Source organism: Ostrea edulis, chromosome 8 (genome assembly GCF_947568905.1).
Source record: "Ostrea edulis chromosome 8, xbOstEdul1.1, whole genome shotgun sequence".
Taxonomy (NCBI): Eukaryota; Metazoa; Mollusca; class Bivalvia; order Ostreida; family Ostreidae; genus Ostrea; species Ostrea edulis.
In genome coordinates, this window is record NC_079171.1 from 53,332,604 (window position 1) to 53,399,757 (window position 67,154).

The 67,154-nt window shown below is 33.7% G+C and overlaps 3 protein-coding genes across 3 annotated transcripts; 1 reads left to right on the top strand and 2 right to left on the bottom strand.

Moving 5' to 3' along the window:
• Positions 1 to 6,036: 6,036 nt before the first annotated feature.
• On the bottom strand, positions 6,037 to 54,495 carry LOC125661886 (uncharacterized protein in xynA 3'region-like). Its single transcript, XM_056146456.1, has 9 exons — positions 54,337 to 54,495; positions 29,501 to 29,589; positions 28,746 to 28,942; positions 25,316 to 25,587; positions 17,933 to 18,079; positions 16,335 to 16,541; positions 15,934 to 16,037; positions 9,413 to 9,554; positions 6,037 to 8,203 (listed from the first exon to the last, which is right to left on the bottom strand). Exons 2-9 carry the CDS (start codon positions 29,572 to 29,574, stop codon positions 7,415 to 7,417), a joined length of 1,932 nt encoding a protein of 643 aa, XP_056002431.1. The 5' UTR covers positions 29,575 to 29,589; positions 54,337 to 54,495; the 3' UTR covers positions 6,037 to 7,414.
• LOC125682847 (uncharacterized) lies at positions 30,701 to 38,177 on the bottom strand. The gene is made up of 18 exons (XM_048923433.2): positions 37,715 to 38,177; positions 37,496 to 37,593; positions 37,259 to 37,384; positions 37,018 to 37,115; positions 36,377 to 36,548; positions 36,141 to 36,226; positions 35,794 to 35,932; positions 35,333 to 35,595; positions 35,067 to 35,214; positions 34,813 to 34,973; positions 34,622 to 34,682; positions 34,301 to 34,450; positions 33,462 to 33,539; positions 33,190 to 33,324; positions 32,648 to 32,844; positions 32,114 to 32,252; positions 31,843 to 32,010; positions 30,701 to 31,273 (listed from the first exon to the last, which is right to left on the bottom strand). Exons 1-18 carry the CDS (start codon positions 38,070 to 38,072, stop codon positions 30,917 to 30,919), a joined length of 2,934 nt encoding a protein of 977 aa, XP_048779390.2. The 5' UTR covers positions 38,073 to 38,177; the 3' UTR covers positions 30,701 to 30,916.
• Positions 38,993 to 45,405, top strand: LOC130049195 (uncharacterized). Its single transcript, XM_056146458.1, has 6 exons — positions 38,993 to 39,254; positions 39,574 to 39,659; positions 39,983 to 40,057; positions 40,819 to 40,941; positions 41,036 to 41,152; positions 41,479 to 45,405. Exons 1-6 carry the CDS (start codon positions 39,146 to 39,148, stop codon positions 41,698 to 41,700), a joined length of 732 nt encoding a protein of 243 aa, XP_056002433.1. The 5' UTR covers positions 38,993 to 39,145; the 3' UTR covers positions 41,701 to 45,405.
• Positions 54,496 to 67,154: the final 12,659 nt, after the last annotated feature.

A 67,154-nucleotide genomic window follows, 5' to 3' on the forward strand; every position in this document is an offset into this window, starting at 1 on the left:
GGTGTCAGGAAAAGCACAGTTATAGTAGAGCATTATGCTTTTTGTAACCCTGCATTCAATTTATATCCAAGATGTGCAAAAGTAGAGGTGAATAGTTGTGAAACTATGGATACTTATAGTAGTTTTGTCCAACCTCTGGGGTCCCGGGGAACACATCATGATAAAATTTAAATCTTCATTAAAAATACTTGCAATTAACTAATCACGATTTTCAAATTAGAATCCTTAATTATTATCTATTAAAAAGCAAATCCATTCATCCCCATATAATTCGTACAATTCCTATAATATGCTGTCACCAAGATTTTAATATATTTTTTAAGATACTGCGAGAACCATTCCTGGAAAATATCAGGAGAATACTCAAAAATATGTAAAATACATCTTCTTTTGAGTGAATGTTTTAACAAATGTCTCTATTAGTGACCAAATTGGACACCAAAAAATATGAAAACATGGATTTCGCTATTCACAAGCCGGATACTGAAGGTTTGCATATTTTCAGCTGTTGGTCTTGTGTGATGCGGAAGTAGTTGAAATTACGGAAAATAACCACCCTGCCCGCCTTTTCTTCAATATATTCGATTTGTGGATATCGCCAAAATTCACCTAATCGACCATAACGATTTTTTTTTAAAAACTCCAGATAATATTAGAATATGTTCATTATGAAGCTTTAAAAATAATATTTTGGTTCAGAATGTATCTTCACCCTTATAAAAAGGAAGAAAATTTAAGCTTACGAGTAATAAAATTTTCATAATTCCACAAACTAGTACATTTCATCATGTCGCAAATAAGAACCTTACCTATGTTATCACATTTGTGAAGAAACAGATGATAAATATATGACTCCTTTAAGCTAGCTGATTTATTTTCACGGGTACTTTTAACATGAAAGAAAACAGAACTAGCAGTGTTTATTAGGATAAAAAAAATGGAAATTGTGAATGGCCCCAACGTCCGTTACACCTAACCTGCATAACGTAGTAATTTAAAAATCTATATTAAAATATTGACGGGATCTTGATTGACCCAGATATGGAATTTGAATTTTCAAAATAATTTTAAGTAAAAACAGACACAAACAATCGTTACATTAACATATCAATAACTGAAATGTGATGGCTTATTTTATTTCATTGAAAAATAATATAGGGTAACCATAATGACTCTCTATGACAAAGGTTATACATTTTGTAAGGGAATTTATTGATCGAAAAAGCAATTGAAACCACGAACATTTCAGAAATATGATAAACTTTGAAAGTATATAAACACAAAATATAAGAGAATAAACATGAAAATAACCATTTTTTTGTGTGAGGGGATGGCGCAAGACCAAAGTTTATGCTATTAGTAAACTCCGTTTGGAATTAACAACACTTAGAATACCAAAGTTAAAAAATATTGCATAACGTTACACCTACAGTTATTTTCACATTTCATTTATGAATTTTCCTTATAAATTTAGTGTGAAAGTTTTAGAAATTGAATAACTTTATTGCCAAATCTTCATTTGCAGGAAAGAGGATTATTTCAGGTAACGGAAATATACAAATTTCTTTTCATTAATATTGCATCAATATTATTTCTGTTCGGAGTTTAGAGCCCTTGATTGAAGATTACAAATTTGCATACAATACGTGTACAAGTAGAATTTGTCATTAAAATCAATTGTGCATTAAGTAATTGAAAAAAATATACCATTGTTGAGTAAATGGTGACAATCTAACATTAAATCAAAATGAAATCGGAACTAGCCTGAAATAATGCAATTCTATTTTATTGTTTTTAAAATGTGAAATTCTTTTCTATTGATTACATATTGCATAAATATAATTACCCCCATGTGAAAAATAAAACAAGTGCAATCGCATGTATTTACTTCCACCCTTCCTTCCATTTTAAAATATTCAAAATATCATTCAATTTAAACTTTTATTTTGGCAAGTAATATCTTTCTTTCCTGCAATGTCTATGTATTTATAAAAATACCGAAAGTGTCCGAAATGCAAACTTTTGAAATCAACGCCAAACTGTTCGTCCCCATCTTGGACCAAAATGTTCCTTTCTCGGTGAGAAGCGTTCGTTCCCAAAGTCAAAGTGTACCGTTCCCGATAAAAACCGTTCCATTTTCGCCGAGAACCGTTCCTTCCAAACAAAACCCTTCGTTCCTAAACCGTTCAGCGTTCTTTCACCATCCAACTGATCTAGCAGTATGCTTCAGGTCTGCATAATCACAGTATCCAAACTTGGCAGTTAAAGACATGAAAAATAAAATTAAACAAATCATGAAATCATTAAAATGATACAACTGAGAGCGGACATACATTGAAAGAAAATACGCAAGTTAAGCAGCTTTGCATATCACCTGTGCCACGTCATATTTGTCAGACTCGCTACATTCCCTGTACATAAATGCTGTATTGGATTCTTAAGTGATGTAATAGTTGTCAAAATAATACCCCCTTGCACGGAGGTGGTGTTTTATGAAAGTATCGGAGAATCATGTGATTCGTTTTTATTCAATCGTATATCTTTAAATTTGTCTGAAGCAGGATAACATATGTGCATCTTTAAAGGACTGATTTACGATTTTACCCTAAATTTGTTTTTCACTTTTAATGATCAAAATCTACTGTCTAGTGTGTTTGAAAAATTTCACATGAAAATTAAGGTTATACATCATCACAGAAGTTTATCATTTGTTTTGTAAACAAAGATTACGGTATGCCATTTTTTTCCGAAATTTTCAAAAGAAATGGATATCGATCTAAGTATTATTATATCTTTCACATTTCAAGCATTTTTGGGGTGAAATGTGTCATCTAAAAGTTAAATTTTATGACTATGCAAAATTGAGATGCGTTATATTACAAAATCAACATTTCACTTGTTTGTTTGTTTACATAACAAGATACGAGTCTTTGTTTACATAACACATTTTTAAGGCTAAAATATTGCTTCCAGTCTTGCATTCAGAAGGTGAAAATTTTGACTGTCAACATTAAATGAGTTATATTTCTAATGTTTAACATCAAAAATGAAAAAAATATTTTTATCTTAAATCGTGAAGCAGTCCCTTTAAACGTAGACAGTATAACATTAAGAAGTGTATGAAAGGCGGAGATAACGAACAACTCCCACAAGCAATGTAAAATAGATAGTTGGGCAAACACGGACCCCTGTACACACAAGAAGTGGGATTAGGTGCCTAGGAGGAGTTAGCATCCCCTGTCGACCGGTCACACCCGCCGTGAGCCCTATATCTTGTTCAGGTAAACTGAGTTATCCGCAGTCAAAATCAATGTACTAAGAACAGCCTAACAATCGGTATGAAACACCGCAGGCAGAAGTTGACCTAATGATAGGTTGTATTGACGAACTAGATCGTTATAACGACCATATAATTTGCTAAATGCTGACTTCAATCGAGACTGTTGAAACCCCTATATCATCAACTTGTTTATCAGTAGCTTGCCTCGATTTAAAAACTGACTATGCACAGAACAACCTCTTGTGTATCGAATCGGTTGAGAGATATAAACACCAAATGCAGGTGATAATAGACTATTGCTACATAAATATGGGATGTTGACGACAGAGAAGTTGAAATCATTCCGTTTGTCATACAGTAGAGTTGTCAGTTTGCCGTTAAAGTCTTCTTTCAATAAAATATCTTAAGTATGAAGCAAAAGTGGACGACTCTGTGTTATGTATTTTATTTCGAGCTCACAGGGATATATCAAATCGACATATGGATGAAAGTTATTATTGTTAATAGGCAAAACATCGTCAATATTTTTAAATGTCGAATCGAAGGCCCCTGCAAAGGATTTTTTCTTTTCGTGCAGACGTTGTTGAATAAATTCTGCTTCATATGAATATAGAAACAGGTCAGCTAACAAAGGAGCACCATTCGTACCCATGGGAATTTCAACAAACTGTTGGAAAACTTGATCACCAAAGACCACAAAGCTATTGTCAATGAGAAACTCTGGTATATATTTTATTGCCACTTCAGAGTACTTGTGCGTGGAATTAGAGTGGTGTTTAACAAAGTAAGTCTGTGGATGACTAATAACTAGATATGAATATTTCCCTTTTCCATTTTTGTTGAAGAAGCAACTGTCTAGGATGTCAAAAAATCTAGTATTTAATTTATCGTGAGGAATGGTCGTGTATAGTGTTGAAAAGTCATGGGTTTTAATGTTATTGATTTTGGGAAAAGGTTTGCGATTTCAAGTTTTCTAAATGTACTTTAGATTTTTGTTAGAATCCACATTTGATTAACATCACTTCTGGCAAATATAGTCACACAATCAGCTTGAAGTTTCTCCTTCACAGCTGTTAATATTTTCGTCAGGAGCAAAGATAGGGGCTTGGTAGAGCACTTACTAGATCCAGCAATGCATTTTTGTTTTTAAGGGTTTTTATGTAGTTTAAGAATCGAGTATAGGTATGTTAAATCATATTCATTCTACCCATTGACTGGGATATTAACTGTGTCTAAAACTGAAGCATAATGTTGAGGAATTTCATCTTGTGTAAGGATAGTTCGTAGGGCTGGGACGATTCAGGGTTAGCTCAATTCGGTTCGGTTTCTATTCAGAACAGCACGGTTCGGTTATTTTCGATTCGGTTCATGTTAGGTCCAATTTATCTAATGACACCACAAAAATTAACAATTTTAATGAGTAGCATATTTGATTTTATTTTATTCAACTTATATAACTATAAGTCGTCATATGTAAACAGCATACCTATTCATAATGGCATTTTATAACTTTGATAGAAAGAAGAAAACATCGACAGTCTATTAAAATTTGTTATATTAATGTGCTGCATCAGATATGGATTATTAAACAAATCTATAGTGAATCTAAAATGTATATGATATTGTTTTCATTGCTATGCAAAAATTCAACAATTCTATCAATTGAGAGTCTTTGAAAATCTCTCCTTTATTGGTTTACTTCTCTCTCATATTCACTGTCAAATCTGTGTCATTACATGTACCTACGATGTTGATTTCACTCCACCACTGACAGAAATGCTATAGGTCATGTAAAGATAAATTGCAATGACCTTACGGACCATATTCTGTTGGCATCTGAGTTGTGAAAATGCTAACTCTCAACACAGTAGTGATTTAAATCTCTGTTGCATAAAAAACCACATGTTTTCAACATCATTCGGACGCCATAATTGTTGTTTTGGTGTAAGTAAAATCTAAACCGAACCGAACCGAAATCCGGAATTTGTAATCGGTGCATCGAATCGAATGGTATGAATCGCGGTGCACCGAAATGTTCGGTGTACCGCACAGTCCTAATAGTTCGTGTATAAGTACGATTACCAAAAGTGAAATTAATGACAAGTTCGTTTGAAATATAGGGCCCACGGCGGGTGTGACCGGTCAACAGGGGATGCTTACTCCTCCTAGGCACCTGATCCCATCTCTAGTGTGTCCAGGGGTCCATGTTTGCCCAACTATCTATTGTGTATTGCTTGTGGGAAGTGTGAGATTGATCACTGTTCGTTATCTTCATCTTGCATACAGTTGTAACAATGAGCCTTACAAACAAAGACGATGTATATCATTCCTTTTTCGTTTAAATTTATTGCAACGCGTAGAAGTATGACGTTATTGTCTAAAAATAGGTTCTCCATGTGGTCTGCCTCCATTCGTGTTTTATTTCCGTCTGTTTACATATTTCTTTAAATATCAGATCGGGTCCTGAAATCTTAAAGTTGTATTGATAAAAATAATCATATATCAAGAATTGTAGAGCTTTGATGTTACAATATCGCGAAGTTCCTTCTATTAAAATGTTAATATCCCGTCACTTTGGGTTCAGAATTGGATAGTTGTTCCTCTTAGTTTGAAACAGTATGATTTATCTGTGGTACCATGGTATCGAATGAAATGGTGAATACAACGAACATTGATCAGTCTAATAAATCCTAGAAAAATGCAAAGTTAAACGCAAGAAGAATAGTTCACAAGGACAACGCAAAACAGAGAAAAAAAATATTTCAATGTCTTTATTCTTACTAAGGTTAATGGTAAGCATATATATTGTGCCCTGGTTAAGGAAAAAACTCACAAATGTTGCAAAATTTACGCAACACCAGTGATATGTTCCACTCTAAACTGTCAAAGAAAATTGTTTGCTCATCGTTCTCCAGGAACATCAGATGACGCTTTACAAATATACCACTAACAACGTTTTATAAATATCCATATATCTATGATGAATATCTATCACTGGCTGGTCTTAAAATTGATCACCCACCCAATCATCACTCGTTTTACGTCTGATATAACATTTCTTGAATACCATATCAAGACTGAATTTCTCGAAAGAAAGTTAAGTCGAAACTTCGACTTATGTCTGAGATTTTACATACATTTTCACTGCTCAAATGAAAGAAAACTCAAACTTAAGTTTGAGATTTTTTCGACAAATCCAAGCCTGATGAAATATGACAGAAGAGAGGTAACGTGACATCCACACAGAGAAAAAAAAACATCAACAGCTCTGAGCAAAAGCGATGGCACAACACCTGCAATAATCCGAAAAAATGTCACGTCATAAAAGAAATATTTTCATAAAGCAAAGTATACGCATAAGCCAATTAAAATTCACAAAAACTGTACAAGATTGGGAGCATTCGCCATCCCAAGGTAGTCACAAAAATTGTATGAGCATTGCATCTTATAACATGAAGGTTCAAATGTATCAAAGATCAATAATGTGGGTGGAGTTGGTGTCGGTTACTTATTAGCTTTTGGTATGCTGCTGGATTACAATACAATTTCGCGAATGGCGCTAAGAAGTTACACACACGCAAACTATGAGATGGTCAGAAGAAAGGGCACTATATATCAAAATAGCATGACTCAGTCGTCATAAATGTTTCATTACCATAGAAATGTTTGACAAAGATTACCATTGCAATGCAAGCAGATAGCAATGAGCATTTTAGTCTGTCAATTTCAACAAAGGAATAAAAATTTATTTGTTCGAGGCATCCACTATGTACCCTATCCTAAATTGTCAAGTATCAGACCTTGCTGTCATTATTAGATATTGATTTTTAGACTTCTTATGCTAAAAAATGAAGATCAATGTTAATTATGGAATAGCAATAGGATAATGGATTCGTCTATATATAAATTTCTTCACAATTAAGAAATTTACGGGGATTTATAGGATATATATGATATATATTATGGATAAAATGCATTATAATAAGATATGTAATGGATTTCCTCTTTACAAGAGTTATCACACTCCGTACACATATGGAAAGAGTAATGATGGTATTTCCTTTCATTTTCACAAGATTTTCGGAAAGATCCCACGATTGCAATTGTTTACAAGACTCAGTTATCTTCCACAATTCAGTCCATTTTTACTTCGGTGTTTTCTAGCTCTTTGAGTCGGTTTCTAATTTTTGAAATTTCAGAACTCAGACAAATCAAATTGGATTCCTCTTTTTGGAAATAATCTACTTTCTTTCTCATTGATGCAACAGTCTTTACCAGGTTATCAATCTTCTCTTTCAAATCTCCCTCTAGAAAACTTTGTATTATATTTTTGAGTCCTGTGGCGTACGTGTTGGTTAAAGCCTGTTTGATTTTTTCAGTTGTCAATCTCCCTACTCTGGCATTGTAAGCATTCTCAATAGTGGTGTCAAGGTCATCCAGAACCTCAAGCGCAACTAGTCCTGAAAACAATACACCACTCACAAGTCCTGTTGCAGCCACCGCTATTGCAGCATTACGATTTACTGACATCTGTGTCATTAGGAAACCTCCTGCAACGGCTGGTGCACTGGGAGCAAAGAAGGAAACAAGAGTAGAGACGATTTTTTTTTCGACATCAAAGGGGGAAGTAAATCCTTTCATCTTCTCTGTAATCTTATGAAGCGATTCATGAATGATGGTAAATTGTTCCGTAATCTTTTCCATGACATCTCTTTTAAACATTTCTTCAATGTTTGCCCGTTGCCAAATATATGTTTTTTTCTCAATTCGAGAATCTATTTCGCTTCCAATTTTAATCCTGATATACTTTCCAATGCCTTGTAAAATTTCTGTTTTGAACTCTGGGCTATGAATGTATCCATGGAGAGCCTTTGTCGTTTCTTCAAGAAAGTCATCCACATTTTGCTGAAGATTTTCTAAAGCCTAAAATGAAGGGAAAACCGATTACCTAATATTTTTGAATATCTGAAGATAACGAAACATTAATTACTTGATATATAGATTTCAAGAGATTTCAATATAATTCAAATCAAACACTACGAGGGTTATCCCGAAATTCCGTGAACTGGACTTATATATATTTAAAGTATCCATTAGATTTAATAAAAACTGCTATGGATTACCAACCATATCATTGTTCATCAACACCAAAAATTTCAACCTTGTCCTTTAATTAGCTTTTTCGAGAAAATGCAAGGTAGGGCTCGGTAGCGCAATTTGCGACGTCAAAATGTTCGCCCGGTGTTCGCGCTTCTGTGAAAATCCTTTAACCATAAAAATCTTTTTTTCATTTTGAAAAGCCAAGGCACATGTACCCAACGTGCAGATGCTCTATGCATTCTTGAATTATCCGATAAAACGAGACGAACAGACGATTTACTGATTCCTAAAATTCCTTCAATATCTCGTACTGTTCGATAACTGTTTTCCTAAATAGTGTCAGCCAGTAATTTTACCGTGGTTTTTTATTACCGTCGGACGGCCTCTTTCCTGGCGTACTGCCCTTTCGAAACCATTTGAATGTGAGGGAAAGAGAAACCTTTCTGAACAATTCTATCAATTTTAATTTCGTGTTAGTCTGCGTTGAAGTAAAGCCAAGTTCCGTGCAACATTTTTGGCTTTTCAGTGCGTCATGTTTGACGTTGACATTGCCATTCTGCTACACATTATCCTATTTAGCTCATCGTCTGTCATAATTGTTGATGGAATTTATAATAGAGACGTTATGTCGTCAATTTTTAAAATAAGTGGTTTCAAGTCCTCATTTTCAATGATACCGATATCACAACTAATATCATGCCCCGCTGAAAGAAGAAGAGGAACACGTAGGCGGATTATGTGTTAGAAGTGTCTATATCTAGGCACTGTAAAGTGGATTTTTAGTTAAGAAATTTAAATCGAATAGTAGAATTACATCTTTAGGAATTACAGAAAGCAAACTTAATCTTGAAATATGATGTCCAGAGATATGTGAAAGACAACTACCTGAACATGGAAGATAACAAATGCTGATTATAACTGTTTGTGTAATTTGTAAATTAGTTTTCAAAATTAAACAAACACAAAACAAACGAAAAACGATAAATGAAAAAGAAAATAAGTGATAAAACTGATTCTGAATTGGTTTATTACCTCCTGTCTTTTTCGTCCCATGTCCTGCAGTTCCTTCGTGAGTTTATCAAAGGCTTTGATATTTTCTCCTGTGCTTTTTCTTGCACAATTTATTTTGCTGGCCAAAACTACATCACATTCTTCTATAAAGGATCTGATAAATCTAAAATATACATTGTTTTGTTAAAGAAAAAGTTAATGATGACCGATATCGACCACACAGTGGGGGTGAAAGTGTCCCTAGGAAAATGATTCTTAGTGCACTTCACACTATATTATGTGACAATATAAAAGTACATCATCACATATAGGTCTGTAGTGGTATCATGGGAAAAATGTCGCAAGCGTTTCTCCTCCTACGCAGCTGATCCCACCTCTGGTGTGGCTAGGGGTCGTTGTTTGCCAAACTATCGATTTTGTATTGTTTATAGCAGTTATGAGATTGATAACTGTTCGTTATCTTCACATTTCATTGTGACATTGACCTCCCTCCCTGATTTTCCAAGTCGTTTTTGGAGGTTTTTGATATTTGTTTATGTTCTGGGTATAGTCAGTTTTTAAATCGAGGTAAGCTACTGACAAATAAGTTGATGGTACAGGGATTTCAACAGTCTCGATTGAAGTCAGCATTTCGCAAATTCTATGGTCGTTATAACGATTTAGTTCGTCAATACAACCTCGCATTGGGTTAAATGCTGTCTGACGTGTTTCATACCGATTGTTAAGCCGTGCTTGGCACACTGATTTGACTGCGGATAACTCCGTTTACCTGATCAGGATATGGGGCCCACGGCGGGTGTGACCGGTCAACAGGGGATGCTTACTCCTCCTAGGCACCTGATCCCACCTCTGGTGTGTCCAGGGGTCCGTGTTTGCCCAACTATCTATTTTGTATTGCTTGTAGGAGTTTTGAGATTGATCACTGTTCGTTATCTTCACCTTGCATATGTCTCTTCATAAAGACGCGGGTTGCGTCGAAAATTTGAATTTTAAATAACTAACAGTGTCATGGCCCTTTCAGTACATGCTGAAGATAACGAACAGTGATCAATCCCACAACTCCTACAAGCAACACAAAATAGATAGTTGGGCAAACACGGATCCCCTTTTATATATATATATATATATATATATATATATATATATATATATATATATGAATTGTTTGTGGATAATTTCAGATAGACAATTTGTACAAAATAAAAACACGATAAGAAGATAATGAACAGTAATTAATGGCATTACTCCTATACAGAAAGTAAAATTAATGGTAAGGAAAACATGGACCTCTGGGCGTACCAGATAAGGGATCTAGTGCCTGTTCAACCGATTGGGCGCACATGAACATTCCAAGTATAATCCGTTGGGGCTAGAGGCGAGAATTAGCGCCTGCACGTTCTGCTGAACAGGCTTCAGGTGCCTATGGATATTAACTGTCCCCTATCAGTGTGTACAGAACTGACTAACAATTTGCATGAAAAGCATCCAACAGCATTAAACCGACTTACAGGTCGTACTAATGAATACGTGATAACGACAACACATTTGCAAAATGTTGACTCGAAACAAAACTGTTAAAACTATAATATTAATAATATCAACTTGTCAGATGTCTTCTATGATTTTTAAAACTAATATGTGTCTATCGAATCAGTGGAGATACATTAACACCATATGCAGTTTTTAAAATAGTCTCAATTTCTCTAAAGATCAGTCTTTAAAAAGCCTTCAATATCCAAGCATATTTAGGAATCCAGGTTAAAATAAATATTCCCCCCCTTGGTTGTCCTGATAAGCGACTAAATGGGATGTTCCCTCGGATGAGATCACAAACACCGAACCCCTGTCACAACAGGAGTGATCCCTCACTACTCAAGGCCGAAGTACTAAGTATATACCTAAATTATGTACCCTTTCACCGGCAATAGTGACGATTCCATGTGAGTGGAAAACGCTTGCGAGGGATGTCAAATAATATACAACTAGCAAACTAGTTTCACTTTTGATATATACTGAATGTAGTGTTATTATGACGTAATTACATGTAGAGAGATCCAGCTTGGAATTTGGAGTTACTTTATCTCTGTAAACAGCTCATTGCTTAATCCACTTAAACATATCTTATTCTCTTTCTCCAGTAACGGATTCATCAGGGGTACGGGGCACTATCAAATAAACAGATAAAAATTCAAGACCCCCGCAGGTAACAAGATCCCTTCTAAAGTTTGTAAAAATTTATACATGAAGGAAAACGAATCGCCCGGAACAAGAAGTGACCAATTCATAAGTTCGATCCCATGCAAGTGTGGTCATTGTTTTCCGGTTAGTGAAAAATAAAATTAAAGTCTACATATTTCCCTCATCCTAAGATTTTCAAAGTCATTACATTTAGATAGTAAAGTAAGCAAAGACAGCATTTGGCCTCGAGAGATCAGGGACACACGTTTCCACTACTATATGAAAAGGCGAAAATAACGAGCAGTGATGTGTCTAATAAATCTAATAAGAAATATATAATTAAAAGTTGTGGTAACGAGTATCCCTGGATATACCAATTGATCAGGTGCGTAGGATAAGTAAACATCTACTGTTTATTTTCATTTTAGTGGGTATAAATCCCATGAAAAATTTCGAGTCTCTCTCTTTCCATGTGTTTGAGATCAAATGCAGCTTTGGAGACAATGATTGCTCATTTATAAAGAACATAGTTTAGATCAAACGTAGGTGCAGGGACCAAACCTTTACCCTGATGTATCGTTCCTTACAACCAGATATACCTTTGTCAAAATCAAAAATGTTATTCCACATGTGAATCCGCATTAACGGTCGATTAAACTAAAAACCTTTAAGGCAACTTCGGGATGTACGGTAAGCAACTTATAGTGTTTATTAAATTTTCCATTACAATGCATATCTAGAAGGGCCTATAGTGAAATCGAAGAATATAGAAATTTCAATAAAATTCAACAATGCTCCTTGTGTCACAGAAAAACTTCACATCTGAAAATCAAACAGTATATTATTTGATCATATTTACCGATTTACAAGAACCTTTAAAATCTCACCAGACGTTGACAGAGAAACGATATAGATTGGCAAGCGCTGTGATTATTTATTAAGATCAAATGTAGCTACAGGGATTGCCCGGTTACGTTAAGGTATATTATGAAAACCCTTGCAAGGATTAAAGCCATGAAAATATCTCGTATAATGGAAATAAGTATATCACTGACTATATTTTTATCTTTATATTTATTTCATATAAGTTTTATTTAAGCAAAAAACAAAACGTTTTTGTGAAACACTGATGTCCTTGTCCCCGGATTCCAATAAATTGAATTGCAAGACTGTATAGTTGAAATCCTTGTAGTGATATTGAGAATGTGAAGTAATTTGCATTTTGTTCATCTTTTAAAAGCGATGTCGTACGATTTAAAAGGTATGGCTTATATTAGACTTTTCTAAATTTAAAGGTCACCGTGCTAAGGATGTTGCTGTCAATGCAACAAGGATTACACATATCAAATATAAGAGGTACACATCTTATGGTGTAAAAGATATGACTAAGTTTAAATTGTGTTTTTTTTAATTAAGAAATGGGTCAAATGTCAAGTGTACAAGGATAATAAAATCCTATATCGTTAGATAGGCCTTCTCTCAAGAAATACACATGCTTGATATATAAGAAATGTCTGATAAGTTTAGTAAAATGTTTTATATTAGAATTTTCTATTTATACTATTACCTTCCTTTTTATGCAGTCTTCAAACTTAGACGGTACAAAATAAAAGCAATGTTATGAACTGTGATATGAAACATTGGACATCATGTACATGCGATATCAACGAAAGACATTATATTGTTTATGAAAATATTTCTAAACTTTTGTGTGGTCTAAAAATGTACCCAAGTATTTCGTCCTCTTTTACCGCAAACTAGAGGTCGTACATTTTGTAAGGGATGAAAGCGTTCTCTCTTTAACAATGCTATGCATTAACACTTTCTCTACCGGCATATTTTAAATGTTTTTAAAGACTAAATGACAATATTTTAAAATCGATTTAAATCTGCGTGTATTAGGATTTGGGGTAGGTATATTATATGTACGTTTGTTAAGAATTGGACAGAGAACAAGTTTCTATAAAGTTGTTCATGGTATCCCATGATCTAAAAGAGGTCTATGGATCAAAGATCATATAAGTGCACATTTATTTCTCTAAAATGTATGTATTACGACCCGTCTCACTAGATTAAAGTAAAACGTAAGAAATATTAAATGTATGAGGTGATGTGTCTTTTAAAATACTACAAAAACATCATGATAAAATTAATCAATTTTATTGGGAATAAAAGAGTTTTGTTGCTAAGTAACAACACTCATTGCTGTGAGATCAGCATCCATGGCAGTACATATACGGTAAAACGTTCGGTAAGTATATGAGTCGGGTCCTGAAAGTAGGTAATGCGTTTCAGGTAACGTTAGGTTTTTATGTCAGGTTTTTGAACTATTACGCGAATTTTGTCTGAAGTTGAATAATAGTATGTTGTTGAAAATGTTTCTGAACATTTTACAGGCAAGCAGAACGTATTATCCTACCCCATTTATGTTTTGTCACCTACGCACATTAATCAGATTAGTAATTACTTCAGTTTGAGATAGCAATCGCTGAATTATTGTCACATGTAATAATACTTCAATTCATGTTCACAACAATGCAAATTATTAATTCACCAATTCAATTATTATTTTAATTTAATTGAAGAAATCGTTATTTCATTAAAACATCACATTAATCTAGTTGTTGCATTAATTATACAGAAAAAGTATATCCTTGATATCATTAATGTGTACATTTACATAACATTAAATATGTCAATACTTACTTAAAGATATTTTTAATTATGAGGGCAATAATGGAATTAAAAATATTAAGATGATGCTTACTCCTCCTAGGCACCTGATCCCACCTCTGGTGTGTCCAGGGGTCCGTGTTTGCCCAACTATCTATTTTGTATTGCTTGTAGGAGTTATGAGATTGATCACTGTTCGTTATCTTCACCTTGCATGATGAATGATATCGTCAGTTCTTGGAGTCAATTACTTGTTAAACGCTCCAAGCAACAACGTGATGGACAATTTGTCAGCGATAATTAATTTAGATATTGGTATGTTTTCGTGAAAAAAATGAAAATGTGCTTATTCCTTTTTACGATTTCTTTCGAGGAATACATGTTAGCATTAATTCCGTTATTGAAGAGACCACAAATTCAGTTAAACAAAAAAGTAAAGGCAACGAAAACTGATCAATCTAAAACAATATTATTCAAATTACGGATGTGTTGAATTTAAAACATTACTGATTAGAAAATTGTTCGTATTGAAATTTGCTTCACGTATCAATTGACTTAATAATATTTATTTCAAGTGAGCAATATTTCACTTATTGTGCGTATTTATTGAATTGTTGCTCTCATCTTTTGCATGATTGCGTTCATCAATTCAATTGTTAATAACACTGATTCATTTGAATACAACAACAATTTCATTATTGCGTGCATCAATTCAACAAATCAAGAAATGCTATCAACAATTGAATAAATGCGTGCAACCATTCAGAATTGAATACATGGATATCATTAAATGTGTGAAGAGATAATTTATGGAAATTTAGTCTCCTTCTAATGAATTGAAGATGTGTTTGAATAATTAAACATCAGACATGTAGCATCTCTTCCCCCTTTTCCTAAAATATGCAATCTGTTATTTTTTATGAAATTCAGTTTAGTTTCACGCATTGAAAGCTCTTAGGTTATCTGAGTCGCTCAAATGATCCATTGCTTTTGATCAACGTCTGTCGTGCGTTAATGATTGCAAATTTTTAAATTGCAGAAAAGTAGTGATCCTTTTTTCTATTATTGGTGTGCGGCGTCTCTTGGACAAACGGAACTAATTGTAAATTTAGGGATTCTCGAACCACAGGGGCCTTAGGGGCTAATTCTATAAAAAAAAAAATGATCAATTTTCCAAGATCGTTTTCTCTACAACCACACATGTGTAAGGAAAAGTAAATGTAACTTTACAACTTTACTTTTGTAAGAAAAATTAATCTATGGTAATGTAGGGTGGGCAACCCTCTACCAAACATTCGAAGTTGACGAATCTCTGAATAGGAGTTCTGACTGCAAAGGGAGCCGATTTGGTTATATATTGGTTATGATATTTAAAACTCTTCTTTGAATATTTAAAACTACAACACCTAAGTGCAGTTATGTGGATCAGAAAGGCATCTGCCACAACTGTAAATATCATGACTTTCGAGGTACTGCTTCTGGATCAGAGGCATGGCTAATATGATAATATATTGTTAATGTTTATAATTATTAAAAATATTCCGTTTTAGTTATACTTACAATTAATGCATATCTATGAAGTCCAGGAAGACTTACATCTACTTACTTTACGAAATCCATCGAACTTGTGAAATGGCATATTTGTCTGACAATATATTTATCACATTGGATGAATATTTCTAACAGCTTACTCAATGTGTACTTTTATCCGTTTGTTTTCATTTTTTGTGATAATGCTTTTCAAGATCTGTTGGAATTGGACTAATTCTTCCTGATACACTTCTTTGCCTTCAACCTGGAAATTAGAGTATCCACAAATTAAGTTTCAACAAAAAATATTTGAGTTGTTCGTTCTTATCAGGTTTTGTAAGCGATACACAAATATGCACCAATAGTGTTATTCTATTGAGATCAAATCACATTTCGCTATTAATATTAATTGACGCAGACATTTTGACATTCTTGTGATAAAAGTAAGATATTTTTGCTGTCCAAACTTATCAGACCTGATTATTGATATAATTGGCATCCAATCATTGGTTTGTTGATATTTCAAGGGACTAGAGGGGTGTTTGCGATTAAAATTACTCACATCGGTCGCTACAAATTTAAGAATACAATCGTCTTCTACATCTTTCCATATCTCGTGCAATTTTGTTTTCATCTTCTCAAACAGGTCTACTTTCTTTTGTTTTTTGCTCAATGTATCCCACTTGTTCAGTAAAAAGATTGTATCTTTAGGATCGAAGCTATGCATTTGATTCAGGGATCCTCTCACACGCTCCAATATTCGCACAAGCTACAAAATAATATCCCCTAGTGAATATAAGCTAACTGATATGAATTTTGATTTTGTGCTACTTCAAATTCAATATCCATCTATTAAGTTGAATAGACTGAACTTAGAAAAACCAATAGGTCCTGGACCACATCGCTCTCCTGAGTCACGTTGGCCATGCTGTTGTTCAGCTCTTGTGATTTGTAGAATATGTGTTATCAATGTATTCCATGAGAAAGATTGATCCAATATCACAACATAATTGAAAATTATTTCATATAACACAGAGACGCCATAACACCAATATCACTAACATGATTTTGCTGTTCTTGATAAAACAAAAGTCGCAAGGTCATCGATCTGAAATAAACCACCTTATACAAAATATAAACACCCTATCTTAAATAGTGCAGGAGATATTGAATATGTAAGATTTTTGTTAAAAGGTCAAATTTCCAAATCAAGATTTTAAGATCAAATACCAAAGTATGAAAAGGTATTGTCATGAAGAAATCGTACAGAAAATATGAAAGCTCTACATTACATACTTCATAAAATATATTATATTAGGTCAGGATTTTTTTTAAAAGCAAGTCAAGGTCACAGTATAAAGCAGACTTCTATTACAAGGTCTTTTCATAACAAATCTATATACAAAATATAAAAGCCTCACCTTGAACAGCCTTAAAGACATATCACAGATTACATTTGTCAAATTCCAAGGTTACAAGCTCAAATGTCAAAATATGTAAATGAAATGTAAATGTAAATTTGTATATACAAATAATGAAAACTCCACATTGAATAATTTGGTATATATTGAATAGATCAGGGTTTTCCTTAAAAGTAGGTCAAATTCCAAGGTCAAAAGATCAAACAACATTGTGTCACAAGGTTTTCCATAAAGAATATATATACAAATTATTTAAAATCATACCTTGAATATTTCCGGATATATTTAATAGATTGTGTAGGCAAAACTCCTAGTTCAAGGTGACAGTGTGAAATGCCAGGGTATGTATTAGAAAGTCTTGTCAAAGGAAATGTCTATACAAGATATGACACATCTAAATTGAATATTTCAGCACATATTGAATATGTGATTTATTTTTTTAAAGTAGGTCAACTTCATGTGAGGAAAATTTAATGTAAATTTGAAAGGAGTATGATCCTTCGTTGAACAAACTTGAAACCTCTCGATACATGGATGATGTGTGCCAAATTTGAAATTAGCCCAGCGGGTCAAGAGAATATCAAAAAGTGAAAGCCTTACATACGGACCAACGCACAGACGACAAATAAAAGGTGATCTGAAAAGCTAACTTGAGCTTTCAACCCAGGTGTGTGAAAGTAGAATTGAAAGTCTATTTTCGTGATTTCCAAATCTATATACTGAAATGTCAATAACATACTCGATCACTCTGTAGGCCTCCAGCACTTGCCACATTAACAACAAAGACGAAGGCCAGGGCATTAGGTATGTAGTCCATCATCATTTTGGCCACATTTTCTTGATCTTTATCTCCTATTCCCGGTGTATCCACTATAACTACGTTACCCTGAAATCGTATCATCTCCGTCTTATAGCATAGGTTTATAACACACATATGAAATATGTTAAACGTAAAAAAAAATTATAAAGTGATATGAATAGTTTGATGAAAATGAATTTTTAAATCTTTGTAAATCCATCAACTAATCATCCTTGCAATATCATTAGATACGCCCCTCAGCAGCTTTGCAATTGATATCCATTCATTAAGAACATGGATTTGCGAACTGCTTTCTTTAAACGAGGCTGTTAAAAAGTCTATGACATCAACTTATTTTTCAATGACCAGTGATTAAAAACTATACATTCAAAATATGCTCTCGTGCATCGAATCAGTTTAGAGATATACATATCATATGCAGGTGATAATAGAATATGGCAACATTAATTTCGAAGTTGACGACCGGGCAGTTAAAGACATCCCATTTTTACATAGCAGATCCATGCAAGGTGAAGACAACGAACAGTGATCAATCTCATAATCCATAATGCAAATGCCGAGTTGAAGACCTTGGTAGGAATTTTTTTTATTTTCATGAAAATGTTGTTTTTTTTAAAATAATTTCTGCTTTATAAGAATACAAAACAAAATGGTTGGCTAATGAAGAAGCACAAATTGTATCATTTGAAAGTACAAAAGTCCATTAGAGGCCTTGGCTCCGGGATCATGAAGCAGTTTCAAACTTTGAGATTGTCAATAAAGTTGCACTTGAATATTAAAGCTGACATGAATTAATAAATATAGTATAATTCTATATGTTCGCCATATTTCTCTGCTAATCCGCCATATTAGTTGGAATTTCTACGCTTCACTTCACATCAGCGTCTTCGATTTACCTGTGCGGGTAGCTTCGACAGGTAACACGTACATCTCCGATACTAATTTATAGGACATCAAGAAGAAATGAAATCACGTTTTGGAACACCACGCAGTGCTCAAAATTATAATAAACATATCGTACAGTAGTAAATCATTCTAAATATATATATTTGGATAAATATATATAGAATGCCTTTTCTTTACGTGAACGTGCGTACATTTGCAGTAAATATGTCAAAACTATACAAAAATGCGGAGAAATATTTCATCTTTTATCTATTGATAAAATGGAATAAGCAAAGAGTATACAAGCTATACCATTCACAATTACTTCAAGTAAAAGGCAACGACATAAATACTACTGTACTTATAAAAATGGCATGTATGCTCGCCATGAAAACGCATCGAATGCGGATGATTATTTACCTGGGCCTACTCGTAATATCTGTAAAGGACCACAGATGTACGTGTACACTTGTCGAAAATACTCTAAGTAGTAGTAAAACTCCCTTTATTTGCATAATCCATGAAACAAAACGATAAACTCCATTTGCATTCCAACAGTAAATAACATTGTCCATTGTACAGACTGCGACACACTTAGCCCGTGCCGATCAGCTATCTTCAATCAGGGGAAGTATCAGAGTATAATATTTACCCTGCATTGTGCATGAATCCTTATACCATATGATTTACTGGTCTGAGTATTGCAGATTTATATATCAGGAAATAATTTAGGTACATAAATTTGCATATACAACACTGTACTAGTGTATGGGCTGAGAGAGAGAGAGAGAGAGAGAGAGAGAGAGAGAGAGAGAGAGAGAGAGGTAACGAGAGAGATAACGACAAGAGAGAGAGAGAGAGAGAGAAAGAGAGAGAGAGAGAGAGAGAGAGAGAGAGAGAGAGAGAGAGAGGTAACGAGAGAGATAACGACAAGAGAGAGAGAGAGAGAGAGAGAGAGAGAGAGAGAGAGAGAGGGAGAACCGATGATCTTGTAATAATCGTGCTCTTATTAAGACAAATGATATCCGCAATTTATTTGATTCATTTACAATGTAAAGCACGCATTAATTAAAAATTAAACATATTTTTAAATAATGTTATTTTCAATTACTTCATTTTATGCTAATTTGGCGTTCAATATATCTTATATATCTATGCCATCTTGCGTTATTACATTCTGCGTCGAACTCGACGCAAATTGTACTAATGCAAAATGTAATAATCGAGTTTATCATATTATGCGTCGTTATCAAACATCAAGGGGAGAGGACAAGAGTGTCTGTCACCCACCTTTAATAACAATATCCATTTTTTGTTAGTTTGTAATGCAAATAAAAGATACATTGAGTGACAACCCCACTTACCCCAGCTTGAAAGTTCTGATATAATAGTAGAAGACACACACCACCACCAATTAAGAAAATGAAGATATGAGGCACTCATAGTAGAGGACTCTAACCACCCCATCCGACCCCCAACGATTGAAGAAAATGAAGTGTAGGGGGAAATTATTGAGGTAGTCAAAGTAAAAGACCCTTTAACCCTTCACCCCACATTAGGACTTTGAACATCGGACAAAACATCTTGGATTGTTTGGGTGTTTTGTTTTATTTTATTGCTGTTTTCGTTCATCCTTTTTAATTATTATTTTGAATGGCAAGAAATTTTGAAGAATCCAATTTTCCATTTTTCCCCTGTTGTACCCCCCCCCCCCCCCCCATGAAAAATGACGATACATGTCTGGTTATTACTTATTACATGTACATTTTGTTTTGTAACACATGCATGTATACTAATTGTATGGTGGATGTAGAATTGCACCCTTTACCAAGTTTTCCTTCATTTACACAGTGTAAGGAATGGTAAACTAAAATCACAAAACAAAATGCATAAAGACCAAGATATTTTCAAGCGTAGGAACTTCATTCATGAATACATAAATACGTGTTTGCCCAACTATCTATTGTGTATTGCTTGTAGGAGTTATGAGATTGATCACTGTTCGTTATCTTCACCTTGCATTCAGAAAAATCGCATGCATGCATTGCAGGACTATAGCATTTGTGTGCTTTAACGTTTCTGTAACATGCCATAATGATTACTTTGAGGCTTGAGTGTAATTTATTCATAAATATTTTCATTTCGTAGATCTGGCGCAATGGTCATACCGCTGTACGTAGAAATTTCAAATTCAAATGTATTCAATAAGATGTTAGTATGCATAAATCAGTAAAATTCGTGTTGAGCTTTTATTTGATATGATACAATGTCAATATACTGTAATGCATTAGTAGGATATGCAGAAGGCAAGAGTATAAACATTTTCTTTTTTCATTATCAGTATCAATATCTATATGATCACGAAAAAACATTATATAATTTATATCAGGATTCATATACCGATTTAGATATCAATAGAAACAAAGCTGCATAGTTTGGGAGAGGGGTTTCTAATGAGTCTGATGAAATTAAAAGAAGGAACCCAACATTTGCATTCAAACTATATATACTTCAATATGAATTCATTTCTGCTCTGACTGAAAGCATGATTCTAAATTCGGGAACGAATCTTGCATACAAAATAATTAATAGGGGAACACATAAATTCGAGGTCCTTTGGAATTTAATGAAATGTAGATATGCACCTTTCTTTCAACACGAATTGATATGTTGTTTCAAGTACGAAAACAGGGGGTTGGGGTGGGCAGGAAGGCTGGTCTGCTTTCCCAACTTTTTTTGACAATTTTCTTTTCTCCCGTTATTCTAACATGCAAAGTCAGTATTTTCTACATGCACAGTTCAAACTAATATATTTTTTTTTAAATTTGTAATGAATTCAATTATAAGCATCAACACCTGTAAGTTTCCAATATATTGTCAATAACAAATTTTTAAATAGCTGGAAATTTTTAATGCTTGAAAGCTTACATTTATATAAGTGATCAATTTTCTTTCCTTCTGTGAAATGGTATATTATAAATCGAAGTAGGACGGTCGCTCTCTCTCTCTCTCTCTCTCTCTCTCTCTCTCTCTCTCTCTCTCTCTCTCTCTCAATGAATATGGACATACAGAGACCGTAAATAATTATGTGGTTCCAAAAGAGACAACAAAACTATATTTTCGTTTATAAATTTCCTTTCATATGTGTCTTTGTGTAATGAACTATTTATTGTGGATTGCAAATGTAATACACGCATTTGCACACAGATGTATATTTTAGATTCCCCATTTCTATAAACTGCAAAACCTCGACCAGACAAGCATTCAATACAGGAAAAATGTTCGACTCTGACATCTCCCCTGATTGAAAACACCCTGTTTGGCACGGGTGAAGTGTGTCGCAGTCTGTATAATGGAATGAGAACGTGTTGTAAAGTTCTAACGAGATACAAACGGATTTTATCATTTTGTTTCGTGGATTTATCAGAATAGAGATAATCTAATATTTTCGGTAAGTGCATATCTTCGATACCTGTTGAATAGACGCCCGTATTTGATACTTTTTTTGGCGATTATACCTTGTGCATTGCATATTATGCATATGGCATGCACCTTTATTTTGCAAGAATTGATATAGATAATATATTTTATGCTCTTTGCCTATTCCATTCTATCAGTATGTAATTGGCAAATGATTTATCCGCATTTATTTTATTAGAAAATGCAAATACTTGCATGCACTTACAAGTATGCAAGAATAGATTTTTTTTTTTTTTTGCATTTTTGTCTAACTTATCTAAACTTCCAGAATGTTGCATTAGTATACAATCAATATTTTGTAATTTTTAAGCAAAGCATAATGTTTTAAAATGTTATTTTATTTGTTTCTCATTCCCTATATATTACTATCGGAGATGTGCACTGGTCGAGTCCACCTAGAAAAATCACTCAGGTGTGACAATCACATTTGGGGTATATATGGATAGAGTAAATTAGCTACCTGAAAGAAATATGGCGGATAAGATGAGAAAGGTGTACGTATTTATTAATTCATGTCAGCTTTAAGAGTGGTCTTCAAGTGGATCACACACAAATCGCTTAGAGTTAAGATTAGTTTTTATCTTAAACCTTATACTGTCTTACGTTTTCAAAGATAGCTGCTAAGTTCGTACAAAATGACCGCATTGCTTGTATTTTGGAGGTGAGTAAGTGAAAATGAGCGTCATGTGTGGCAATGAAGTCGTCTGCCCCGACCAAGAAGCGGACACGTCATTTGTTAAAGAACAAATAACCTGTCTCTCTGTAATTAAACTATTCACTTCAAAAGTTTGTTTACAGGGAAAACGTCAAGTCCCGGTGATCGAAAAGTATCGCCACTAGCTCGAAAAAAGTGGTTTAAAAGCAGATCACAAAAGAAGTTTGATTAAATTAAGCTTACGGGGTCATTGCCAGATTGGCCGTTTGGTTGTCTGTTTCAATAACTGATCATAATTTGTAATGACGTGGTTAGTACGTACACGAACTACCGTTTCACTAAATGTTACGACTGCGGTAGTACATGTACTTACATGACTGAGTTTGTTGACAATGAGGAGAAAAAACAAACAATTACTTGTAGTCTGCATTTCCACACGAATCATGTGCAGTCCAAGCCCGAGTTTAAAATTGAATTAAATCCTATTAATTATAATTATCCTTTGCTACGCACAAAGTCAGCCAAAATAGATATAAAAGGATTGAATTTATCACTTGAACCACTTTTACATTTTCACTGTCATCCATTACTACTGACGTAATAAAAGTGAGGCTGTGTCAGTACATTGGACTTTGTATGTACATGTAATAATAACGAAACAAGTATGTTTGTGATAAAAAGGAGGGGGTGTTGCGTCTGTACATGTATGTGACTGCGTCACCATTAGTGATCATACCGTGGACATTTTTTACACTATGTTTTGAATTCCTTTATTTTTTTGTATCCTATTTTACATCTCGCAGAAGAATCCCCTGTTGTCATAACAATTTAAAGGTTTTAGACAAACTCTTTGTCGAAGACAATCTTAATCAAGGTTTCCTTCAGTTCGTTTCGTGATTCATTTACGTTAGCCATCTTTGTTAAGTCCCCATCTTAATTTAAAGGCAAACATTTTACCTCTTTTTAAAACAGTTTTATGATACTGTAGTCTGGTCTCCATCAATGATAAATTCCACTATCTTCTTGGTATTATTATGGGCCAAAAATACCCAAATAAAGCGAAAAAATCGATAATAAGATTCTAAAATTTAATATCTTATTTACGGCAAAAACATAAATGGAAACTATTTAAACCGTTTTGGTAGAGCTGATCAAAGTTCAAAATAAATATCTGCATCCCTTGTTTACCGGCGAGCGGAAATAAACATTGTTTCTTGTCCCAATTGTATTTTCTTCTAATCTAATTGATATTGCCATGCCGTCATTGTGAATGGCGCAGTTGGCGAGTTAGGAAAAGCTTTGTGGGAGAACATGTTGGTTTATCTTGGGCATTAGATTAAATAATCATATAGACTAATATAAATGTAATATATTTTTAATTCCTATTACCCAAATGAAGTGCCAGTCAAAATTCACTAAGAAAACTTTAAGATTTAACATATTTACAGTAAAAATTAATAACTTAAAGTTGACCTAACCAAAGTTCACAGAAAACATTCGTTGTATACTGGTGAGCGATATTCACACACGAGAATAAACCTGTCGAAATTGGAAAACCCCAGTCCCCAATCATGAAACATCAAATATAATTTTCCAGAGTGTTCTTGCTACTGTAAAACTTCTATATCTGGTACACATTTAGTGCACAGCAATATCAACTTCAGAGTATCCGTACGTTTGTGTAAAATCAGAATAAATTCTAACAAAGTATACGTTTTAGTGGGAGATCAAAACATATGAATAGTTTTTTAGTTCAGTCCCATTTGTTTAAGGAAAATAATGAAATTATAAGCAAAACCCTAAATGTGTTGCAAGGAATAATTACATAAAATGCTGAAAGTGTTGATGCTGTTCATTAGGAAGCTTTTGAATTTACTAAACGTCATTTTGAATTTTAAAGAATTCACATTTGATTTACATTTTATGTCGCAGTACGTCTGCAGTTTGTTTATCAAACCAGTTGCTTTTAATGAGGCGTGTTAGAACAATTGCATGTACTTAATCCTGCAATTTATCTTAATGTTTGTGCAACGTTGTGGAATCCGGTACATGAATATGGGAATTCATATTTTGGTGTTCCATTTTCTGTAATATGAAGTGTATTTAGAACTGAAACTTGATTTTCAAGAATTGTGTCGTTAATTTACAAACCACATTTCATTTTTAAAGGAATATAACTAATCAAAATATATATGATATCTACTTGATTATAGCAGTATTAATGTTCTTACATATATAAAAAGTTATATAAGTTCTTCGACAATATCTTTATTCAGACATACCCTCAATATTTCAACTGGAAGCCAAACGTCAATGTATTTTATTTTCTCATCCTTTGTTGTGGCTAGTTCTGACAATTTATTTGCCATATCGTCTTTGTCATCACACTCGGTTACTTCTATCTGTCTATCATCGCTGTCACACGTTGATATTTGTAATTTGTCCAAGTATTTCATTCTGCAAATTCTGGATGTAGTAGCCATGATATCCGTGGGCAAGGTGTCGTCCCCGATGATCAAGTTTATAACACTGGATTTTCCCGCACTTGTTTCCCCTTATGATGATTAAGATTTTGGTAAGTGACACGAGATGAAGTAACATTTACTTTAAATACAATATTCGGATAAAACAAGTGTTGCAGTACATTATCACCAACAACTAGTGTCCAATCTATGTTCAGTTTTACTTTTTTATGCAAGGTGAAGATAACGAATAGTGATCAATCTCATAACTCCTACAATCAATACAAAATAGATAGTTGGGCAAACACGGACCCCTGGACGCACCAGATGTGGGATCAGGTGCCTAGGAGGAGTAAGCATCCCCTGTTGACCGGTCACATCCGCCGTGAGCCCCATATCCTGATCAGGTAAACGGAGTTATCCGCAGTCAAAATCAGTGTGCCAAGAACGGCTTAACAATCGGTATGAAACACGTCAGACAGCATTTGACCCAGTGCGAGGTTGTATTGACGAACTAGATCGTTACAACGACCATATAATTTGCGAAATGCTGATTTCAATCGATTCATGTATTTTATCTCCTTACTCTTTTCTTATCAAAGCATAGAAAGTATATCTATTTCCATTTATAGGAGCTAAAACTAATGAAATATCACCTGAAATATACAGGGTATTGCACTTTTTAAGATGCGAAACACACATTTTAAGAATTATATATCAACATCCGAAAATTGTAAAGAGCTAGTTACGTTTGTTATCATAACTAGGCACTGTAGACTAATTCAAAAATGAAAAATAATAATCAATACAAATCATTGATATATATGAAGTTGATCCCTAGTATCTTTATATACAAACATATCGGCGGATCTAGGTCTTTGGTAATGTTGAGTACTCTTCAAACTTATCCGGAATCCGGAAAATGAACGATTTTCTTCACTTTTTCTACCTTTTACGATAACATTCCATGTGGCCACATCCATCGGTCACAAAAACAGTAAACTAGAGATAAATTCTATTCAAAAGAAGTAATTGTGCATATTTCATTCTGGCCGTTGGCTGTGGCCAATTTCTTTTCTTCTTTTTTTTTTTATCTGATCAGGCGTCTGATTTTGACGTTTGTGCACAGCCGGATCGCCATAACCATAGCAACGAATTGTACAGTGATATAAGAAAATTAATCTCAACTTAATGTACTTGTTATTATGTTTGCAACCACAATGATATGGTGATGTATTGATAATTACATTCCAAAAATATCACTTTATAAACAAATCAAGTTCGACACATTGAAATGCAGACAACAACCGGACCGAATACAGTAGGCCGGCTATGAAGCACAGCTGTACACCAAATCTTTTCTTAATTTCTATAAATGTGTACAAATGAAATGTTCCTGTCGCCGATACAATCATAAATATGCAATAATAACGCCAACATATAGGTATATTGGTTAATGCAACATTTTATCTTGACAACGTACAGTACAGAACTAAACTCTTTGTATGTATTTGATAGATTTCGGGAGTGGTATGCATAAAAATTCTAAGAATTTTCTTAAGTATATACTCAAATTCCTTATTCGTAAAACCTCCAAGCAACTTGCTTAGTTATTCTTAGCTAAGTACATCACAATATGCTTAAGTTTATCGTTGCTATGTCAAACGTCATTACCGCTTTCACTTTACCGGAAACATAGATTGGATGGAGTTGAACATTTTCTTGATAAGACCTTTTGTATCGCTAGTAAATGAAGAAATACTATCATTTTTGAGTGATGTAAGGTTAATAAAATAAATATAAAAAAATTAAATGCCGTTTTTATGACGACGTATCCTATTTTATCGTCTCCATTGATCGTTATCGAAAATATAGCAGAAAGAGAAGCTATCGTTAAAGACAACAAAGAAAAGAAAACCGAATTGGACAGCAGATGAATGTTTGTTTTTGAACAAGCACGTAGAAGAACATAAAAGTATTTTCTCAGAGCTAAATTCGGAGCGGGGGTTACTACATTAAAGAAACGGGATATTTGGAGGAAAATCAATGATGCCATCAATGCCCCGTCAAGCGAACGGTGGAGGAGGTTGAACAGAAGTGGCACAATATACAGATGAGGGGGAAAACAGAGCTGGTTGACGCACAATGTAGTGTGATTGATTGATGTTTTCCGCTACACTCAAAATTTTTTTCAGTTATCTGGCGGCGTCCAATTTTTTATTGGTGGAAGAGAGAACCCACATACAATGTACCTGGGAGGAGACCACCGAACTTTCGAAAGCAGAAATAAGGTGGGGTCATTTAATATTCTTCTCTAGAACCAGGTCAGAAAAGCTAAAATTTCCATGAAAGCCTCCTGAGATATTGTAAATTCTACATAGTTAAATCGATGAATCCCGAAGGTAAATTGTGGCCACTTTAGGAGATAAAAGGTTCACATGCAAATGTATAGGTAAAACATTGAATTTTTTCTCAATAACCACTGTGCAAGGAAAGCACAAATTTACATGAAGGCTTTCTGACATAGTGCAGATTTAAATTTGTTAAACCAATGGCCTGGGGGTAAGATGGGGTCAATATAGAGTATTCAATATTTACATACAAATATCTATGAAATATCTTTGAAAATCTTCTCAAGAATCACTGGGTCAGGAAAGTTTACATTTACATGAAATCTTTCTCACATAGCACATATTTCAGTTTGTAGAAAGCATGGCCCCGGGGTAAATTGGGACCACAATTAGGATCAAAGTTTTACATACGAATATACAGGGGAAATATTTAAATATGGGTCAAGGTTACTCAGATGAGCGATGTGGTCCCTAGACATCATGTTTTAGCATAAATATTTGAAAAGATTCCAACAAAATGCATGTTCATATCTGGGATAAATCTAAATTAATCGTTGATTTAGAAAGATCTGATGACAACACAGCAAGGCGGAATTACTTTAAAACATATAGATAAATAAAACCCAACAAAACTATATATATATAAATTAAGAAGTGAATATAACGATCAGCCCAATATATCATGTGAAGATTACATAGTTGAAAGCAGGGCGGATACCTAGAAACATTATGGATATTACTTAGTAGTATTGTAGAGTAGTTGAAGTTATGTTGATGCTTTATCTTAAATAGAACATATTCCGTTTGCTTTTTACGTTCTATTTCAGAAATTTTCATTCATGTTTATAATTAAAGTATAATTAATATGTAAAGCTACAATGGAATGAATTTTAAATTACCTGCGACAACAATAGCACAGTCCGTCTTCATCAAATCATTCTTCCTGGATTCTAATTGTTTATCGATGTCCTTCAATTTTTCCATATAGGCCTCTTCGCTAATGTGTTTAAGGAAATCTGGCAAATCAATCATTTCCTGTACAGAAGTAAATAAATCCGCAACATCACTCTGAAGAGAGCTGTAACTGCAGGTGTTTCTGTAAAAATGAAAAATTGTAGTGATTGTGTTTTAATAGTATGAATTCGCACATTAATTGATTTCTTCTGCAAACAAGACACAGGGTACTACAATAAACAATCAATAACAAAAGGAGGAACCTCGTTACCCATCACAACCCAACTTGTAATATTGTAATATATCTATTTGTGACTTATATACATTACTAGTTTTGGTAATAAACAATGCAATAGGGGTGTATGAAAAGATGAAGATAACGGACAGCGATCAATTTCATAAATCCTTAAAAGATTGTAAAATTAATAGTTGGATAAACACGGATCCCTGGATATACCAGAGGTGGTATCAGGTGCCTAGGAGGACTAACATTTGTCAATCATGTCGTAAGTGCATACGGTAAATAGAAAAAAGTAGCATGCAATGTTGCGTATGTTGTTTATTATTGCATAAATATTGATCATGTATTAGTTTCTCTGGGGATGGACCACTATGTTTCAATTTTCTGAAATTCTTATGTATTTAGGAACTTAGAGATATCTAATATTTTTATGTTCCTTAAATAGAAAAAAAGGATTACTTGAAGTCACTGCTGCAAATGACATCATCGAGTTTTCTTTCAGTTTCTGTATCACACTGTGCTGGTTCCTCCATCTTATCTGCTGGGGCCTGTCGATATATATGAGTTGCTTGTTTAACCCATGTGAAATCAAGAACACTATCATAATCCTAGGTTTTGCAGCTCATATTAGCTAGGTACACAGGCAAATGTGCCTCACGTGAATTTCACGTGAATTGCTCTTCACGTGAAATTCACGTGAACCGTTCACGTGAAATTCATGTAAATTTCACGTGAATTTCACGTGAAAAGTGATTCACGTGAAATTCACGTTAATATGCTCACATGGAATTCACGTGAATAACTTTTTACGTGAAATTCACATGAAAATTTTCACATGAATTTCACGTGAATCACTTTTCACGTGAAATTCACATGAAAATATTTACATGAATTTCACGTGAATCACTTTTCACGTGAAATTCACATGAAAATATTTACATGAATTTCACATGAATCAATTTTCTCGTGAAATTCATGTGAAATTATTCACATGAATTTCACGTCACCAGTGATTCATGTGAAATCCACGTGAAATTATTCACATGAATTTCACGTGATAAGTTATTTACAATTATTATTAACATGAAAATTATCACATGGAATTCATGTATATATATGTATACATGTATACAAGGAAGAATTATTGCTTTACAGAACAATAATTATTTAATCTCCAAAATTATATATTTATGTACCTGCTTTGAGGATAAAAAGTGTTTGAAATAATCAAATACTGGTGTTATTAATGAAATATATAAGATGGGAGCAGTTGTATTGAATTCAGTGTTTTGTGACAAAATGACAGCTAATGCTCCTTTATATAAATGTATGATTCGCATGATGAATTTAATGTTAAAAGATTAATCACATGATGAAATATCTAACTTATAACCAGATAATTTCTGAAGTTATAGGTAAGGGATGGCTCTTGGAATTGCAATTAAACAAAACTGTGGTATATCGACCAGCATACTGACTGACAGGCACAAATTAATGTGCTACTCTTCTTTGAAGGGTGCACATTACGAGGAAGTGTATATAAAATTCAATATAATTGTGCAGCTTTGTAGTTAATTGAACAGGTGTTGAAGCATTGCTTTTGTATAATGTATACACATATAAATGCTACTATATACATTTACCAAAGGAACACAAATGCAATATTGAAAATATTGTTTTACCATGATCACTTAAATCAAATATATGAAAATTACACAATTGAGATAAGATGTCACAAAGTCATAAAGAAAAGCTTTCCATCTTGTAAAGTAATGTTGACAAAAACAATATGTCTTTAAATGGAAGGAGAGACATAATCATGTTCAGTTCTTATGCACAGACATCACTTCAATGTGTAACTAGAATCCAAGCACTTTAAACTGGAAGTTTATCTGTAAGTTTAGACAATTTAAACTTATTATAGATGAAGATATTTTGAGTACTATGTTGCAAATACAGGTCACTCAATACGCCCATCTGTTGCTCGGTCCTACTTTTTCTTCGTCCTTTAACAATCCTACATTGACCTCCTTTGCAGTCATGAATGGCATGGACAACATTTTGTATTCTCTTTGACCTTAGAATTTCAATCTCTCTATCAATTTTAATGAGTTGATGATTTCTGTAGAGATCTGAGTCAACAACTTCACCTTTCTTGATAAAAGCTACCTCCATTTTGCTGTGTTTCTTTGTACATACCAGGAGAAACCGATCAACAATGCCAACCTGGATCTAAAAGAAACAGACAAGAGTGACACATGGCTTATAATAATTATGTCACAATGCTATAATATGTGATACTGTACAGTTACATTTAATTTTTAAGAGGAGGCATACATTGCTATTAACAGTATATTAATCATTTAGTTTGAATATTGCATCAAAGTGAAGGAGAATTGGTGTTGAAAAATCAAAAGGAATACAAACAAGATGTGTTTGTGACACACTGATGTCCCTGGATTTCAACATAGTGACACTAAGACATATTATGATTATTAACCTACCTATTCTTAAAATTTTTACCAATATGGATAGGCTACAAAAGTTAAATCTTGCATGAAAGATCCAGATAATTTAGGCCACAATATGGGGATAAAAATTATCATAGAAATAAAGAGTGTTTTAAATAGTATTGAATATACAAAGGAGGGTGAAGGTGACTCTGGTGAGTGATGTTGCTTATGGGCTCTTGTTAGAGGAAAGTTATATTAATCAATTAATTAATATTTGATCGTTTATGCTCAACAAAGGAAGGGGACTGACAACAACACACAAAGTGAACATAAGTGACACTTTCATACCTTATTTCCATCATCATATGATACAAAAGAACCAATTTTGGCTCGTTGTCCAGAGTTGGTGACTGCCTCCTTACACTCAAACACTTTAACATCAGCGTAAGTAAGGTCACAGCCTAATGCTACAGAGGTCATTATCATTTCCAGCTCATTCAGAAGATTTGGATTGTTCTAAAAAAAGAAATAAAATTGGGGAATACATGCATCATGGCCAATAATATTGAGAGCACTTATGGTTGAATATGATAATGATTATATACATGTCTATATGTACCATAGGTTTTCTGGAATTTGTGCGATAAAAGTGTCTTAATTGTCCAGATTCGTGTTCTTCATCATGGTCAGGGATCCCAAGGAAAGATTTAACTTTCTTGTCTTCACCATAGCGTCTAACAGAAGTGCTAGCCTGTTTCCTGAGATATATAAGAAAAAACGTTTATGAAACACAGCTGCTTAATGGTGTTAGCAAATCGTGATCTTGGTTAGATGAACTTTACTTGAATACATTTAGGACACAGGAATACTGAATTTTTGAAAAATAGCATGAAATCAATTTCAAGGTCGTTATGGAAAATGATTACTGTAGATCAATTATTATTTGCGAGAAATTTAATTTCACATTAATTATATTTTTAACAAGTAATAACTAATCATATAATTACCACTAGCAAACATGGGGTTAGATTAGACATGTCAATTAAATTAATATGCAACATCGATAAGGGTACATACAATGTGTGTCGTACACGTGTATGTGTGCTAAAATATTATGAAAAAGCATTATTTTCATGAAATATGGCTTCCTCACCATTCTTCGTTCAAGTGAAGGAATCCCCCAGTTATAACATGCTTAATCAATTCTGACTTTGCAAATTGCACGACTGTGTCACGTGACTTTGCATGTCCATTTTGATGTTGTAGACTCCTCCGGATGGCACCATGATTTTTTTCAAAAACGTCTTCAGCATAGTGAAGGGGGTGACCATGTCTGTCCATATCATCTGCCTACAAAATGTTTTGATGTAATTACACATTCAATGGACAGTACGTGTTACTATATTTCTTTAGATCTGCAACTGTTACACACCATATGTCATCATTTGATTTTCACTTGAAACATTATACAATATCAGCATTACATGTGTAATATTTGGGGGCATATGGACTGTGGATATCAACTTGGATAGATCAGTGGTTAGAGCACCAGACTAGTGATGCTGGGATCCTGGGTTCGATTCCTTGTCCAACCCAAGCTTTACTCCTTCCTATTTCATTTATATATACACATTTATTGATATGTGGAATTGTGTACACTGTATACAGGTCTGAAGAATATAACATTACACCTACCATGTGAACACAGAAATGGGTTTTACTTTTGTTCCCAAGTACTGGAATGTGGTTTCTTACAAAGACTAGATAATTTTCAAATTCTGTAGCAATAGTAGTTAGCGAGGATCTTCCGTCATACAAATGCTTTGAAATCTGAAAATAACATATAGTGTGCTATAAGTAAATTAATCATAAAACACTTATGATATCAAGTAAAAATTCAGGTACAGTTGTATTATGTTCCTAATACATTCAATTTACACTCATGAAATAGATCAATTATGTACTACCAATGCAAGCTTCTCAAGCGCTGCAACATATGATCTCTTCAAACCTGCATATTCCATGTTCAATGGAGCTATCTGTAACTGTAAATTTTAGCAATATAAAGTTCCTAGGGTTCTGAAGTAATCAAAATGTAAATGTATACATAAACCTTTCTCCCTACCAGTTGTACATATAATCAAGGAAATATTCTATTTTTAAGGTAGCTCACTACACTAAAGATTATACTCTTTATGACACTACATCACACATCACAAGATGGAGATTTAAATGTTTTGTGATTTCATTTGTATCGATCGATTTGTTTGCCTATCATCATAGCTCAGTGTTTAAAGCATTGGGATGGTGAACCGCAGATCTCGAGTTCAAATGCGCCAGAGTCTTTTGTTCAAATGTGTTGAAATAATTTTCTTGAGAATCATATTCTTATCCAAATTTGTGTATTTTTCTGCCTTTTTTACATGTATTCATAGTATATATCATTATATCTTTTATGATTTAATCAATTCATGCAGATTTGAGAAACTAGTGATCCACCTTATGGCAATTCCATGCACCCTTCTAGAATTATAGGTTAAATCTTTTATTTGATTGTTGATTCTTCAAATAATATATCTTAGTAAGAAATAAAACTGATAAAATAAGTATGTTGCCGTGTTAATAATTATCTTTTATCAATTAGCACAATATACCTGTTATCAACATAAGAAAAAAATCTCTGCCTATTGTTACATCACAAGTTTGATGCTAACTAGGTACAAACAGTTTGTGCAGCTGTCATAAATAATTCCCATATTTCCAATTATAGTTGTTTTTTTATTAATAAATACTCCATCTTACTTACATAATGTTTATAATCCTTACCTTGTCTACTCTCTAGGTACTTGAAAAAAGTTTCAGGATTGATTTTGTATGAAAAGTCTGACTGATCTATACTCTTCAAATGAATAATCAGGAGATTTCTTTGCCTTTCATTGAGACTTCCAACACAATGCTTTGAAAAATAAATTGGATTTAGATAAGTATAAAGATAAAATATTGGTTTTTTTTGTTCTATTACCTATTGTATACACTTAGGTAAAAAATTGTTATTTTATACTTTTACCATTCACTTAGATGTTGCTTTCAAAAATATTTCCATGATATGCACTCATGCTGATATTACCTGAATCAAATGCTTTGCCAGACCCAGGTATAGGAAGTGAAGAATTCCAATTGGACTATCCCTGCACATATATGAATATATGTGTTATATAATAGACAATATATGACATGCACTAAATTAACTGCATATATTTTACATGTATGTACAATGTGTAAATTTTGAAGGAAGCTTAAATAAATTTAATTAGATACCTATGTGGATCAATATGCTCCCATAAACAGTTTTGATAAAACTTAATCCCTGACTGTTTTTGTGTGGCACAACTTGGATTGATTTTCAGTCTTTCCAAAGTTCTTTTAGTCCCAGTTGCTGTTCTCAACTGCCACATTTTAAATGGGTCAGACTTGTCAGCCTGGAGATTACAAATCAAAATGTAGCAAAACTTTAAAGGGTATAATCTTCGAATCCACATGTAAATTACATCATTTAGTAAGGAAAATATTACCTGACATTTAGGACAGAATTTTAAGGCTGATGGTCCCATGTGGTTGGTAACCAAACTCATCATTTGGTAATCTGCTATTATGGCATCAATCTCTGATGTAAGGGTTACTTCCCTTTTCAGCAAAGCATCATAAGCATCCATCCCTATCCTGTAATATCAAAACATATATATACCCTTATCTAAAACAGTTTTCTTAATAATAGCATAAAAAAATCCAAATTTCCCCCATACTCTTTATGAATAATTAAATCACAATTATTTCATACTCTTTACAAAGTCTCAAGTCTTCACAAATGGGTTTCATCAGATCCATCATGCTGACTGTTTCTGAGGCAGCAAGAAAAAATGTGTTCTTGTTCCTCATTTTTTCTGTCAGAGGTAGTCCAGAAGCTTGAGCTTGTATCCCATGCATGGGTGCCCATCTTCTTGATTGATTGGCTGATAAATCATCAACAAATATGTTCAGGGGTAGTTTTACAATGGGTGTTCCTTTCCATAGAGGACTAGTTTCAAAGAATTCTGATTTCTCCTGTTGGATTTTGACATTAATCATTAGAACTCTGAATAGTCATGGAAATGGAGCAATTTTATATAAACATGATATAATTATTAGCACTATGTATAAACATGTTTTTTGATTAATTATAAAAGATGATCACTTCAAGTATAACGATTTGGTTTGAATTCATGTAATAATCATTAGAAGACAACAACAAAAAAATCTTACCCCTTCCATCAATAAATTGAAGTGTTCCATTCCTTCACCGGTTTCACGAATGTATGCATTGAAAGGCTGCTCAGGAAGGGCATCTCTTTTACAATCCTTAATGGGTACTTTAGTCTTTTTATTCATTATGATCAAGCATCTGAAAATACTTATGATTATAAGAGATATCGCTTTGTTTAAAGATATATCTTTTAAACTACGAATGAATAGTAAAATGATTTGCTATAGTATATCATTATTTACATGTATATGATACTGGTTGACATTTCTTTAATAATTTTTCTAAGTTAGTTTACTTAATTATTACTGAAAATGAAGGGGAAATAATTATAATATGATCAACTTACTCTAGTTCATCTTCATCAAATAAGTTGTCAAAGTATGAGTGATTTCCTCGTCTCAACATTTCAAGTTCTACATAAATTTTACCTTCCTGAAATGAAATTATCGTTTTTCCATGTTTGTTTGAGGCTAATATAACGTTGAAATGAAAGTGAGAAACTGCAATGATCAGACTGAAATTTGAACTCAGGCCTCTGAGTTTCCAGTCAGGTACTCTACCAATGAAAGTGTGTTTATTTACCTGTTCATTGAAGAAAAGGTTTTTAATCAACCCAAGCAGCTCCCTTTCATTCCGCTGACAGGATACAATATCCCCCAATACAAAACCATCAGACCAATGGAATTTCATTTCCCTCCATTTTTCTCCAGCACTCTGAGGTGTTTGTGTGGAGGTACATCCTGTCGTTGGGTGTCTGTGAGAAATATATGCATGCAATATATTGCACCAATTTCCTCGCATAAGTTCAAGTTAAGGAGGAATGCAACACCAGAGAAAATTGATAAAGGTTAAAAAGTGGAGGATGTGTCTGCTGGATTCAATCTCGCAAGCTACAGTTTGACAGTTGATGTGCTAACCTACTGAGCTATACTCAGCTAGACAATGTGAATGATATTTGAAATAAATACAAATATTGCTGATATCTATATTTTCATTCATGTTTTAAAGGGAAGTCAGCCATTATGATGATGTAGAGCACCTTAATCCTTAAACTCATCTTAAATTTCACAGAGTATATAAATGTAATTAGTATATTTAACTTTTTCTTTGTCATAAAATGAGTTAAAAAGTGAGATATGTTTCCCTACTGCCCCTTCCCTCAATCCATAGTACTATATATAACATATAGTACTATATAATTTAAACATGCATGCATACTATACCTGTCTATCACTTTTGCTGTATTGGGATTGGATATGATCAATTTGAGGGTTTCAGATGGTTTGACCATCCAGTGTATATTGCCATTTTCATCTTCATTCTGCAAAGGAATAGTGATAAATTTCTTATAATATAAAGTAACAAATTCACTGTGTTTGTTGAAATTTTGAGATCTTCGGTCAAAGTTGAAGTATATGAAAAATTTTGGGTGGTTCAATAATATTTTTACATGTTAAATTCTACCTGTTGTATCATATCTTCCAATTTCAATTTCTCAGACCAAAATGATTTTATCTTGGCAAGTGTTGGTACTTGTTTCAGACCGGAGTCTTTTAGTATATACAGGACAAATGATAGTACCTCATCACTCTGAAAGTACATATAAAACATGGGAGATTTTATTTTAACATTCTGTTTACTACTGATATTAATTGAGTTGTAAACGCTAATGTATAGCAATCCTGTGCAAAATAGAAATACCACTTTATGTGTCTTTGAGCTGTGTAAAACACTCAGTAGAAAATGGAGTTTCGATTCATATGGAAACCATGCTGAGGCAAAATCATGAGATGCACTTTCTGTTTTATAAGAAATAAAATTGCGAAAATCAAATAGTACAGCAATGTAAACATTAATATTAAATTGTATGGTTTTATATTTAATACTTTCAAAATAATAGGGCCAAGTGCAATAAGTTACCTATAGGGTCGGTATCGTCATTGCCGAATTCCGTCAATGAACCGTCATGATGATATTCCGTCCCCTCATTACATTCTGTGTTTTCTAAAAAGGTTTCCTTGTGTAGTTGGTTGCATGATACAGAGTCTTGTTCAGCTGAAACATCTTCAAGACCGCAAACATCGTTTATTTCATTATTTTCATGTAGGTGTATACCAATATTACCATCAAACTCAGGGTTGTGTTCATTTTGTTGGTGTTTACGTGTCAAATTATGTCGACGAAAATTTCCGAAACGGTGAGAAGAAAAGTTGCAAGGCTTGCAAAAGTATTCCTCCTTCTCCTTAAACTTTGAGTTCGAACGTCGAATATTGTCCATGATTTTGACAGCTAATCAATGTTCAATAGTTCTTGAATTGTGCTTGCATTGAAGCGCTACAACGATTCCGATTTTTCTGCACGTGCTTTGCAGACGACAACAGTGGCAGTACGTTATCTACAAGGCCTAGTTATGAATGAGGTAAGTTGAAGAAATTATACACAGTACTATCTTTACAAACTAATAAAATCAATATATCTATAAATTCTACCAAATAGCATTTGTATGTATATTTCAATATACAGTAGGCTCGATAAATGTTACGCGAAAGGCTAATTCGGGGTCTAGCTTGTTTACATACGTTACACTTCGCCTACAACAAAAATGGGGTGCGGATCTAAGTACGCAATCTTATCAAATATCCGTTGAACTATGATTGTTGTGTAGATATTTGCCATTTTGGTTGATCTAAGTTTGATTACATTGGAAAACTTACAGTATTTGGTCATACAGATCTTTCTCAAAGACTTTTCCTATATATTTCGTATAAAACCTTCTTTTTTTTTCAACAACAAAATGATATTAATAATAATGAAAATAAATAAATAATGTATATTAAAGATATAGATCTATTGGGTAACTAACATCACCAATCCTTTGATAAAAGTAGTAGTGAATCTCGCATCAAAATCGATGAAATAAGCTGTAAATTCATGAATAAAAAGCTATTTAGGGAAGTGTAAACAGCAACAATAAATTATTATGCTACATGCAAATTAAAAATTTTGAAATTTAACATAATAATTTAAATACACGTGACCAAATAATTTTTGCATGCATGTCTTTGTATAGATCTATCAATCCATGCATCATTTAACTCTACACTTAATTAATAAACCTACATGCAATGCCATTTAATTCAATAACATAACAATTTTAACAGTCATGGTCATTTTTTAAAAAAAAAATACTCATCCAGTAGTAATGTCAACTTTATAATACTATATATCAACTTAGTGCTACTTTTTAAAAGATTTTTAAAAAAGTGATTTAGATGTGACATTCTTTTAAAGTTAATTTTCATTGAATTCTTCATTCAGGACAGTCAAAAAAGTGGTGAAGGTAGCCAGGATATGTTCGAGTCCCAGGAGTCTGCACAGCTGGCTCCAGTCAATGACGGATCTGGCTGTACTGCACCATGCAGGGGCTGTGCAGAAAACACAAAGCTGCTACACACAATTTGTGAGTACAGGTGTATTGCTCACCAGCTGTATACATGTACTATTCAGGATTTAAAATTAATCTATGTGCATGGTTGATGTACACGTATGTGTACATTTTTGATAATGATCATGCATTTCATATGCATTCATTTGATTTTCTGAATTTTTTTTTTCAAATAAAAGGATAGTCTTCAGTTAGAAACTAGGTGGAGGAAAGATAAGAATGCATGCATATAGCCACCCATCTGAAAAATACCACTATTATCAATTAAGAATCTTCATTTGAAATTGTTTAATTTGTTGTTGTTCACTGTTGATAAACATTAAATTCTTCACAGTGCAAGAGCTGAGGGAACTCAAAGAAGGGTTAAATGCCAGAAGTGATGATTATAAGAAATTCGTCATGGAGAATTCAGATATTGAGGTATAACTCTTAACACTGTTTTGTGTACATATATACTCGATCTTTTATATATACATAACTAACTTGCCAAAATTATATAGAAGTTTTATAGAAAACGTTATCATTTAATATTCAATGTCTTGATATGGTGATTTTAATTACCTGAAAAATTTGTTTGATTGGTGCATCAAAGAAAACCTGATTTCGGCTTCATTGTGTAAATTGATACGTTTATTGAATTTGAAAATAATATCTACATATATTGACAGTTTTTATTAATATTTGTTTTTCACAATATACAGTATATAATTGCAATTATTAACTTTTATTATGGTTAATTGTAGGCTCCCTTGCTGGAATTCTTGAAGACTGCATTTCCAGTCAAAGTTTTTTTAAACACTGCAGACTTAGAATTGAAAGTAAGTCTGTTATTACATGCAATCTGATTATAGGGGAGTGGTGCCGCTATACACATAACAATGATGGAGCGGATAAAAGATCCGAACCTAATCAGATCATTATTACATGCAATGGAACCATAACACTTGTTATCATTAAAAATTCAAGTCCATAACCAATCCTAATGTTTTTAGCTCATCTGAGCTGAAAGCTCATGTGTGCTTTTCTGATCACCTGCTGTACATCTTATGTCTGTCTGGCTGTCTCTCCATCTGTAAACTTTACACATTTTCTACTTCTGCTCCAGAACTACTGGGCTAATTTCAACCAAACTTGGTAAAAATAATCATTGGGTGAAGGGAATTAAAGTTTGTTCAAAGGAAGGGCCATGCCTCCTTCAGAGGGGAAAAATCACAAAAATGCAAAAATAGGTTGGGGTCATTTAAAAATCTTCTCAATAATGACTGGGCCAAAAGAGTTGAAATTTACATGAAAGCTTCCTTACATAGTGCAGATTCAAGTTTGTAAAAATCATGGTACTCAGGGATAGGTTGGGGCCACAGTAGGGATCAAATTTTTACATGCGAATATAAAGGAAAATCTTTAAATATGGGCTCAGGTGAGCAATGTGGCCCATGGGCCTCTTGTTGTTAATTGAATACTAATAGAATCTAAATTTTGAACAATAAATTAATTCATTTCTTGTAAATATTAAATGTTACATTTTTTTATCCACAAGATGAAATTCAAGAAATAATTATACATGTACAACAAATTCCAGGCTAAAGTGGTGTCCTTAGTGCACAGACTAGGAATAAAGGCTGATATGCCAGTGATCATGCGAAGCGTAAACAAATATGCAGCAAGGAAGTTCGTTGACTTCCGATCACAAACAAAAGTTAAGGTTTGTACATATTTGATGAAATCAAATGATTTTGACCCCCACTAAAGTTAACATACAACTAATTGATAATCAAATTTAACTAATTTTTTTGCAGTTGCTGTCAGGGAAAAAGGACGCTGGAAATCTGAGTGTTCAGGACCTGGGGAAAGAGTTGTTCCAGAGATTCTCCCCAGTCCTGAACAATCAGATTGAACAGACTACAGTTGTTTTGGTGAGTAACTTAATTAACAATTTATTTTTTACACACCAATCTTTAGACGTGGCATATTATGGTACAGTGATGTATATACGTCAGTCTGTCTGAGCATCCTTTCGGGGTTTTCTGTTTCTAAGTTTATTTCTCTGTCACATATCAAACTGAAACTTGCTATGTAGCTTCTGTGTGGATCACTCAAAAGGAGTTTTGCCCCTTTATTTGAAAATTATTGTGATATGGAGGGTACATAAGTTATCCTCTCTCAATTTTCAAGTGAGGACCATCATGTTTTGCAGAGGGTTTTTTATGTAATTTGTCTACATTAGTGCTAATCATTTCAGAGAGCCTTCTGCCATGAACGAAAGTTATTCAAGAAAAGGCGAAGTGAGGTTTCCACTTCAATGGATTTCTGGTCTGAATTTAAGACATTCAGAAGGATGGTGGAGGAGGACCAGGATCCATTGAAGTGGGAAAGGCTGATGGCCAGGGAAGAAAAGAGGATTGAGATATATCAAAAGCTCCTCTGTGAGTTTATATTTTCAATGTTACATTTTTACAATTAAGAACTGGACAATTATACCTATTATATAGTTTTGAAGTCCAATTCTCTGAGGGAGGGGGGGGGGGTCCAAACAAACTTTGCTAAGTTTATTACAATATAATTCCAATGTTATTTATTACAATTGTTTTGATTGGACAAAAATAAAGCTGAACAAGAGTTTACACATCAATAAATCCGAAAACGCGATGTATTCATACACGCCTAAAAACAAATAACATAGTGCGGGGAAACTATTCAAATTTTTGCAATTGTTAATAAAGTGAATGAATTGGAATTCAGTTTGTAAGTAAAATGTCCTGAGTTTACACATTGATAAATTCTTCAAAAAGAATGTTTAATCCTATATTGACAGTGTATATAGACTACTCTTTCAATTATTCTTTTATACAAAAATATTTCTATTTCAGAGATTAAAAGAAAGAAGAACAAAGAATATACAATGTGCAGTGACCAGAATAAAATTTAAATTACCCTGATCAAATGCCTTGAGATTTGTTCATGTTAATCTATATTCATGACTAAATAATTTGCAGATTATTAGAATTCACATCAATTTTATATATTATTTATCTCCTGATGTAAAAAATTCATGTGAAGTTCATGTGAATTATATGTGAAATTCACGTGAATTTCATGTGAAAAATCATGTGAAATTCATATGAATTTCACGTGAAATTCATGTGAAATATTTTCATGTGAAATTCACGTGAAATTCATGTGAAATTCACGTGAATTTCACATGAAATTTTTCATGTGAATTCACATTTGATGCTCTTTTTATGTGAAATTCACGTGAAATTTTTAACGTGAAATTCATGTGAATTTCACGTGAAATTCACGTGAGGCACATTTACCTGTGTAGAGGATACAGGCTTCTGATAATTGAACAGTTCGTTTTGGTCTCTAGAGAGTCACTCAACGATTTTCCTTTCACAGACATTCGAGTCTTCTTATTGATATATATCGATTTTTTTTTTATTCTAGCATCGCTGACCTGGCCACGTCAACTGTACGATGTAAAATAGGTAGTGACACCATAACTTTGAAATATATTGATGTACTATCATTGATATCAAAATTAGTAGATCTTTGATACACCTTAACATGTTTTGTTTTTTTTCTATTTGACCAATGGCTGACTAGAAACGGTGTGTCACGGTGGGACCACTTGTTTTATTCAACAGAGAATGAAGCATTTGTTTTTTTTTCAATTCAAATATCAAGTCCTTCGTATACCAAGTTATGTGAGATATAGTGAAAATTAATCCAAATTATTGATTTAGGATTTGAGTAGGATGATCGCGTAAGATGAAATTCAACGTTAAATTTATTTTAATCAATATTGAACAAATCTTATTAATATCTATAAAAGTATGCAATCTTAAGCTTGACGTTGCATGGTTATGATCAACTTGAATAAAACTTTCTAATAGATACCAGAATACCACACCCCCTCCCCGACAAAAATAAAACAGAAAAGGGAGAATCTAACACGTGACAAATTGTATTACTAAAACAATAGGAGTTTCAGCAATAATGTGCTGTTTTACATCACACCAATGTAACATGGGTTAAGATATAAGGCTATCACCATCATACTGTTCTATTGAGATGTTAAAAATAAAGGTTTTTTTATAGAATTGTGCTATCTTCAATACACTACATAGAATGTTTTCTTTTTTTATTTCTATACTTTAAGAGCTTAATTACATGTGTTGATATTACATTAAACACGCATATGAAAGGGTAACGGAGTCCGACATCTCTGATGTTTGATAAAAAAAAAGATATATAGTTGTCTATCTCATGCACTTCCGTTTGTTCAATTCTATCAATTACACGGGTGGAACCCATTCCACGAGGAAACAGTTCAGGATTCACTCATGTATGTAGATATTATCACAGTTAAAGTATATGATTTTTTACGTACATCACATTCAGTCAAAAATCTGTGAATGTATGAACTATATCTGCATTTGCTTTGCACTAATGTGGTTAGGCATTTTTGTAAAACATTTTAATTTGCAAACAAATTTCAGAAATGCATAAGAAACGTTAATATTCATTTGTTAGCAACAACAAGGACCCCAAGGCCATGTGTTGCACTTTCGTTTAAAGGTCAACTGAAACGAAATATAACTGTTTCCATATTAAGTATGTATTTGCTTCATTTAGATCGTATAAAATGATTGTGAGGGTTTGTTCGGTTCATTTTGGTAATATATCCGCGATACGCGCGGATAAAGATAGCGCACCTGTGTCAGAGCAGAAAATATTGCGGGAGTTATGCCCCTTTACACGAACCCGCCATATTGAAACTAAAGACGCTAATCAGCAGGTGAGGTCCGGTAAACGAGTAAATATGGTGTTTTGTGCGGTTGCTGACTGCAAGGTTTAATATAGACAGAGTAACAATGTTTAGTTTCCCTACACACAAAAACAATTGCGGAGTTTGGGTGGGGAAATTAAAAACAATGGATTAATTATTGGCCGTCGGAGCACTCTATTGCGGACTGTTAGGCCTACATAATAAGCCGTCCATCAGCTGTCCATGGCATGGTCTTTGCATGGAATACTCAAGAATACAATGAAAGAAAAAGCCAATCCCAATTTTTTTTTTATTACAAACCGCTACACGTAGCTACAAAGACCTGAAAGGGCCGAAAACGGAAAACAGATATGGACTTTCCCCTTCATAAACAAAACTTCCAGAGCTGTGGAGAAAACAGGGTCGTAAATTAACCTTCAATTTGGAGGAGGCAGGAAATTAGGCGGGGGTCTGGGGGCCGCCCAGGCCCCCAGATGCTGAGCACATTTTGTGCACACTGAACACGTTTCGTGCAAAATCCTTGATTCTAGGGCCTTCTAAGATGTTACTTGACTAACTCATTCTAAAAGAAAGATTTGGAATGCTTTTTAAGGGAGGTATCATGTTCTTAGTTATTGGAAACAACATAAATTCTAATGAACTTTAAATTTTAATTTTTTTTGGCTCAAAAGTTGGAGGAGGCAGCTGCCTCCTCCGCCTCCATGTAATTTACGGCCCTGTTTTTCGAACTTAAGTTTTGATGTAAATCATATTGGCTTTTCTATTGACATTAATATAGTATGACACGATTTATTTGTTCTCTATACGAATATCCTCTACCCCCACCCGTCACACAATTCTTATTTCATGCTGAAGATTATTTTTATTACACCCCCCACCCCATTCCTCATGCAGTCACACAAGTCATTCATAACTGAAGTTTACTTTTATTAATTTTTTTATATTAGTTTATATGAGTTAGAAGTTGATGACAATGTCCGAATCATTCTTCCCCCACCTCCCCAATTCCAAGACAATCAACAAAAACAACCAATTCCATTCAATGTCATATATGATCCTGCCATTCAAAATGATTAAATCATGAATGGAACAAACACTTATGAAATGACTACACACACCGCATATGGAATGATTGTAAGATTTGTACTAGAGCCACAAATGACATGAATTGTATTATCAAATTTGTTTTCAAAAATATTACATATTGGTGTAAATTTAATGGATACTTTGAATGTTCATGTAACATACATACATACATGTACATACATATATATACAAGTTAGGTGAAGGATATCAAGTAAATATCTATAAATATTATTCTAGATTAAATTGAACTTTTGCAAATGTGTAAATTAGAATCATAGCCAATGTGCATGTTAAGTAACTTTGTATAAAATCTGAATATTTTTTCACTTGTGTTCTACACACATGCCCTTTAGATTTTTTACACTTTGTCAATGATGTTACTCTCGATACTGTTACTAAATTTGAATACAAACTCAATACAGTGTCAAACATGACAAACTTATAAATTTTTCTAAAATTCATTATTTTTATGCCATAAAGGTAAATGATTTTAAAACAAGTAAATATAGGACACATATTTGTACTGAGTTTTCTCTCAAGTACAATAATTAATATAAAATCCAGAAATAGGTATAGAAAAATCTACACAAGTAATAGTACAATCAAAATATCACTAGTCGAGTATACTTAATCAGCTTTATGATATACATGCAACATGACTAAGTACACATGATCCACATTTGATTAATTAAATGTGGAGCATATATTTATTTATCCATGCTGATACTATGCAAATTTCCCAAGTTACAGAACCAAAAAAAAAAAAAAAAAAAAAGCAATTTTACAAATTTACTATAGAGATAAATTGTGAAATTGATAAATGAATATCTCTTACAACCATAGTTTTGATAATATTCTTATAATTATAAGATGGAAAATTAAACTTGTATCATTAAATAAATCCAGTTGTTGGAAAAAGAAACAGAATATATGTACAAATTTTACATGTAGGTCAATTTTGACCATTGGCATACTTATTTCCATTAATGTCTACTAATTTGCATTAAATCATTTGAAATACTTGAAAAAATTAGCAATTTCAATGTAGAAAATATTAAAGAACATTGGTAATTAATAGTATCTAAGACATTTATTTTACAATGCTTCATTAATATGAAAATTAACTTTCTGCGACTTTTGAATTTGTTTTGTTTTTCTTTACCTCAAATATGTATATTTTTTAAATTAACCCAATAATTAGTATGTATGTGAGTGGATATTCATAATACTAGACAGTAAGTACATGTTTATTGAATTGTAACGTTTTGTTATATTTCAGATTAAGCCTTTGAATTGATACAGGAAGTGGTCAGTTTAGCTCCTACAGGAACTCCAGGAAGTTAATATAATGGATGTTGTTGGTAATTCTCCTGCCCCGATCACAAATTCCTACCAACATGTGTCAAACTCAGGTGACTGGGACCTGTAAACCTTTTGGATTTAACCCAAATTACATATATGCAAATTGGTGATATACATTATGTACAACATAAAAACTGAACATCAAACTATGTTTACTTGTTTATATCTATTTATATCACTTATGAAAAATGCATTAAGAATTTATCACACATTTAAATTAATATCAAAGGGTATTTAAATCCACAGTACTGTTGTGATGGAATGATTTCTTATCATAGTCACAACGCAGGATAGAAGAACTTTCCAATTGTTTTTCCCAAGCTACTATCAGATCTCCAATATGCATGATGTCTGTAAAATCTGTTAAAAAAATTAAAAAGAATTTAAAAATTTCAAATATAATTGATGACTTTCATATAACAAAAAAAATAAAATAAAATAAAATGGGGGTGGAGGTACTTTAAATATGAATGATTTTTCAGGAATTAATTTCTGATTTAAAATTGATATAAAATGTACACATGGTTAGACAGATTCAGTAAAATGGGTAAAGATAAACATAAGAAATTGATCGAGGCACATTTTATGTTCATGCCAAGAAATCCCGTCCGGTCTGAATTCGTTGACTTCAATAGGGCCATATTACATGCTGATTAATAGTAGCCGTCGCTTATCTCTTAATTGCGGTCAGTGATTTATAACGGTTTTTCTATATCGGAGATTTTGCTAAGAATTTCTTGGCATGGTAAACGAGTATGATATAGCCGAGTTTGGAACGGAAAATTTGAAAGGGTAGGAGGGGGGTAGTAAAAATAATTTTAAAAATATGAACTACTGTATCAATACACATTCTGCAGACAGAAAGGTATATTCAATATTCTACAAAATATGCCGGCATCGGGATCGATCGTCTAATGTGTAAAGGTATCACACCGGTAATTGTCCAATCAAAATGAACTTAGTCAATGGTAGTTCCACATATTTAAAAGAATGATTTTTCCCTCTCCGCGATTCTTCTATGGTAGTTCCACATATTTAAAAGAATGATTTTTCCCTCTGTGCGATTCTTCTCATTTCCTCTTCTTCTTTTCTCTTAATTTTTGTACCCCTGATTAGGACATTTCGTGTAATTTTCGGAAATAATCAGTTGTATACAAAGGAACTATTTGATATTGGTAGCTGAGGCTACTTCCTGAGGTGCACTCAGGCTGTTTACACATATATGAAAAACATGTGGATTTGAGTGTAGTCTTGTTTGCGGGTAAAAGCTTTCGAAAATTCTGCGTAGGATGTTTTTGCGGTGTCGGCAGACGAGACGGGTAACAATGAGCATTTCCAACAGCGTTATTCGGCATTAGCGCGTTATTGGCATCAATTTAAACAAGTGATAAATTACAACGTTCTCTAACGATTCATTCAAAATATGTGATGAAGCGCAAGGGGGGGGGGGGGGTCACAATTTGTAATTTTTGCCATTAATGTGCAAAAATAATTTTCAATTTACAGGACATTTAAAATGTAAGGTGCAACAAAGAACAAATACGGAAAAAATCTGCCAAAATAAAAGTATTGGTCTACTAGAATTGCTTAATACGAACATGTGTTTTACAGAATATTTGATCCAATTATCTTATGCTGTTGTTATCACCCGACAAGTGCAGTGTCTATATCTTAAATTGTTTTCTTAATGAAAGGCGAAGGCAACCAACAGTGATAACTCCCATAAGCAATATAAAATAGATAGTTGGGCAAGCACGGACCCCCGGAGACACTAGGGGGTGGGATCAGGTGCCTAGGAGGAGTAAACATATCCTGTCAACAGGTCACACCCGCCGTGAGCTCTATATCCTGATCAGGTAAACGAAGTAATAATTGATCCTGCTTGTTCTACTTTAATTTGTACCCTTCTTCTGTTTTCCTTTGAGCTTTGAAATTCCGATTTTGATCAAAGTCCGTCCTGGTTGATATACTTCTTTAAAAAATATATCTGGTTTTTTCTTCCGCATGCAGTTTTCCATTTTTTTTTTCGCATGCAGTTTTCCAATTTAACTCCTTATTATACGCATCCCGTGGGGATCCACGTTAGAATAGATCCTCAGTACCCCTTGTTTGTCATAGAAGGCGACTAAATTGGGCGGTCCTTCGGATGAGACCGCAAAAACCAAGGTCCCGTATAACAAAAGGTGTGGTACGATAAAGATCCCTCCCTGCTCAAAGACCGTAAGCGCCGAGCATAGGTCTACATTTTACAGCCCTTCACCGGCAATGGTGACGTCTACATATGAATGAAAAATTCTCGAGAGGGACGTTAAACAAGATTCTTTCAATCAATCAACCTTATTATACGCACTGTGAGGTGAAACACTGCGATATTCACTCCCGGTTTTTTGTTATGGATGTTGTTTATTTGTTTTAAGTCCAGTCGAAAAAATTTCATTCATATTAAGACGTCATCCATTATTTGTTAATGATTACTTTAGCATGATCAACCTTCGATTTTACTGTAACGGAAATGAAAGTTTGTCACCTTTACCTTGACATTAAATGAACATGTATAACTCCAATGATACTTTAATGGATACCCACCCTTAAAAAGAAGAAAAAGAGAATCTAACATATGAAACACTGAATTATTTAAAGTTAAGCAGCCACCACAACGTACTCGTTTAAATTTCATTAATGTTACACTGCAAAGTATCATCATCATGCTGTTCAGTAGATAGTTAAAAGCATTTCTTTATCGAGCTGTACGCATTAGATAATCCACGCAGATTATTTCTCATTTTTATCTGAAACACCTTGAGTACATTAATAGATGCTACGTCATACAGAGGAGGTGAGAGTCTGAAAGTCAAACATCCCTTAAACTTGAATCATATGGGAACCCGGGTTATAAAAGGTTCTTGTTACCCTCTGCTTGTCGTAAAAGGCGACTACCAGGTAAATGAACGGTCTTTCGGACGAGACTGCAGAAGCCGAGACCTCGCGTCACAGCAGGTGTGGCACGATAACAATCTATCGTTACTCGAATGCTGTAAGCGCCGAGCATAGGCCTAAATTATGCAAGAACTTCGCCGACAATGGTGACGTCTCCATATGAGTGAAAAATTATCGAGCGGGGTGTTAAACAATATACAACCAACCAAACTTAATATTGGTAAGAGCATTTTCGGTTGTTAAACACTAAGTGTACTTTGGACCCCTGGGCAAAAATTCCATGGGTGGAATTGGAAAAAAATTCTGATTCCGCACATGCAAATGTAACATTAGTACAGTGAATATATGCAAATGCTGAAGACAATACGCATTTCACACTCCTCAAAGAGTTTGTGCGTCCTCTAACAATTTCTGTAATATGTATACCAAAATATGGTAAGATATTTATGTATACCATTTTGTTTCCAAGAATTATTTCTAAATTACAGACACGCCTTTAAAGTATTAATATTTATTAGTTGAATTGAACTTATTTTATTGTCAAAATGTGAAAGACAAAAGGATTGGGCCAAGGTTATCAAAACTGAAAACACCCTCTCTCGTCCAATAGTTATCAACAAGGAAGACAGGGAACACGCATTTTTTTTTTCTGAAAACGAAAGTTAACATACATGTATCTGTAAGTGAACATGGAACTTGTATAGCATACAAATCAGGAGAATGTTACATGCTCAGAACAATTAACAATCGCTACATTAGTTCTAGTAGAGATAGGGACTCGATATATGCAGATGCTAGTAAAACATACATTCAGAATAAAAAAAGTAAATGTAATACAAAAAGATGATTGATTGTAAAGTAAAACTTGTACGGTACCAATTTTGATGCACCAGATGCGCATTTCGACAAATAATGTCTCTTCAGTGATGCTCAACCGAAATGTTTGAAATCCGAAATAACTATGAAGTTTTAGATCTAAATATAGCCAAAAAAAGAAATACCAATGTTCATCTGAATTCCGTACCAGTGATGTCACAACGGCAAACCTTGCACCAAAATTATCTGATATATTCCTCAATTCAACAGTCCACAATCTGGTATCAAACACTAGAGGGCGCTCTGAACTAAATATAAACCATCAATAGCCTTCCATTGATTCCATACTTGCATACTTTAGCAATTTAAAAGGTTTTCTCATATTTGACACGACGTTACGCATATTGCACATCAAAAGTAAACCTACTGCACAAGTAGTATGAACAGGGTATTTACAATATAAAGAGCAGAAAACAAGAAAACATCATTTGTTTACTTCGCACTTCGTATACAATAGGACTGATGCATGCATAATGTGTGTTACATACAAAATGTGTCAATGCGCATGGGAGAATGAATCATTAACGAGCATCTGATTTAAGCATTTTAAGAAGGTTGTTGAGGTAAATAACACCAACATGTATTTTATGGACGTCTCCATGTGAGTGAAAATTATCGAGAGGGACGTCGAACAATATCCATGCATTCATCCTTTATTTTATGGAATTCACATCACACACAACCCTGAAATTTCCGTCCAAACTTCCCCTGATCCATCCCCTAATGTACAAAAATTAAAGATAATGAGTAATGTTTTTGTACATTCTTTGATTCTCTTCAATTACCCCATTTATAATTGAAATATTTCACACTCTTTTGAAAATGCACTTCTTCTCCGTTATAGAAAATGTCTTATGTACATATTTTCTTAATTTGTTTTAATTGTTGAAACTCTGTGCAAGGCAAGAGCCATGATTTGATGGTGATATAGATTACGCACAACTTAACAATTTGACAATATTTTTAAATCTTGAAAAGTGAGAAAACAAACGAAAATCACAATTGAGGAACTTGCTTTGTTGATTGTATATTATCTATAATGTTTCACTCATTTTGAGAAGTCACCAATAAACACCTATGTAGTTATGACATACTATCGGATTTATTTTTACTACATTCGTGTCTGATTTTCATCATGTAACCTGTCAACAGAGGATGTTCACTCTTTTTAGACACCTAGCCTGTTTCTTCCAGGAGAACATCTTCAAAATTCAGGGGTTATTGATTCGTTACCTCGCACTGACCCTTGACATCAGTCGCTATATAAAAGTTAGGCTCATTAGACCATTACGTAATCCACTATAAATAAAACACCCAATGAAATAACTGCATCTTGTTATGGTGTTCATGGATGCAATTTACGCGATCTCATACTGCTGTATTAATAAACATGCTCAGTTGTAAAATTTATACCACTAATATACATTTATTGCATGAATGTTGTCCTCGGGGAATATGTTTTTTCTTGGGAGAATAAATCTTCATATATCCCGAATATCCATGCAATAAAATGTTAAGTATACCAAAACAATGCCAGACTGCACCGTAGGCTTGTAATAGTGCAAGGTGAAGATAACGAACAGTGATCAATCTCATAACTCCTACAAGCAATACAAAATAGATAGTTGGGCAAACACGGACCCCTGGACACACCAGAGGTGGGATCAGGTGCCTAGGAGGAGTTAGCACCTTTACAGTTGCATTCTGTAAGATAACACATTGTCAAATAAAACTTTAATTCTAATTTATTTTGTAGCAACAATCAAACTATGCAGAATTATAGATAAATGACAGCATTGCATAAGTATGATCATCTCTGAAAATTAATGTTTATGATAACGTTACAATTGTCAGAAAAATTTGGTCTGAAATGAAGGAATCCCCTGGAAGATTGATTTCGAGTGTTAACCTGGTTTCGATCTGCATATATCCAGTATAAGTTACATTTAATGGTTCCAGTTCAAAGTCATCCTTAAAAACATCCGACAAATCACTTAACTCCATTTGATCTCTCTGATGACCTAATGCAGAGCTTAAAGTGTCCGATATTTCTCTCTTTGTTTGGTCACTTACAAAGTGAGAACATGATTTCAAGGAAGACTGACTTGTGGCCTGATACCTTCATGATATGATGCTCACTTTTTCCACCAACATCCATGACAGTAATACTAGTGACCCTCACTGAGTGGTTTTTGTCATGAAGTTAGAAAGTGCATTCTTTCCTACTGCATATTTCAAATACCAGACTCCATTCTCCTGGTTGAAAACATCACTCATTTATGTCAGGGTGGAGTTTGCTGGGGTACTTCTGAAAAGACAGAACCAGACAGTTTCTATTTGATATAAAAATATAGAAACTTGATTATAAAGCAACTATTTATTTATAGGGCCTAATCTATGTAAAATCGAATATAATCTTTAAAACAGTACCTGGTAGTTCGTACATTCTGCCCTCTGTGACACTTCCCTGGGCATCTGTTCTCTGGTTTTTGTCCAGGTCATCCATCAATCGGTACACATACTGTCTCCCAGTGTTATCCTTCCTTACTCTAAAAGTGACTTTTCTCATGGAACGTACGTTTTCTCGACCTCTTCTGCACAGTTATAACATAATCGCAAACGATACTTTTTCCGCAGTCTATATGGAGTATTTCCACAGTAGAGCTGCTTTAGGTCATTTTCTGATATCGGGGGTATGATGTGCGATGCTACCAAGACATTTCCTCTTGAGATCTGTCGACTCTGCTTTAAAACTTTATAACTTTCTGTAAACTCTAGGTCTGACAAAATGTCTATACCTCGTTTTTCTTTTATGCAGCGTTTCACACTGTACCTGATGTTCTGTAGCGCAAATTTCTTAACGAGATTCCCGTTCGTTTTCCTCGCCCCCACATAAAATGTTATCAAAACACGGTTTAGTTCTTCCTTCGAACAACCGTCGATATCGGCATTTACAAGTAAACCAGTCTCTTGTATAAGTCTCTTAAACATTTCACTCATAGTTTAATAGACCTTTTTGTATTTGCCGCATCCTTGGCTTCTAGAAGATCGTTTATTTCATCAGAACTTGGAAGATGAAATCGTTCTGACATTGTTTATGTCTAACGCTTGCTAGTAATGACGCGGTCTTATTGTGACGTCACAATAAACTACGTTTACCTTGACGTGAAATTTATGGGATGTGCACAAAGATGTCCAAGGGGTAAATATGATTGGGATGTTTGAGAGGGAGATATGAAGTTCTGTCACCTTTGCCACATGACTGCCCAGACCAATCAGATAACGCATTGCATGGAATTCTCATACTGAGGTATAATAATTACATTTATTGATAGTAAATCACGTCTTGAAACCTGTTTGCTTTAGACAATATTGCTTAATCGATTGAAATAGCCATAACTGAAGGAATAAATGCACGTGTTTTTATTTGAATCTCTCGCTTCGCATTGCTATAAATAAAACTTCATTCCCATTGGTTCCCACTCGTTTGTGGAAATACTCAGAATAAGCCCAACTTTTTGATAGTCACTGATGTCAAAGGTTAGTGTGAGGTAACGAATCAATAACCCTTGACTTGTGAAGATGCCAGGGGAATATGCAATTTCCGAGTTGCCCAATAGTTCTTTTCCTTTGTGGAACTCTGACGCACAGTGAGACGCAAAACACACTATCGTCCACACGCGGTGGATACAAATGCTTATCGCTGTCTTCATACATGCTCTTAAGGCCGATTATCAGACATCATACAACCACCCAATCAGCAGGGAAACACAATATTATTAAGTTTATTAGTATTTACTAATAAATTAGCTCAAACAAAAATCGATAAGCACCATTTTTCTTTGACTAAAATATCACTCGTACAGAGGAGGAAATAAAAAAATATGTTCATATTTAATCTAATGGCCTAATTCAAACAAATAGGATTCTTGATATGGTCAATTAAATGTATACCAATGGCTGATATAAACAAAATTTACACATTCATTACTTTTTATTCGTATTGACATAGCTAGTCTATAGTATATGTATACATCTTGTACCTACCCAAGCGTTCAACAGAACACTGAACGTACCTCCATCACAGAAGAGCTGATATCTCGGAAGTTGTGTATTGTCTGGAGCAAATTCACCTCTTTTTGCAAATTTTTGAAGCCAACAATCTATTTTTTTCTTGCGGCTGGCACCTCCCCTTGAACAAAATGATATGCACCCGCTGAAATAAGATACTGGGCGCCGTATCTTACCTGTAGTACAATGTACTTGACACCTTATTTCACTGATAACCGTGTTTGCTCTCGTCTCAAATTTACATCATTTATAGTGTTCAGAGTTACCACTGTTTGTTAATTTAAAATATCCAGCATTAAAATAAGTGTTCATATATCTATCATGGTCTAAGTCGGAAATTAAAGACGATCAGGTAACTCCATTATCATGAGTGTTGTGATGTCGTGTATTCCTTCTAAATTAATCAGAATTGCACTTCATTCATTTTCAAATACATTGATGAATGTATCAAATTTTGAATAGCTCAATAAATTGTTCATCGTTTGTATTGCTTTGCATGTTTATGTTAAAGTCAAATTTGCTGTTTTATGTTTATTTAACTAGGGTATGGTGTGTAGTTTGATATTTTAATGATGAAACAATGCCGTTTCTTGTGTGAATTAAACAATATGTGCCTATTACTAGACTTGCACAAGGCTCTGTGTTTCATAACCAGTACTCTCTTTATTATATTTTGATAATGCCAAACATGTTTGGTGACATTTAAGTATGGTAGAGAACAGAAATTTAAATTTCTGAAACACAGTAAAATTCGAACGAAATGATAAAGTAATAAAAACAGCATAGGGACTTGAAGAATGCTGGCTTTTTTTTTTTTTACATGCAAAATTCATTCCTAAAAAAAACTTAAAACGGTCGAAACTGATGTAATTTAGAGAAACAGTGGCCGATCACGATACAAGTTTTGCGAGTTCTGATTATTTCGTCTTTATTTTAGAGCAGCCATTCAAATATCTTTGTCAAATTCATTTGCGCAATAATTAGATATATGTAACTTGAGAACAAATATACATGTAACTAAACTAATTTGATCTTTCATCGTGACTCCATATTCCATTTTAATTTCATTATCACATACACATCTTATCGCCACCGCCTCTCGTAAACAGTAAAATCAATGTACTATTTATAGGATCCGCGCTTACATGTGAACTGCTTGTGGTCAATAGAATTGAAACTGATTAGTTAATTGTAATCCGTGATTTTTAAAAGAGGTCTGAAAGGAAGTACAATTATGGTAGCAAAAGTGTTTCCATTCGTGTTTAGGGTAGAGTACATACATAAAGACAGAAAACCATAACAGCAGGCATATTTCCCCCATATCTGTGTCCCGATACCATGCCTATATATCCCGATATCATGTCCTTGAAGAGATACTTTGAAGTTGTTACATTCCAACATCTTTAAGATACCTTATATTGATGTTGAACTATAGAGCTTTGTTTGTCGTTATGAACACAGAATGAAGAAACCAACAGTAGCTTGCTTTAACATTATGAAATGACGACAACGACGATAACCGACAGACTGTCCTCTCTCCTACATCCCTACATTCCTAATTTGGTGTTTAATAAAGTAGAGGTAATCAAATAATTAAATAGGTTACCTAAGAATTATGTGTTGCCTTCAACTGACAAAGATTGTAACAACAAAATCTGTCCTCATAAGGTTCATTATTACAATTACATTTTACACAAAATCCTGTGTATATTCTTGTTTTTTCGTGTGCTTTTCTCTAGTTAAAGTTATCGAACTGTGTATTTTATTGATTTCTAAACGTGATCAATTATTAACGTTAGGTGAGTAATAGCAATACTGTTTAGACAGTTCTGTTTGTTTCCATATTAATATTGTCTCAACTTATCTACCCTATACCTTTTTTCATGGACGCTGTTGTGTTGGTGTTGTATTCTTCCGTAGTTTGCAATACATCTCGCCATGATGTTGCAAAATTCAATGCGTACATATAAGCATACTCAGATTATGCACCAGAATAGTTTTAAAGCATTATTTAGATAGGTTACATGAGGAATATGTTTTGGTTCCAGCTGAAAAATCTAGTAACAACATCGTCTTTACAACTTGGCATTAATTCCACTTTTGGTATTCGTAGTTATACTCCAACTACCCTTTCAAAACAGGAAATTCTTCAAAACCATGCTTCAGTTTTAGACATATTTAATATCCCAGTCAATGCGTGGAATGAATATGAGTTACCATACCTTTACTTGATTCCTAAACTACGTAAAAACCCTTAGAAACAAAGATATGTTGTTGGATGAAGCAAGTGCTCTACTAAGCCCCTATCTTTGGTCCTCACAAAAATATTAACAGCTGCAAAGGAGAAACTTCAAACTTACTGTGCGACTACATATGCCAGAAATGGCGTTAATCGAATGTGGATTCTGAAAAATTCTAAAGAACTTTAAGTAAACTTGAAATCGAAAAAACTTTTCCCAAATCAATAACATCAAAACCTATGACTTTTCAACACTATACACGACCATTCCTCACAATTAATTAAAGTCTGCACTTTTTGATATCATAGACAGTTGTATCTTCAACAAAAATGGAAAAAGGAAATATTCATATCTAGTGATCAGTCATCCAAATACTGACTTGTTAAACATCACTCTGATTCTACGCACAAGAACTCTGAAGTTGAAATAAAAAATATGCTAGAGTTTCCCATTGAAAATATCTTACCTAGGCGTAAGACGCTGGCTAAATAAATCTTCATAGCAACGTATCCAGTAAAATCAGTAGAAAACAGGTTAAACTTACCATATATGTGCAATCTGTAGTTATTTCAGATCAAGGATCGCCAGATTTTATTCGCAAACGTAAAAAAAAATATCAACTTCCACTCGATGTCACCAGTCGCATCCATCTTGGATTTCTATTTCTGGGTGACCGCTAGGTGGCGCGGAACAGGAAATCGGAGAATTGATTTTCCTAAATGAAATATGATATCTCTAATTTTTTTAATATGATATTCAAGTAGATACGATACGCATTTCTCAATGTACCAACAACTCACAAGTGGTTGTGTTTCTGCATAAAATTGAAACAATTTTCTCTCATTTTCAGTGGGATTTTGTGGTATTTGAGGGCATATATTTCATGCTAAGGCGTTGCAGCAAATTAATTTCATTTTTAAAAATTACACACAACATAGCTTAATTAAATAGCAATGGAAATTAAATGAAAAATTAATATATACAGTTTTAGAAGGAAAATTCAACATTTACTGAGGCCCACGTCTTTGAACAAAATCGGATGTTTTGTTGTCATGGAAACACGAGTCAAAACCCCCTTTTAAAGGTGTCATGATTAAAGGACTGAAGTATGTATACTTTGAGTAAAATTTCGTCAAAATCCGTGTCGGTCGTTTTCAAGATGCTTTGATGCCTGGAGAAGGGCTCTTAAAATGCTGAGAAAAGTCACCGCAGCTAGTTTTTTGCTGTGTCATATATAAACATAAGGCAAATTGAGTATGAAAATGTCATTTATTCAAATGACGAACTAGATAACAAACAACTAACAAAATGATCAGACTCACAAACAATCCACTGAAAATGTCACTGAAATGGGGAAAGAAAATAAACCATGACAAAATAATCCAATATGTCTGATCCCCCAATTTTTTCTATAATAGTCTACAACTTCAATAAGTAAACAACCTTACAAAGATGCAGCAAAAAGATGGCACATCAAAAAATTGGCCACCAGATGAGATCAACAGATCACATCCCGTGTCATTCAAGTCTGCCTACAAGCAAGTCAAAAAAGCAGAGTGATGCTAATTTGGAGTCACGTGATTAATTACTGAACGCTGATTGGATAATATTATACAATATTGTGTTTGGGAGAATAAAAACATGTCCAATGTATGGTACATGCGTGAAAACATGAAAATACGCATTTAAACAGTAAATACAGTTATTTTAATAATTGTTGTTTTAAAAGTTTAGAAACATGCGATATGTCCTTTAATTTGCTCAGAAAAAAATAATATGTTGAATCTCGCATTCAAATCCTGTACACAAGCAACAATCTTGAACAGAAGCACTGACAGTGGTGCAAGTGAATCTTTCGTAATGTACCTTTTGGTGAGAGTATGCTTTCGACCGTCCATTTTGATTTTGCAACTCACCTGTCATTGACCTAATTCGATGAACTTAAATATATTAGTTCAATTATATCTTAATGCACTATTCCATATCCATTGCAGATAAGTAAGTACATTCATTTTATCAGGGAATTTAACATTGTTTATATACACTGTTCGTTATCTTCACCTTTTTGCAACATTACACTCTGTGTGTTAACGTCATGCAACAAAGTAGGAAGTGGTGGTTCTTATCGGGAAGACTGACTTATGAAATAGAGAATGAGACATTTGTTTATTGTTTTTTTTTTCATTCAAGTTTCAAGACCTTCCTTTATCGAGCTATGTGAGATATAGTGATAATTAATCAAATCATTGATTTAGTGTGTGACTAGGATGATCACATGAGAACAAAATCAACGTTAAAATTATTTTAATCAATAATGAATAACTTTTAGAAATATCTATAAAAGTATGTAACATTAAGCGTGACGTTACATGGTCATGATGAACTTCAATAAATCTTTTAAAGCGATACCAATATATAGTACCCCCTCTCCAACAAAAAAAAGAAAAAGTAGAATATATAATGTGACAAACTGCGGTATTAAAGGATTAGGAACTTCTACAATAATGTGCTAATTTAAATCGCACCAAAATCACATGGGTAACATATAAGGATGTCACCACCATGCTGTTCTATAGAGATGTTAATAGTAAAGTACTTCCTTATCGAATTGTGCGATCTTTAATAAACTCCGTAGTTTTTTTTGGTTGTTTTTTTTTAATTTCTATACTGAAGACTTTACAGGCATAGGGTCTATCTTTTTATCTTAAAAATGATATCACAATATTTTGCAAGAAGAACTCCAAAAAACAAATTTGTAGTATTAATTATGAGTTATCTATAGATGCAGCGCTTTGAAATTGAAGTCATTTTGATGTTTTAGCCCTTTATAAAATGTTTGTTTGGAGGACAATATATTGAACTGGTACCCCGCTTTTTGGTGGCTACACACAAACATAAGAGATGCGAAGTCAACAGGGTACCAGTTTAGGCAAATGAGAACAGGGAATTATTTTGTAATTACTATCGTATCCAATGTGTTTGTAAACATTCCGAGAAACTTTTTGTGACTTCCTAGTTATGATCTTTACTTTTGCCACCTTTTTGGAACATGCAAAATTTTACCAATATCTTACACTCTATGCCTTTAATTGCATTAGTTGACACTACGTCAAACACGCATATGTAACGGGAACGTGGGTTCGACATCACTGATGTTTGATTTAAAAAAATCAGATATACCTGTCTATTTCATGCACTTCCGGTTGTGAAATTCTAGTATAGTTTAGACCTTCCCTCTGGACAAAAAGTGCACAGGGAAACAGTTCTGGATTTACGCGTGTATATGTAGGTGATCTCACCGCATTGTTAGCACAGTAAAGGTATTCAATTTTGAAGATAATGATGCGCTTTACATTTAGTCAAAAATCTGTGAATGATGAGCTACATCTGCATTTGTTCTACACCAACGTGGTTAGATATTTCTGTAAAACATTTCTTTCTGCAAGAAAATATTTTTAAAAAATGCATAGGAACTGTTACCATTCATATGTTAACAACAACAAGGTCCCCAAGGTCATGTGTTGCACTTTTGTTTAAATCGAAAGTTGATATATCTCTAATTCAGGAAACTTGAAACTTGTTAACACACAAATCAGGACAAATGTAACACGTTCAGGACAGAAATCAATATATGTAGATCCTAGCAATAAACATATGGTGTATAGAAACTAAATTTAGTACATAAGTATATATGTTTGAACAAACATATACATATTAATCTCAATTTCGTATCAATGACATCGCATTGATAAAACTTCCACCAAGACTGCTGATATATTACAAAGTTAAACAGTCAATATGCAACACGTTCAGGACAGAAATAGATATATGTGGATCCTAGCAATAAACAGCGTGTGTTTATAGAAAATACATAAAGTAAATAAAGATACATTTACGTAACATAAACCCAATGCCCATCTGTATTGTGTACCAGTGATATCACACCGCCAAAGTTACAGGGATATTGACTTGATATACATGTATTCCTAACCCAAACAGTCCACAATCTGGTAGCAAACACCACAGTACACTCTGACCACTAGATGCAAATCATCTCTATCCATTTAAAAAGATTCGAGATATCTGACACGGCGTTACGCATCTTGCACATTAAGAGCACATCTATCTCAAAAGTAATGTAAACAGGACATTTAAGATGTAAAGTGCACCCAAAAAAAATCAGGAATAATTCTGCCAAGATAGAATTATTGGTATACATTGTCATTATTAGAATTGCTTGATACCAACAAATGTTTTATAGAATATTTGATTTATATATAAAATTTTAAATTATATATCTTATATTATTGTTGTCACTCGACGAGTGCAGTGTCTATATCTTTAATTCTTTTCATAATCATGCTTGTTCTGATTTCCTTCGAGCTTCGAAATACCGATTTTGTTTAAAGCCTGTTCAGATTGATATACTATTTACAAAAATTCAGGAAATTTGAAACTTGTTAACACACAAATCAGGACAAATGTAACACGTTCAGGACAGAAATCAATATCTGTAGATCCTAGCAATAAACATATGGTGTATAGAAACTAAATTTACTACAGAAATATATATGTTTGAACAAACATATACATATTCATCTCAATTTAATATCAATGACATCGCACTGATAAAACTTCCACCAAGATTTGCTGATATATTACAAAGTTAAACAGTCAATATGCAACACGTTCAGGACAGAAATAGATATATGTGGATCCTAGCAATAAACAGCGTGTGCATAGAAAATACATAAAGTAAATAAAGATATATTAACGTAAAGTAAAACCAATGCCCATCTGTATTTTGTACCAGTGATATCACACCCCCAAAGTTATAGGGATATTGACTTGATATACATGTATTCCAAACCCAAACAGTCCACAATCTGGTAACAAACACCACAGTACACTCTGACCACTAGATGCAAATCATCTCTATCCATTTAAAAAGATTCGAGATATCTGACACGGCGTTACGCATCTTGCACATTAAAAGCACATCTATCTCAAAATAATGTAAACAGGACATTTAAGATGTAAAGTGCACCCAAAAAAAATCAGGAATAATTCTGCCAAGATAGAATCATTGGTATACTTTGCCATTATTAGAATTGTTTGATACCAACAAATGTTTTATAGAATAATTGATTTATATATCAAATTTAAAATTATATATTTTATATTATTGTTGTCACTCGACGAGTGCAGTGTCTATATCTTTAATTCTTTTCATAACCATGCTTGTTCTGATTTCCTTCGAGCTTCGAAATACCGATTTTGTTTAAAGCCCGTTCAGGTTGATATACTATTTACAAAAATTACATTTTTCTCTGTGCATGCAGTTTCCCAGTTTAATGGCCCAGTGGTGTTAAATATTGTGATAGTTGCTAGATTATTTGTTTTGTGTTTTTACGTCCTGTCGAGAATATTTCGTCACCAGTTATCTGTTTAATATTAGTCTAGCATGATTGCATAAGAAAAAAAATCAACCCTCTATTTTACTCATTATAACAGAATTTTTTCAACTATCTATGAAAAGTTACCTTTACCTTGACATTCAATGGTCATGCTCAACTACAGTAATATTTCTATCATGGAAATCAATATAAATTAACCCCACCCCCGAAACAAAAAGAAGAAAAAGATAATCTAATTTGTGACAAACTGAGTTATTTAAAAATTAGGAGTCTTCACAATGTGCTCTTATAAATCACATCAAAGTTACTCTGTATGATAATTAAGGACATCATCATGCTGTTCAATACAGTAAAAACAAATATTCATCGAATTGTGCGATCTTGAATAAGCTACGTAGATTCTCTCTCTCTCTCTCTCTCTCTCTCTCTCTCTCTCTCTCTCTCTCTCTGTATGTATATATATGGAGAACACCTGGAGTACATTAGTAGGTGTTATGTCATATATTATGACTAAATTTTGCAGCCCTTCACCGGCAATTGTGACTTCTCCATGTGAGTGAAAATTCTATACAACCAACCAACCAACCTTAAACTTGATAATTGAAGATTGTTCCTTTGTATGCATTTCTGGTTGTTAAATACTAGTATAGTTTGCACCTCCTGGACAACAATTTCATGGGTGGAAATCGGAATATTTCTTGATCCGCGCAATGTATGTGTGGGTGTACCTGTCATGAGATTAACAACGTAAACATATGCACACTTTTAAAGACAATTACGCACGTCACATTTCACCAAGATCCTGTGCATCTTTTAACAATCTCTGTGATATGGTTAGGTATTTATGTATAATATTTTTTTTGTGAACATCATTTTTAAAAGAAACCCTGAATTACAGAAATGACTGTAAAATATTAATATCAATATATTGATATTATGGACTTATCCAAATGAGAATATAATTATCGAGAGGGATGTCGAACAATATACATCAATTCATCCTTTATTTTATGGAATTTGAGTCACACACACCTGCTATTTCGGCCCAGGCTCCCCTTAATCCATCTTTTAATATACAAAAATGGAAAAAAAAATAATGCGTAATCTTTTTCCTGTAACTTTTTGGATTCACTTTAATTTCCCAATTTATAATTGAAGTGTTTCACAATCTTTTGAAAATGCATTTCTTCTTCATTGTAGAAAATGTATTATGTACATTGAGCATTCTGCAAGAACCTAAAAACACTCTTGTTCAAGCATGAATATGCCATGTGAATGTAAAATTCAATGCAATATCAAAGACTCCATGTGCAATCTGTTGCAAACTGAACATTGGTCCAGTATATGAATGCAAATACCCGTGTGTCAGTTATATCTTGTCTAGTCAAAATTAACCATCTTGTCATCTTACTGCCATGTTTTATTTAAAGTATTTCTATTGTTTTTATCATTTACTTTATAGCTCTTGCACGTCTTTATTTTTCATCATTGATTATTAGCACAAACATTATACTCTTACAAGTATATTGTTTTTTCGGATTTCAAAAATTGCGGTTGCGCACCACTGAAGAGACATTATTTGTCGAAATGCGCATCTGCATCAAAATTGGTACTGTACAAGTCTTACATAGTGCAGTTTTACATTATGACCTCTGGATCAAGGCCTCTGCTGGTGGACTGTTAGTCCCCGAGGGTCTCTACAGCCCAGTAGCTAAGTACTTCGTTACTAGCTTGACAATAGAGATGAATATTTAATTGCTGTTATAAAATTTAGAAATTCATTTCAAACTTAACAATTACCTCCCTCAAGCATAGCTCGTATCCTCAGACGAATTTGACTACAGTTTTGGCACTCTGTTTTCCCCTAAAATAGCTCTTACAAGTGTATTGTTATTTCAGATTTCAAAAATGTCGGTTAAGCATCCCTGACGAGCCATTATTTACCGAAATGTGTATCTGGTGTATCAAAACTGGTGCCGTATAAGTTTAACATTGTACAGCGCATAGAAACTATATGTAATTTTGCGATTTATAAATGAATAAAATAATAACATTATACAATGTAAATATTTTCTTAGGCAAGGAATAGGATTTGCTGGGATGTACAAAACCAACAACATAACATTTTGGCAATCGTTTTTAATCTTGAAAAGGGGAGAAAACAAACGCAAATCACACTGAAGGATTGATTGATTGATTGAATATTGTTTTACGTCCCTCTCGAAAATCTAACTCCCCGCCCAATTATGTTTCAATCATTTTGAAAATTCGTCATTGAAAAGCTGCATAGGTATGACATAATATTGGATTTCTTTCTGTCTGATTTTGATTTTATTGATTGTTCCCCTTTGTCTGATCAGGATTTTCACTCTTCCTGGACACCTAGCTTGTTTCTTGCAGGGATATAGTCTGGGGCAGAATCCACCTTTTTGCACGTCAAGAAATAGTTACAAGCCAACAATTCATTTTTCTTCCGGCTGCCTCCTCCCTTGGAAAAACGATATGTGTCAGCTGAAATAAGATAATAGGCGCCGTATCCTGCCTGTAGTGTAAATTACTTGACACCTTACACCACTGATAACCGTGTTTGTCCCCGTATTAAAATTTACATTCTTTACAAAATTTTGAGTTAGCACTGCTTGTTAATTTGAAATAGCAAGTGTTATAATAAATTTTTAAGTATCTATTATAATGATCTAGGTCAGAAATTAAAGATAATATGTAGCCCCTGTCACCATGAGTTTTGTAATATCGCGTATTCCTTTTATATCATTTAGAATTGCACTTTATTCGTTTTCAAGTACATTGACCAGTGCATCAAATTTTGAATAGCTAAATAAACTGTCCATTATTTGTATTGTTTTATAAGCATATTCCTACGCTTGATTTTAATTCGCTGACCAGCAGCTCGCATCTGCTGTTTATGTTCAAGTCAAATTTGCTGTGTTATATTTATTTAACTAGGGTATGTGTATATTCTAATATTTATCTTAACTATGAGATAATGCTGTTTCTTATGTGAATTAGACGATATATGGCTATTGCTAGACATGCACAAACCTCTATGTTTGATAACCAGTGCTCTCCTTGATACTGTTTGATAATGTCGAACATGTTTCGTGACATTTAATTATCGTAGGGAGCAGAGATTTAGATTTCTGAAACACAGTAAAATTCGAACGAAATGATTAAGTAATAAAACAGGATAGAGACAGAGGAAGGCTAGCCGTTTTACATACACAATTCATTCCTGTAAAAAAAACCGTTTCAACTGTTTAAACGTCATGTAATTCATAGAAACAGTGGCCGACCATGATGCAAGTTTTACAAGTTCTGATTATTTCTTCTTTGATTTTAGAGCTGCAATTTAAATGCCTTTGTAAAGTTAATTTGTACTTTATGCGCAATAACTACAGATATGTTATTTGAGTAGCAATGCACACGTAACTAAACCAATTTCCTCTTTTATTATGACTTCGTATTCCACTTTAATTTTATTACCACATACACATCTTATTGTCACCACCTCTCGTAAACAGTAACACACATGCGCTATGTATAGGATGCGCCTCTAAATGTGAACTGTTTGCGGTCAATAAAATGAAACTGGTTAGGTAACTGTGTTGTTGGTTTTATCAAAAATGACAAAAAAGTACAAGTGTAGTAGCATTCGCGTTTAAGGCATCTTACATACATAAAGGCAGGATGAGAGCATATCAGCAGACAGATTGTCCACCTTTATGTATTTCCATATTGTACATATCAAGAGATGCTTTGAACTTGTTACATTCCAGCATTTTTAAGATACCTGATATTGATTTTGAACCGCGGATCTTGTTTTAGTATTATGAACACAGAATGAAGAAAACCACAGTAGCCGACAAATTGTTCTTTTTCACCCTTTTCTGAATCCATACTTCAGTGATTCTGTGGTAATCCGGGGTAGCATAGGTGTTCAGTACCCCTTGTTATACCCCAAATCGTCGTCCCATCCAAATACCCTAAATCCTCGCTGGGTCGACGATTTTTGGGATGAGGTTGCACTGTCATTAGGGGCGAAGATTTCGGATATACTTTAGTACACTCCGAATTGTCATCCGTCCTAAATCGTCGACCGCTAATGTTTCATTGACGGTTTTGGGATAGGTTACACAGGTTGTACTCCGTCTTATATGAGGGTACATAGGTTTCACTTGGTATGCTTGTCTGTCTGTCCGCACTGCTATTTCTGGTGTCTGTCGACCTATTGGGCTGCAATTTTGTATGTAGATTACAAGTGACCCTCTGACATGCCTCCCCAAAAATGAGAATTTAGGAGTAAGAGTCTAACGCGTTGTGAGCTATGTACAGTTTTCAGCAACTCTGCAATAGATCACGGTTTTTTTATGAACCAATATGTGGGTAACATGTGTTCCTGGCATATGCTTCTGGTAACATGAAATCTCTTGATCGCGAGCTCAAAGCACTGCCAGTTGAAATCATAGAGTACTATTTTCGAATGTCAATCTGGTGTTTGTGAACCGATAGAGATAAATTTTGTAGGTAGGTTATATGGGACTAAGTACATAGGTTTCATTCATTTGTTTGTTTGCTAGTTTATGCATTTACTTATTTAGAGAGAGAGAGAGAGAGAGAGAGAGAGAGAGAGAGAGAGAGCGAGAGAGAGAGAGAGAGAGAGAGAGAGAGAGAGAGAGAAATAGAAAGAGAAAGCAGTGAGTTAAACAAACTAAAAATATTGAGAAATAAAGAGGAAGGATGGGTGTTTCCCGAGGTTTGCACGAGTGTCCAAACGGCGGGAGTGTCCAAATGGCGGATAACAGGCGTAATCTTATATAATTTGAAGTCACTAACAAATATTCGGTGTACAAAACCAAACAATCCAGTGATCAAGGCAAAACGATTTATTCTCTCTCTCTCTCTCTCTCTCTCTCTCTCTCTCTCTCTCTCTCTCTATCTGACTGGATGAAATCATATAGACAACAATGACACCATCACCACCAACAACAAGTACAAATCTTTCAATAGTAACAAAACCATTGTCAACCAAAACAACGATAATAAATACTGCTATCATAATAGTTTCTTTAAAAGATATACAACAGAACAAGTCAAAGACGAAGTAGAAGATTAAGATGTA

Coding starts and splice junctions, on each gene's coding strand:
- LOC125661886 (XM_056146456.1), bottom strand. CDS start 29,574: ATGGAGGAACCAGCACAGTGTGATACAGAAACTGAAAGAAAACTCGAT. Junction 28,943..29,500: donor ATTTGCAGCAGTGACTTCAA/GTAATCCTTTTT, acceptor TCATTTTTACAG/AAACACCTGCAGTTACAGCT. Junction 16,038..16,334: donor TTAAATTTGTAGCGACCGAT/GTGAGTAATTTT, acceptor TCTAATTTCCAG/GTTGAAGGCAAAGAAGTGTA.
- LOC130049195 (XM_056146458.1), top strand. CDS start 39,146: ATGTTCGAGTCCCAGGAGTCTGCACAGCTGGCTCCAGTCAATGACGGA. Junction 39,660..39,982: donor TGGAGAATTCAGATATTGAG/GTATAACTCTTA, acceptor GGTTAATTGTAG/GCTCCCTTGCTGGAATTCTT. Junction 40,942..41,035: donor GATCACAAACAAAAGTTAAG/GTTTGTACATAT, acceptor ATTTTTTTGCAG/TTGCTGTCAGGGAAAAAGGA.
- LOC125682847 (XM_048923433.2), bottom strand. CDS start 38,072: ATGGACAATATTCGACGTTCGAACTCAAAGTTTAAGGAGAAGGAGGAA. Junction 37,594..37,714: donor TGACGATACCGACCCTATAG/GTAACTTATTGC, acceptor CTTATAAAACAG/AAAGTGCATCTCATGATTTT. Junction 36,549..37,017: donor ACAGCAAAAGTGATAGACAG/GTATAGTATGCA, acceptor TATTTCTCACAG/ACACCCAACGACAGGATGTA.